Source organism: Bufo bufo, chromosome 6 (assembly GCF_905171765.1).
Source record: "Bufo bufo chromosome 6, aBufBuf1.1, whole genome shotgun sequence".
NCBI classification, from domain to species: domain Eukaryota; kingdom Metazoa; phylum Chordata; class Amphibia; order Anura; family Bufonidae; genus Bufo; species Bufo bufo.
This window is the reverse complement of record NC_053394.1, coordinates 347,777,225-347,849,313: the sequence shown is the minus strand read 5'-3', so window position 1 is coordinate 347,849,313 and position 72,089 is coordinate 347,777,225. Positions and strand designations below refer to the sequence as shown.

Below are 72,089 nucleotides of genomic sequence, written 5' to 3'. Positions count from 1 at the left end.
GAGACGGTAAGACCGTTCGATTTTAAAACGGCATAATTCAAACTTTCGTTGCTAACATTCCAGTGTGACGCCGCTGGTTCATGTAATTAGCGGGATGCCGTTTCGCTCTGTTTGCTCCTTGCTTACTGGGACATTAAAACTTTAGGATACCACTGCCAACTTATCGAATTGGGCGTATTTTAGGACATTTCTTATATCGCTACCAATAGATTCGAGACTTTTCCCATACGAATATTTATACGAAAGATTTATACGATTTACATCCATTGACATTTATTTACTGTGAGTCGATTATTCCATTCCATCTATTTCTCGATTTTTTATGATATATTGTATCCCATTAATCTTATGATATTTTTAGGTATTACTGCCTGTTGTGTATTTTGGGTATGTTTTTTTAGTCATTTGTGATATTATTTAATATTTACCGCTGCTATGTGCATTGCCACCTATTGAACTGTATCTATTGATTTTACATGCAAATAAACTCCATATGGTTCAGATATCCTGAGAGTGCCCAGTTACCTTTGTTTACTCAGTTTTGTGTTTGAGTGGACAGGGTGAGTCCACTTGACTGAGTGCACCTCTTTTGGTCATTAGTCACTCCTGTGCGTCACATTCACTATTTTTATTTTTAAGTTATAATAATTGTAGCACTGTATCTGGGGATCATAGAAAACACAAAAACAACCACAATTTGGGTAGATATAACTAGTTATAGAAATAGACTTGTAGGGTTGCCATTTGCCCTGACGATAGGCAAGAACAGCTACAGCGGGCTGATAAATATACCTGTGTCACCGAAGCAACAACAGGATTTGGATCAATTTGTGAGAAATGGGCATTTGTAGGATGGAACACAGAATCCCTAAGCTGGGGGTATGCACTGTATATAGCCCAAAAGAAAATAAGTTATGGTCGCAACTTGTTACATAGAATGACCATGGTAAAAGGTTTCAGTTCCCCCAGGGTGTAACAAAGATGATCGTAATCCTATAATAATAACTATAAAGGACCCTGGAGAGATATCTATGGGAACATATGTGATGGGAGCATACATCCCTGGAACCGATCCCTTGGGAAAATTGGTATTAAAAGCCTTGAAAAATGACGACACCTCCTCTGAAACTAAGGAGATTAACAATCCCAATAAAGAACCTATCCCAGGAATACGATACCTGTCCAATTCAACCTATGAGGATAAACTTGCATTAGAAACAGGATATAGTGATAAAAATGAATGGTTAACCTGGATCAGATACATTGCAATACAGAATAACAGAACTGACTGTATAGCTTGTGCAAGGCTAGACCACATCTAGGTACTATACCATTCAGGCTATCAGATAAGGAAAGCCCACAAGGTCTGCATATTGTCTTTAGATAATGCCTCACATAATCCAGATGATAGTTTATATAAGATACTCTCTTTACTGTATCCACCTGTGGGGAGAGACAAAGTTCCCCCTTTAGTGGTTGCCTACTCATGTAACTACACCTGTTTATTAGGGAACCTTACTAAAAAATACTGTGAAAGAACCATAATGATTGATTACGACAATAAGAATTATTCCTCCAGCTGGTTTATTAACAAGTGACAGGACTGATATTTAGTGGCTGTCTGGAGATTGGAAGCTGAGGCCTAGGCTCCATGCTGAATGGCAGTGAAGCTGTACTTTGTCTCAGCTCCTTATGCCTTTCCATTTATTTTCAGCCACGGAGTTTGAGATGGTGAGGAAAAGTCCTGAAAGCCATATACACTGCTCAAAAAAATAAAGGGAACACTTAAACAACACAATGTAACTCCAAGTCAATCACACTTCTGTGAAATCAAACTGTCCACTTAGGAAGCAACACTGAGTGACAATCAATTTCACATGCTGTTGTGCAAATGGGATAGACAACAGGTTGAAATTATAGGCAATTAGCAAGACACCCCCAATAAAGGACTGGTTCTGCAGGTGGTGACCACAGACCAATTCTCAGTTCCTATGCTTCCTGGCTGATGTTTTGGTCACTTTTGAATGCTGGCGGTGCTTTCACTCTAGTGGTAGCATGAGACGGAGTCTACAACCCACACAAGTGGCTCAGGTAGTGCAGCTTATCCAGGATGGCACATCAATGCGAGCTGTGGCAAGAAGCTTTGCTGTGTCTGTCAGCGTAGTGTCCAGAGCATGGAGGCGCTACCAGGAGACAGGCCAGTACATCAGGAGACGTGGAGGAGGCCGTTGGAGGGCAACAACCCAGCAGCAGGACCGCTACCTCCGCCTTTGTGCAAGGAGGAACAGGAGGAGCACTGCCAGAGCCCTGCAAAATGACTTCCAGCAATCCACAAATGTGCATGTGTCTGCTCAAACGGTCAGAAACAGACTCCATGAGGCTGATATGAGGGCCCGACGTCCACAGGTGGGGGTTGTGCTTACAGCCCAACACCGTGCAGGACGTTTGGAGATTTGCCAGAGAACACCAAGATTGGCAAATTCGCCACTGGCGCCCTGTGCTCTTCACAGATGAAAGCAGGTTCACACTGAGCACATGTGACAGACGTGACAGAGTCTTGAGACGCCGTGGAGAACGTTCTGGTGCCTGCAACATCCTCCAGCATGACCGGTTTGGCATTGGGTCAGTAATGGTGTGGGGTGGCATTTCTTTGGAGGGCCGCACAGCCCTCCATGTGCTCGCCAGAGGTAGCCTGACTGCCATTAGGTACCGAGATGAGATCCTCAGACCCCTTGTGAGACCATATGCTGGTGCGGTTGGCCCTGGGTTCCTCCTAATGCAAGACAATGCTAGACCTCATGTGGCTGGAGTGTGTCAGCAGTTCCTGCAAGATGAAGGCATTGATGCTATGGACTGGCCCGCCCGTTCCCCAGACCTGAATCCAATTGAGCACATCTGGGACATCATGTCTCGCTCTATCCACCAACGTCACGTTGCACCACAGACTGTCCAGGAGTTGGCAGATGCTTTAGTCCATGTCTGGGAGGAGATCCCTCAGGAGACCGTCCGCCCCCTCATCAGGAGCATGCACAGGCGTTGTAGGGAGGTCCTACAGGCACATGGAGGCCACACACACTACTGAGCCTCATTTTGACTTCTTTTAAGGACATTACATCAAAGTTGGATCAGCCTGTAGTGTGTTTTTCCACTTTAATTTTGAGGGGGGCTCCAAATGCAGACCTCCATGGGTTGAAAAAGTTGATTTCCATTTTTTTTTTTTGTGTGATTTTGTTGTCAGCACATTCAACTATGTAAAGAACAAAGTATTTCAGAAGAATATTTAATTAATTCAGATCTAGGATGTGTTATTTTTGTGTTCCCTTTATTTTTTTGAGCAGTGTATATTGCTATAAGCGATCGCTTCCTAGAGGATTTTTTGACTCTAAGGTATATATTGATGAAATAGGGGTACCTCGAGGGGTGCCAAATGAGTTTAAGGCCCGACATCAGATTGCAACAGGGTTTGAATCTATATTCTTTTGGTGGGTAACAGTAAATAAGAATGTCGACTGGATTAATTATATCTATTATAATGAACAAAGGTTTGTTAATTATACAAGAGATGCGATAAAGGGCATGGCAGACCAACTGAGTCCTACATCTCTAATGGCATGGATGAACTGGTTGGCCTCAGTATATGTTACTAGCTGAGAGAGGATGTGTCTGTAAAATGTTTGATACTTTCTGATGTACTTTTATTCCCAAGAATACAGCTCCTGATGGCAGCATTACCAAAGCATTGGAAGGACTCACATCCCTGTCTGAGGAATTGGTGGAGAACTCAGGGATACATGTTGTTTTTTCGAATTGGCTTGAAGGATGGTTTGGGAAGTGGAGTACCCTTATATCCAGTTTATTGATCTCTCTGACAACAGTGGTGGCCATGTTGATGACTTGTGGACTTTGTTGTATTCCCTGTATAAAAGGACTGATTCAAAGACTTATTGACACTTCTATTACTAAAACTTTGCATCAAGAAATTAAAGTTGAAGAGATATACAATGACTTGGAGATATCCCATGATGATGATGATGATGATCAAGATTCTGAAATATGAAAGGACTGGTGAAAACTCAAGGAGAGAACTTGTCCTCGAGGCCTTACAGTATACTCGAATCATAAATTTATAAAAGGGGGAAATGTTGGGGAAATTTCAAAATTTACTCTGTGTTTTCTAGAATACACTTTATTGCAATTACTTAAATGAGTGAGCTTTGTTCTGGTTTTTCGAGTTTCACCTGTATGTGCAGGGGTCTGGTCTATGCAATAAAGAGGTCAAAAGCCCTGGAGACAATCATTGCCACCTTAAAACTAGAGATAAGCATAACAGATGACAGCTGGAACAGGTCTTGTCCTCAGGCACTTATCGATCAACTATCCTTAATGTCTGTAACATTTTCCATATGTCTTTCAAACTATGAATATGTTGTTAAAACTAGTTAAAACCAGTTGTAATATGCCTCAAGATTGTCTATATAAACTCAACTTCTACAATATACTGCAGACATTCTGCTGCACCTCCATACAGTGTGTTTGTCTCTTCTTATATAAGAACAAAGAGAAAATACCTCCTTTAACTTTAAATTCAGATGACATTGTAATCCTTCCTTGGTAAAGAAAATTGTTTTAACAAAGGGTTAGTCATTACAGTTCCTAGAAAAAGACGTCATGAGTATTAAGTAAATCCCTTCCCACAACTTCCTTCTATAGGGAACAATGTAATTATCACGGATATCAACAGTGATCCACCCCAATGTAAGTAATTAGGTAACGTAATGTATAGCATTTCATTCATTCCTTACTAGAGGGGGGATCATTGTCAAAAATTCCCAAAAAAAAATATGTATTTTAATCAGGGGCCATTTTTATGCGTCTTAAAAAATGTGCCCTCTGGAGCCTAGAAAATTGTTATTTTAGGCCAAAAATTAGGCATTCACCTGACAGAAAGGAAATTGTGATTATGTCACTGGAGGTACATTAGGAGGTCACTGGATAAAAATGTTACTGTCGGCCAGTACAGGCCCCAAAAATTAGGCATTCACCTGACACAAAAGAACTTGTGATTCTGTGGCTGGAGGTACATTAGGCAGTCACTGAATAAAAATGTTACTGTAGGCCACTGGAGTAGAGGCCCCAAAAATTAGGCATTCACCTGACACAAAAGAACTTGTGATCCTGTGGCTGGATGTACATTAAGCAGTCACTGGATACAAATTTTACTGTTGGCTACTCTAGTACAGGCCCCAAAAATGTGTCATTCACCGGACAGAAAAGAACTTTGGCTGATGTGGCTGGAGATACATTAGGCGTTCACTGGATAAAAATGTTACTGTAGGCCACTGGAGTAGAGGCCCCAAAAATTAGGCATTCACCTGACACAAAAGAACTTGTGATTCTGTGGCTGGAGGTACATTAGGCGGTCACGGGATAAAAATTTTACTGTAGGCTACTGGAGTACAGGCCCCAAAAATTTGTCATTCACCGGACAGAAAAGAACTTTGGCTGATGTGGCTGGAGATACATTAGTGGTCACTAAATAAAAAAGTTACTGTAGGCCACTGGAGTACAGGCCCCAAAAATTTGGCATTCACCGGACAGAAAAGAACTTTGGCTGATGTGGCTGGAGGTCTTTTAGGTGTTCACTGGATAAAATTTTTACTGTAGGCCACTGGAGTATAGGCCCCAAAAATTAGGCATTCACCTGACAGAAAAGAACTTGTGATCATGTGGCTGAAGGTATATTAGGCGGTCACTGGAGAAAAATTGCACTGTAGGCAACTGGAGTAGAGGCCCCAAAAATTAGGCATTCACCTGACAGAAAAGGCCTTTTATGCAGCTGTATATACATAAGACAAGGACCATTCTTTGTTCTGGGTGATGGCGGATATGTGTGGGCTGGCATGAGGAAATTCAATTACACGTGGTCGTCACAGGTGTTGAATTCCTCTGAGATCCATGCCTCATTCATTTTAAGAAATGTGAGGTAGTCCACACTGTCGAGAGCTAGGCGAGTGAGCATATCGGTCACGATCCCCCCTGCTGTGCTGAATGTCCTTTTGGACAGGACACTCGACGAGGGGCAAGCCAAGAGTTCCATGGCAAATTGTGCCAGCTCTGGCCACAGGTCAAGCCTGCACACCCAGTAGTCCAGGGGTTCCTCACTTCTCAGAGCGTCCACATCGGACACCTGTCGGTCTAGGCGATCCCTGAGACTGGATCCGGAGGGCGGCTGTCGATGGGTTGGCTGCAAGAATGATCTCATATCCGTAGTGACCAACACATCTTCAAACCTCCCCCTTCTTGCATGCGCGGTAGGATTGGTACCTGTTTCGCTGTGGGTGGAAATTCCTCTGCCAGCACCTGCAACAGCAGAATGTGGCATCTCTCGCAGCAAGGCCTGGAAATGCTGCATTCTGCCAGCCCTCTGTGATGCTGGTAACATGTCTGCAATTTTGTGTTTGTACCGGGGGTCTAAGTACGTTGCCACCCAGTACTGGTCCTTGCCCTTTATGCTTTTTATATGGGGGTCCTCCTGCAGACACTGGAGCATGAAGGTCCCAATTTGCACTAAATTGGAAGTGGTGGAGCGCCCTGGCTCCTGCTCATCGCCCAGGACAATATCATCCTCGATCTCCTCCCCCCAGCCACGGACAACACCATGGATCCACGAAAAGTTTAAAGTCCCCCTCCCACAGCCACCATCTTTCTCTGACTCCTCTTCAGACTCCTGCTGACTTGTCTCAGATAGTGTAGCCCCCCTGGGAATTCATTCAGCATTGCGACTTTCTCATTTTCCTGCTCCTCGACAGCTTGATCAATGACATGACGCAATGCACGCTCCAGAAAGAAGGCATAAGGTACAATGTCACTGATGGCGCCCTGGCTGCGTTTGTCCCTCTATATAGCTGCGGTATTGCAGCAGAACCGCACACAACTGCTGCACATTTCAAATGCACTATATAGAAAGTATATTATAGGTATATCACACCCCTGCCTCAATCAGATTTTTGGGGGGGCAACTGGTATATCACACCCGTTACAATTAGTTGTTCTAAAAGCGTTTGTCCCTCTATATAGCTGCGGTATCGCAGCAAACCGCACACAACTGCTGCACAGTTCAAATGCACTATATAGAAAGGATATTATAGGTATATCACACCCCTCTCTCAATCAGTTTTTTTGGGGGTCAACTGGTAAATCACACCCATTGCAATTAGTTGTTCCAATAGCGTTTGCCCCTCTATATAGGTGCGGTATCGCAGCAGAACCGCACGCAACTGCTGCACAGTACAAATGCACTATAATATACTTTCTATGTTAGAAAGTATAAGTGCAGCCAGCCAGTACCGCAGGGGCAACACGTGAGGTGCACGGTGGGCCGATGAGGAGCAAAACAAGAACACACAGTTCATCGATTTACTCACGGTTAGCATAAAGCCTCCCTGGGCTGGCAGCAAAGTGTTGAGGAAGACAGCACGAAATCCTCCGGGGCACGCTCTGTGGTAGGGAAGCAACAGCAAAGATGGAGGTTGAGGTGCCCTTGATGTCAGGGGTGCTTAGGGTGCTTGTTGCGGCTGAGTCCCTTGATGGTATTTGTCGTGACGCCAGTACCGTTAATGGTGGTAGAACTAATGGTAAGAATGAAGTAGACAGTGGTAGGATACAACTCACGACTTTTACTGATGTTGGTTCCAGTTGCAGCATTTACATGCAGACAGAATACAGTCTTTTGCAATTTAGAGGAATTCTGTTGATCCACTGTTAATAGGTTTGGCTGGGTTTAGCTTAGCTTGAAGGTTCTGTATCAGTGTAATTTGGTAAGGTTGCCGGTGGCTATAGTATCCTTCACCTGGATTCCCAAAGGTCTTTAATGCCTGGATGGTAGCTTTTATCCTTTGGATTTTTAAGTCTTTTATTTGTTTTGTCCCTTCCTGGACTAGACTTTTATCTGAGCAGAAGTGCTAGATCTGCACTGTCTCAGACTCAGCAACAGACAGGCTGACTACTAATCAACAACCACTGAACTGTCTCACTAGGCCTGACCTAGGTATTTATATGACCTAAGTGCTATCCCCATCTAGTGGTGGGATGTATAAATTACACCAGACCAGCCTATGAACAGGGATACAACTGGTGTTGTAATCCAAAAATTACATGCAATAGGATAATGCAGTTTTAAAGCTATTTTGCAGTTCCCACGTGTCCTGAGTGGGATGCTGCATAAGTATATCACACCCCTCTGTATATCACACCTATCGATGGCACACCTATAGCAGTCCTTAAAAGGACTGTAGTGGCCCTATTAGCTAGCGTTTGGTGTCCCTAACAGTCAGTCCCTGCTCCACAAAGCAACCCCTCCCTACACTGACAAAATACAGAATGTAAAATGGCAGCCAGATCAGGTTCTGTTATAGGGTGGGGGTGTGTCCATGTGCTGAAACGTCTCAGCACATGGACACCTGATGGATGTGTCATGGGTCAAAGTTTGGCGCAATGCAAAAAAATTATGGCGGGCGAACATCGCCATATGTTCGCATGTTCGGAGGATTGCGAACGCTCAAAGTTCGCCGCGAACCGACCGCCGGGTGAACCGCAAGGCCATCACTATCCATTTGTATGGGCCACAACACAAGGCAATGTTCAGGAATGAACCATTCATTCCCAATCATTGTCCGCTTGTGTGAGCTGCATTAACAGACAGCAATCATCCCCTCTGTTTGGGGATGAACAATCACTACTGAGATCATTCGTCCACATTAACATTCAGTTTGTTTGGCAGCACATTCCTGTCAACATGTCCTCATTAATGACAGCTTCCCCTAAAACCGGCGTTTTGCCTATTGTTGGGTGATCAAGGCCAGGGTACATTTACATGGGGTAATTATCGGGAACGAGGGATAGAACAAATGATTGTTCCAGATAAATGGCCCAATCCTCAGTCCACGTAAAAGGACCTTAATTCAGTATGAAAACAACTCACAGAAGACTAGGGGGTAACAAAAACATAGCATGCTCTAATTGCTGTAGGCTGTCCAGCCATGTTGGGAGCTGTAGTTTTGGAACAGCTGGAGGGCCGCAGGTTGGACATCCCTGATTTAACCCATGCCATTGCCACCCTGTTATCTGAAGGCGTTCTCCACTTTTGGAAATCCCAATTTGTTAGAAGGATCCCTTGACAATAATGGTGCATTTAGACTCTTTAGGTAGTAGCCAATTCTCTGGAAGAAGTGTTCCTTCCCAACAATTGGCTGCTTGTCCAGTGGGGATGAAGCCAGGGCCAGCGGGACCTGTAAGTCGACCTAGGGCACAATTTAGCAGGGGGCGCCGGAACCCTAAGGTTTAAAAAAAAAAAACGTTGGTTAAGTGGCGGCCGGCTGAGCGCTCTAGTAAGAATCCCTCAGGTGGCACAGCACTGAGCCGGCGGCCGGAGATGATGTACAGACAGTCCAGAGCCTCAGTGAAGCCGTGGGGTCGCAGCAGAATAGAGAGACTGACACCGCTGTCTCTCTGGTCTGACTGAGCTTACCTTCAGGCTGAGGGTGGAGGCGGAGCTCTGCCAACTTGAGCACGCAGAGCAGAGAGGGGGTGGAGCAAAGAAGGAAGGGAAGGCCACTGAGCAGCTGAGCAGCCAGCCACCAGCAATTTCCTGCCTCCCAGTGCCTTCTGGGACAGAAGTGGGCTCCTGGATTGGAGTGCAGCTGCTTTCTTCTTCCCCAGGGCGACATTGGTGTTTGTCTCCAGTCCCCAGAGTCCCCAGAGCCAGACCAAGAGCCAGACTGTAGCCAGAGACCAGATCATCTTATTGTCCTGGTGGTAAGTAGACAATGCAATATGTTTATTATTTAATTGTTTAGTTATTAATACTACATTGGAAACTAATTTACCTCACATTAAAAGGACACTATAGTCCCAGAACCACTACAGAGAAAAGACACTGTGCAGTACTGGTGGTAAAGGAGCACTATAGTGCCAGAAAAACAAACTCATTTTCCTGGCACTATATAGTTGTTAGGAGTGGGGCACCCTCTTGTCCCCCTCCCACTGGGCTGAAGGGGTTAAAACCCCTTCAGCCACTTACCTTTCTCCAGCGCCGGCACTGGGAACTCTTCTCCCCGATCCTCCTCTCAGCTGCGAATGTGCATGCGCACGCATTCATAACTATGTTCCGCATCTTCCCACTGTAATTTTCACAGTGAGAATCGCGGAAGCACCTCTAGCGGCTGTCAGGGAGGAAGCTACAAGAAGCTTGATTAACCCTAAGGGAAACATAGCAGTTCTTTTAATTTAAATGCTGAGAAAGGGGTGGAACATATGTGATGTCATGATATGGGCAGATCATCTGATAAAGGGGGGGGGCGGCAATTTTTATCTTGCCTCGGGTGGCAAAAATCCTTGCACCGGCCCTGGATGAAGCTCTGTATTTACATGCAACGATTTCCTCCACAGTATAAGGATGAGCAATCGCTATTTCTATCACTTGTCCCCATACAATATCTTTGTTCCTCTGCAGCAGAGAGCTGTTTACACCTCACGATCTGCTTCACAGGAACAATGATAGAGATGTCCATACCGCCAATCACAGGAACAATAATAGAGATGTCCATACCGCCAATCACAGGAACAATAATAGAGATGTCCATACCGCCAATCACAGGAACAATAATAGAGATGTCCATACCGCCAATCACAGGAACAATAATAGAGTGATCCATACCGCCAATCATTTCACCCGATGAACGAACGTGATCTATGGCACCTTTATACAGACAGATTATCGGGAATGAGCATTTGAAGGAATGTTTTATTCACGATAATTGGGCTGTGTAAATCCAATTTAAGCAGATCTTTAAAAAGGGTCCCCCTGCTGATACCTCCAGCGATCAGCTATAATCTGTGGGGAAACCTGACAGTAAAAGCTCAAGGACACAGATCGGATGCGGACCGATTCACTTCAATGGGGCCACAAAAGATGTGGACAGCATCCATATGTCTGCTCCGTGGCACCTGCAACAAAAAATAGAACGTCCTATTCTTGTCCATATTATGGACAAGGATAGGACAGTTCTATAGAGGGCTGGACGTTCTGTTCTGCAAAATGTGGAACGCACACAGCAGTGGTGTACATAGAGAAGTAAGGGCCCCATAGCAATTATCAAACCAGGCCCCCAACACAGGACAGAAGCGTTTCTGCCTAGACCCTTTCAGTGACCCTTGGGCCATTTATCCACTGCCTCATTTGCTAAAAGTTGTTCCATTAGAGGGTAGAGTCCTGACCAAGTTTTCACCTCCAGTAGAAGAGGAGATAAAACCAACTAAGACTGGGCCCCCTTTTGCCCTGAGCCCCATAGCAGTCACATGGTCTGCCGCTATTGTAGTTACTCTCCTGGCACACAGCCAGTATACGTGTTGTGTCAGTTTTCCTGCAAAGATAGTCGACGGCCGCATGGTTGGGAGAGCTACTGTCTCAGCTGGAGCAAAGTGCAAGGCAATCTGTAAGAGTGCACGCCTTATAAAATATCATATAAATATGTATGGAAGTTAAGGTCTGAATATGTTTAGCTTCACAAACAGACATTAACTAATAATGATAATGACAAAATCATCGATCATTATGACACGAGGATGAAAGATGAGGCTTTATATAGGAAGGTGGTAATTTGGCATTTGCCTGATGTCATTGTATAAATGTGTCTATAATGGAATGTAAGACAAATATCGTAGACCGTAAGATAAAAGACTGGTTTTATGTTTTCTGCTGTCCTCTAGTATAATGATTATGTAGTAAAGCTTCTCCTGATCAGATTACAATGCTGGTCACGTGTCACATAAGGCCTTTAGATGAGTGAATCACTGATGTGTGCTCCCTGTGTTCTTAGATCTCATAGTACTTGACACAATTCACATGCTTCATTTCTGCAGACATCAAACATCTAAACAGTAAATCTGTTGAATTTTGCCAGGAAGTTTTTAACAAACCCAAGGACTTTCATGTCATTAAAGGGGATGTCTGAGAATAAAAAAAAAACTGTTATATTCCAAAAACGGCACCACACATGGGTCTGTATTATGGACCAGAAGATACTCCATGGACCCTAAAACGAGTTTTATAAAAATTTAGGTTAAAGGGGTATTTCCATAGAACGTCCGCACCAATCCTGAGAATGAAGGGGCAGATGTTTATGCAGCAGTTCTCTAACACACATGTGCCCCCAGCCCCCAGGGAACAGTAACACAGCTGCAAGTGAATGTGAATTGGGCTGTAGCATCCTGCACAGCGGAAAGCTAGGGGCATCACAGTAAGGGCTGATGTACATGACCGTATTTTTGTTCCATACCAGATCTGCATTTGTGGATCAGATGCAGACATAATTGGTGATGCACCACTGGCAAAGGGGGCTTAGGGGCCTGGTCTCAATTGAGACTGCTGAGTGCTCTATAGCTACACCATGGGTGTTCACTGACAATTGTGGCAACTCAATACTGTGGACTTGTGTCATACACACAGGATTCACAGTTATGACTCCTCGTAAGACTAGGGGCCTATACTATACACTCGGCCAGTTGGCCAGTTGGCCATATATGATACATTGACTTCTTAAGGCATTATTATACGCTTTTACTACTATTGATGTGCAGATATTAGGGTAAATCTTAATTCTCCCTGAACTGATTTTCGCATCCTGATGTGCTCCCATATGCTCTGTCCGTTATATACTGTGGCTGTGTCCGTGCCGCTGAGTATGTGCCGTGAGGGTTCGATACCAAACGGCATCTGCTGGTCTCCATGGGGATCCGTGCGCGTCACTTGTCATGTGTGGCGCTTTGATTCCTCTATACAAGTGGATACTGTGCGTTCCACCTTGGAACGCATGACGCTGTCCTAAGAGAGGGCGTGAACTTCAACATTATGATACTGTGCGCTCCACCCTGGAACGCATGACGCTGTCCTAAGAGAGGGCGTGAACTTTAATATTATGATTTCGGCGATCATGTGACCAAAATATAGATCACATGATGAGCTGGATGTCTAAGGTCCTGTGACATGCGCAGTTGCATTATTGACACGCCGAACTCCATGTGGTCTATGTCCCATCTCCACCGAAGGACCTTCTTGGATTGTGAATGCTTTTAACAGGTACACCTGCACCACTCACTATGGCTAATAATGATCAGATGGATATAATCACGAATCATGTCGTTTTTTATTTGTATTGCACTATAATATGTTAATTTTGATAGTAATTGTATATTCTATATATATTGAACCTATGATTGACACAATCTATGTATTCACATGTTTGTATTATGTTTTTGTATTACTTTTTCATTATTGTATTAATACACATCAATTGAGAAATGTTTATTGATTAATGACACTAAACTGTATAAAAAGCATGCTTTGCTAGTATATGTTCACTGCTTGAGAAAGATCCCAGAGAGAAGGATCGAAACGTTGCTGTCTGGTAAATAAAGTACTTTTTTTCATTTTACGCTTTGGAAGTGCTGCGGAATTTCTTTTTTGTTATATGCCTTGGAGGGGGACCGCCTCCATAGCCGCTTGCACTCCGCTGACATTGTTTGTCGCAGTGCGGCTCCTGTTGCCTTTTCTTCATATATCTCGACCAGGGGAGCTACGCACGCTTGATTTTCATTAACATGAATACGGATACCTTTTGCCCCACTGTGGATTTAGCCATACCAGGCGTCTTTTCGTACTCTCAGGAACAAGCCAGCAACATCCTCAATGCCTATAGGGGAGATGCCGATTTTTTGTCTACACCCAACATTTCTGATACAAAAAGGGACATTGAACGATTATCAAAGAAAATGGTGAGTTTGGAATTACATCTTATCACATTAAGTGAATACTTCAAGCTAAATAGAGTACCTAGAGGACTAAGGACTCACTCCCAACCGACCATGTACATGCATGATAATGAATTTAGAATTTAGAATTAAATACGAATCCATTGCCAACAAATTTTCATTGGATTTGATTTTATTAAACATAGAATTTCTTCAAAAAGATTTGAGAGAAACTACAGAAAAAAGAGACTTGCTACAGGCCACTATGTTCTACTGAGGATTATCATGACCATATTTCCAAATTGCAACCGTTTTTGGATAAATTAAAAGGAGAAATACAGGATACAAAGCGGAGTAAATGGCAACGCGATGCTGCTGACTACAATACAGGAACTGTGTACAATTGGTCTATGAACCACCAGCCATCGCTTCAAACTCGGTATTCAAGATTAAACAAAAAGGCTCCCACTAAGGATTTCGGTTTTTCTCAGCATAACAACAAGCTGCCAGAACCTTTTTTAGATCATACGGTCAATCAAACCATAAGAAACCAACACGACGTGGAGGGAGAAAACACCACCGACACCGCCAATATAAAAACCAGGAGCAAAAAACTCTATGTGAAAAAACGGACCTGACTCAATCTCACATTGTGGTAAATATTTCTTCACATGTATTATCTGATGTACAATTAAAAGTGTTATCCAAGGGATTGAGTTTCTGCCCTAACAGTAAGACCGATTGGCTCCATTTGGAGGCGGATTTATATCAATTCTTCCGCAGGGTAAAGCTCAAAACCTGGTTTAACACACATTCTTTGAAAAATTTAGACACTAAAATTACTGAGATGCGATTATGTGATTTTGGTTTATTTAACAAGAGTGAGTTTATACCACCTTCGTCCTCTCCAGCTATTGATGTTTTTATTGAAGCAGTAATGAAAGACATAAATGCTTTAAAACTTCACAGCAATAGTAGATTTAGACATCCTAATATGACTCAATTGGAATGGCATGCTATTGATGAATTAGTCCATGACCACAGTCTCACCATCAAATCTGCCGATAAGGGTGGTGCGATTGTGGTCATGGACACTCATCAATATATAGCTGAAGCACAGAGACAGCTTGACGATAGTGAGATATATCAAAGACTCAATACTGATCCCAGATGGGACATAGAAAGAAAAATTCAAGGAGTTTTACAGGATGCGCTGCAGGCAGGCCTAATTGACGATAAACTCAGGGATTTTCTCTCTGTTACACACCCTATGACTCCTTTTCTGTATTTACTTCCTAAAATACATAAAAATGTTAAGACCCCCCCAGGTAGGCCCATTGTCTCTGGGAGGGGCTCTCTTCTATGCAATATATCTATTTTTCTAGATAAAGTATTGAGACAGTATGCCTTAACTGCCCGTTCGTACATTCAGGATACTTCAGATTTTCTCAATAAATTAACTGATGTTTCTGTACCATGTGGGGCCATCTTAGCCTCCCTTGACATTACTAGTCTGTACACTTCGATCAGACATGATTTTGGCTTAGCGGTAGTGACAAGAGCTTTGGTTGACTCTGGATACTCAGCGGAGTGTCAGGATTTCATCTTACAACTATTGCATCTGGTTTTGACATGCAATTATTTTTTGTTTGGCGACTACTTTTATCTTCAGAGGAAGGGGACCGCCATGGGGTCCAATGTGGCGCCGACCTACGCAAACATGGCGGTCTCCTTCCTTGAGGATACACGCATCTATGTATCGCCCCACTTCTGCCATGTGCTGAGGTGGTGGCGATACATAGATGATATTTTTCTGATCTGGACAGGTCCTGAACCTTTACTTCTTGAATTTTTTCAATTCTTGAATACTATAGATGCGGATATTAAATTTACTCTCGATTATTCGAAGACACAAATACATTTCCTGGATACATCTATTACATTGACAGGACAGTCACTTTCTACAACATTGTATCGTAAACCAACGGATCGAAATACTTTATTGTGTTTCAATAGTGCACATCCCAGGGCGATGGTAAAGTCACTGCCGTTAAGCCAATACTTACGTGCTAAACGCATAGTGAGTGATGAGAATGAACTTGGGGGTACACTTAAGTGCATGACACAGAATTTTAAAGATAGAGGTTTTCCATCATCATTGCTAAATGAACATCTTGAGAGCATACAACATAGTCCTCGCAATCAGTTATTGGAAAAAAGGAAAATAATTATGAAGAAGAAAAATAGAATTCCATTAGTCAGCACATATACTGAAAACAGTAAACAGGTCCAACAGATAATTGTACGACATTGGCCGATCTTGAGAAGTGGATTCGGCGATATTGAGGAATTTAAACACCCTCCCCTTATGTCATATAAGCGACCAAAAAATTTGAAGGATAAATTAGTGCACACAGACATTGGTCCACAACGATCAATTGGACAAACATATTTACGCTGTCCTAAATTGGGCAGCTTTCCTTGCTTGAATTGTGTGAACTGTCGCTATATGCATAAGGGAAGTGTGTTTATACATCCTATGACACAAAAAAAGTACACAATTAGACACTATTTAACGTGTGACTCGGTATATGTGATATATGCATTATGGTGTCCATGCCAACTGCTATACATTGGTGAAACATCATTGGATTTTAAATCCAGAATCAACCAACATAGATATACGATCCGCAAAAAACGAATGGATCTTCCTGTCTCCAAACATTTTGTGGATTCTGATCACCATGAACGAGACTTGAAATGTATGTTGATAGATCATATACCAACCCCTAGAGGAGGTGGCAATCGACAACTCCTTCTGAAACAACGTGAGATTCTTTGGATCTCTAGACTCAATACGTTAAGACCGGCAGGCCTGAATGTAGACTTTAGACCGTGGATCTTATCCTGATGGCATTGTGGATGTTGTTGACTTTTTTGTTCCTGGGGGGTTATATATACTAGTACCCCCTGTTTAAATACTGTGGGTGTTATATTTTGTAATCATATTGTATATATTTTTGTCTCTGCAGTTTACAATCCAAGTTTGGTCCGTAATATGAAAGGTGGATATGAAAAAATATAATCAAATTGGACGAGCAGACCATTGATTGAACATGGAATACTACAATAACAATTGTTTATGACTACAACTTTATGCTTTGAAAAATTAGAAAATAAAAAATAAATTTATACATTATATCACTTGTTGGGTAATCAGTTGCTTGCCGTGGTGGTCGCGCCATTTGCGGTCTGTGCTTTCGGCTTGGTGACCGTCATGGACTAACGGACTCAGCAGGTTGGGTGGTACATATTTGGATGTGTTGAAAACTGGGAGTCTTTGGTTTGTTAGGATTGAATTTTATTCCCCGTAATCTAGAGGATGTAGCTATCAATTTGCCATGTTGACCCCCAGGAATGGGTGTTCACTGACAATTGTGGCAACTCAATACTGTGGACTTGTGTCATACACACAGGATTCACAGTTATGACTCCTCGTAAGACTAGGGGCCTATACTATACACTCGGCCAGTTGGCCAGTTGGCCATATATGATACATTGACTTCTTAAGGCATTATTATACGCTTTTACTACTATTGATGTGCAGATATTAGGGTAAATCTTAATTCTCCCTGAACTGATTTTCGCATCCTGATGTGCTCCCATATGCTCTGTCCGTTATATACTGTGGCTGTGTCCGTGCCGCTGAGTATGTGCCGTGAGGGTTCGATACCAAACGGCATCTGCTGGTCTCCATGGGGATCCGTGCGCGTCACTTGTCATGTGTGGCGCTTTGATTCCTCTATACAAGTGGATACTGTGCGTTCCACCTTGGAACGCATGACGCTGTCCTAAGAGAGGGCGTGAACTTCAACATTATGATACTGTGCGCTCCACCCTGGAACGCATGACGCTGTCCTAAGAGAGGGCGTGAACTTTAATATTATGATTTCGGCGATCATGTGACCAAAATATAGATCACATGATGAGCTGGATGTCTAAGGTCCTGTGACATGCGCAGTTGCATTATTGACACGCCGAACTCCATGTGGTCTATGTCCCATCTCCACCGAAGGACCTTCTTGGATTGTGAATGCTTTTAACAGGTACACCTGCACCACTCACTATGGCTAATAATGATCAGATGGATATAATCACGAATCATGTCGTTTTTTATTTGTATTGCACTATAATATGTTAATTTTGATAGTAATTGTATATTCTATATATATTGAACCTATGATTGACACAATCTATGTATTCACATGTTTGTATTATGTTTTTGTATTACTTTTTCATTATTGTATTAATACACACACATCAATTGAGAAATGTTTATTGATTAATGACACTAAACTGTATAAAAAGCATGCTTTGCTAGTATATGTTCACTGCTTGAGAAAGATCCCAGAGAGAAGGATCGAAACGTTGCTGTCTGGTAAATAAAGTACTTTTTTTCATTTTACGCTTTGGAAGTGCTGCGGAATTTCTTTTTTGTTATATGCCTTGGAGGGGGACCGCCTCCATAGCCGCTTGCACTCCGCTGACATTGTTTGTCGCAGTGCGGCTCCTGTTGCCTTTTCTTCATACACCACTGCTAGTGACCATCTGAGACAATTATTACTAGTCGTCTCCAGGTTCTTGTTCCATGAGATCAGGCCTAGCTTAGCTATGAAAGATGGTAGGGTTCCTGGGGTCAGACATCAATTATAAAATGAGGGTATGCCCTAGTCATTTGTCATCATTTTCTACAGGGAGTGCAGAATTATTAGGCAAATGAGTATTTTGACCACATCATTCTCTTTATGCATGTTGTCTTACTCCAAGCTGTATAGGCTCGAAAGCCTACTACCAATTAAGCATATTAGGTGATGTGCATCTCTGTAATGAGAAGGGGTGTGGTCTAATGACATCAACACCCTATATTAGGTGTGCCTAATTCTTAGGCAACTTCCTTTCCCTTGGCAAAATGGGTCAAAAGAAGGACTTGACAGGATCAGAAAAGTCAAAAATAGTGAGATATCTCGCAGAGGGATGCAGCACTCTTAAAATTGCAAAGCTTCTGAAGCGTGATCATCGAACAATCAAGCGTTTCATTCAAAATAGTCAACAGGGTCGCAAGAAGCGTGTGGAAAAACCAAGGCGCAAAATAACTGAGAAAAGTCAAGCGTGCAGCTGCCAAGATGCCACTTGCCACCAGTTTGGCCATAATTTAGAGCTGCAACATCACTGGAGTGCCCAAAAGAACAAGGTGTGCAATACTCAGAGACATGGCCAAGGTAAGAAAGGCTGAAAGACGACCACCACTGAACAAGACACACAAGCTGAAACGTCAAGACTGGGCCAATTAATATCTCAAGACTGATTTTTCTAAGGTTTTATGGACTGATGAAATGAGAGTGAGTCTTGATGGGCCAGATGGATGGGCCCATGGCTGGATTGGTAAAGGGCAGAGAGCTCCAGTCCGACTCAGACGCCAGCAAGGTGGAGGTGGAGTACTGGTTTGGGCTGGTATCATCAAAGATGACCTTGTGGGGCCTTTTCGGGTTGAGGATGGAGTCAAGCTCAACTCCCAGTCCTACTGCCAGTTTCTGGAAGACACCTTCTTCAAGCAGTGGTACAGGAAGAAGTCTGCATCCTTCAAGAAAAACATGATTTTCATGCAGGACAATGCTCCATCACACGCGTCCAAGTACTCCACAGCGTGGCTGGCAAGAAAGGGTATAAAAGAAGAAAATCTAATGACATGGCCTCCTTGTTCACCTGATCTGAACCCCATTGAGAACCTGTGGTCCATCATCAAATGTGAGATTTACAAGGAGGGAAAACAGTACACCTCTCTGAACAGTGTCTGGGAGGCTGTGGTTGCTGCTGCACGCAATGTTGATGGTGAACAGATCAAAACACTGACAGAATCCATGGATGGCAGGCTTTTGAGTGTCCTTGCAAAGAAAGGTGGCTATATTGGTCACTGATTTGTTTTTGTTTTCTTTTGAATGTCAGAAATGTATATTTGTGAATGTTGAGATGTTATATTGGTTTCACTGGTAAAAATAAATAATTGAAATGGGTATATATTTGTTTTTTGTTAAGTTGCCTAATAATTATGCACAGTAATAGTCACCTGCACACACAGATATCCCCCTAAAATAGCTAAAACTAAAAACAAACTAAAAACTACTTCCAAAAATATTCAGCTTTGATATTAATGAGTTTTTTGGGTTCATTGAGAACATGGTTGTTGTTCAATAATAAAATTAATCCTCAAAAATACAACTTGCCTAATAATTCTGCACTCCCTGTAAAGTCTGAAAACCCCTTTAAGGCCTAAGACCACAAAAGAGAAAGGTTTCCTATATATTCACCATAGGTTTAATTTCCGATCCTTGCTGCTGGCTCTTTATTGTTGTGCTCGATGATGTGTTGTCCATGGGGACAATACTTTGTAGGACCACCTTTTGCTGCAATTACAGCTTCAAGTCTTTTGGGCTATGTCTCTACCAGCTTTGCACCTATAGAGGTTGACACTTTTGCCCATTCTTCTTTGCAAAACTTCTCAAGCTCAGTCAGATTGGATGGAGAGCGTCTGTGAACAACAATTTTCAAGTCTTGCCACAGATTCTCAATGGGATTTAGGTCTAGAGTTTCACTGAGCCATTCTGACACATGAATATGCTTAGATCCCAACCATTCAATTGTAGCTCTGGCAAGTCTTTTGCGGCCTCTACCAGGTTTTCCTCCAGGATTTCCCTGTATTTAGCTCCATCCATCTTCCCATCAACTGTGACCAGCTTCCCTGTCCCTGCTGAATAAAAGCATCTCCACAGCATGATGCCACCACCATGTTTCACGGTGGGGATGGTGTGTTCAGGGTGATGTGCAGCGTAAGTTTTCCATCACACATAGTGTTTTGTATTTAGTCCAAAAAAGTTCAACTTTGGTCTCATCTGACTAGTGCACGTTCTTCTACATGTTTGCTGTGTCCTCTACATGGGTTGTGGCAAACTGCAAACGGGACTTCTTATGGCTTGCTTTCAAAAATGGCTTTCTTTTGCCACTCTTCCATAAAGGCCAGATTTGTGGAGTAGACGTCATGTGGACAGATTCTCCCACCTGAGCTGTGGATCTCTGCAGCTCTTCCAGAGTGACCATGGGACTCTTGGCTACTTCTATAATAAGTGCTATCCTTGCTGTTTAGGTGGACTGATGTCTTGGTAGGTTTGCAGTTGTGTCATCATCTTTCCATTTTAGGATGATGGATCAAACAGTCCTCTGTGAGAAGCTCAATGCTTGGGATATTTTTTTATAACCTAACCCTGCTTTACACATCTCCACATCTTTATCCCTGACCTGTCTGGTGTGTTCCTTGGTTTTCATGATGCTGTTCGATCACTAATGTTATCTAATAAACCTCTAAGACCTGAACTTTTCACAGACAGCTGTAGTTATACAGAGAATACATTTTCTAATTAGGTGATTTCTGAAGGCATTTGGTCACACTGGATTTCATGTAGAGGTATCAGAGTACAGGAGGCTGAATACAAATGCATACCACACTTTTCAGATTTTTATTTATTAAATTTTTTTAAAACTATGTATCATTTTCTTTTCACTTCAAAAATACTTGCTACTATGTGTTGGTCTATCACATAAAATCCCAATAAGATACATGTAAGGCACGGCCGTAGCTGTTTTTGCAGTCTGCAAATTACTGATCCGCAAAACACGGACACCGGCTGTGTGCGGAACGGAATGACCCACCCCTAACAGAACAGTCCTATCCTTGTCCGTAATGCGCACAAGGATAGGACATGTTGTATAATTTTGCGGACGGCATGGAACAAACGTGCGGATGTGGACAGCACATGAAGTGCTGTCCACATCTTTTGAGGACCCATTAAGGTGAATGGGTCCGCATCTGACCCACAAAAAATGTGTATCAGATGCAGACCCAAACCACGATCATGTGCATGAAACCTAAGTTTGTGGGTATAACGTGAAAAAATGTTAAAAAGTTCAAACGGTATGACTACTTTCTGAAGGCACCGTATGTTCCTAGATGAAAGAGAATATAGGGAGCTGGTGGTGAACCACTTCACATTATAGACAGTAGTAGGTTTCATGTGTTTTCAGTATAATGATTCACATTCAGCAAGAGGACTCATTCATATATTTTTGGTCCATGGAGTGAAGAAATACCTGTATGCAATATAGTCTGACTATGAGTATTATCTTCTACCTTGTCTAGTTCCACATTTATGCTCTCTGACATGATAATGACGGTGATTATGATGGATGGTATTTGGGCAGATGGGGGGGGGTGACTCTTTTACTCGCCCTGCCTCACCTGGTAGAGCGCAGGTTTTATGGGAGGCAGAGACAGTGTGAAACTGCAAGATGAAAGCAGCGAATTGTGTGACACTCCTCGTGTTTCTCTCCCTGTGTGTGCAGAGGAGGATGGCACAGGCGGCAGGTGAGTGAAAGAGAAAACTTCACTTTATACAAGAACTTTTTGTTTCTTACTACTACCTCTCCATGCTTACTATAACCCCTGCAAGCACTGTATCTTCCCTGACTCTTTATATCTGCTATTATCCCCCAATTAATGCAACTTTCACATATACTTTGTGTTTCGCTTTCTTAAAGTGCTCAAGCTCTCTCTGCTTGCCATCAGTGAATGGAAGCAGTTTCATTCAGAGGTTTACATAGCAGAGCAGTATAACCATGTCAGATTTTGGAGACCCTGACTATAAAAAAAAAAGAGTATTTCTATTCACTGGTATTTCACATCTTGAAAATGGTGAGGAACTAACAGCACTAGACATGTCCTAAATTCATAATCTAACCTATTGGAGTCCACAAGGGTGAAGGGCACGGCTACACGGCAACATGTGTCATGCGACATGTAATGTCATATATTTCAATGGTACCACAATGCGACATGCTGCAGTTGCGACATGACAGTTGCAAAAAATCCATCCAAGTTGGGGGTTTTCAGACCGTCATAGTCGCAGCATGTTGCATTATGACATTGAAATACATGTATATAAAATGTTGTCATGCAGCCATAACCTTTCAGGGCCAATTCTACGCTTTCTGCTGCCTGAGGCCAAATTCTCAATCCAACCCATACTTCCAGCCTTACTGTTATGCCTCCTGTACATGACCATATCCATTTTGCGGTCCACAAATGACAAAATACGGATGCACTGCCCCCTTGTAGTGCCAGTATGTATAATGCCCCCTCCAGAGCTATGGTCTGTATTATAATGGGCCAGCTGTAGTGCCTCCTGTATTAAACTTCCCCCTGTATTATTATGCCCCCTACAGTGCCCTCAACAGCCCGTCCCGGAAGTATAATGCCCCCTGCAGCGGTAGTATATATAATGCTTTCCCCTGTAGTATAATGCCTCAGTTTACATAATGCGCTCCCTCTAGTAGTACAATGTGCACCCCCTGTAGTATAATGCCTCAGTTTACATAATGCGCTCCCTCACGTAGTACAATGTGCACCCCCTGTAGTATAATGCACCTGTATATAAAATGCTCCCCCCTCAGTAGTGTAAGGCACCTGTGTATAAAATGCTCCCCCTGTAGTATAGTTCCCCCATATATATAATGCTTTCCCCCCTGTAGTATAGTTCCCCCATATATATAATGCTCTACCCTGTTGTATAGTGCTCCTGTAAGTATAATGCTCTCCCCCTGTAGTATAGTGCCCCAATATATATAATTTTCTCCCATAGTATAGTGCCCCATGTATATAATGCTCTCATCCCGTAGTATAGTGCCCTCATATTTATAATGCTCTCCCTTCCCTGTACTATAGTACCCCCATATATATTATGCTCTGTCTTCCCTAGTATAGTGCCTATATATATATATATATATATATATATATATATATATATATATATTGTAGGAAGACACAAGGGACCATCGTTGATGGTAGATATGTCGCCGAGGTTCCTGGCCTCGATGAAGTAGGAGCCAGTATTTCAGATGTGTCAGCGGCAGTAGGTGGTTAACATTTTATTTATTTAGTATAGCTGTGAATAGCTGATCCGGGACGGCTCTTACTGGGAAAAGCAATAGTACTGGGTGGGTGACTACTCCCCACATTCCAGGCTGGGTCTTGACTGGCCTATAAAACAGCCAGCAGTGCCAGGTGGTGGGGATTACCTCTCTCTGAAAGTGGAGCTCTCGGGAGTGCTGGGTGGGATCAGAGTCTGAGCTGGAGTTCGAGTGCCTGAAAGCCTGAGGACAAAGGGAGGTCCAAATACACTCTATGGGGTTACGGTATTGTGCAATACCATACCTGTGTGATTCTATAGATATGGGACTTTATTGTTTCTGTAAGGCTGGCTGGAGCAAGTTGATCACTGCCGTTTACTGCCTTATTGTTTTTTCAAGAATAAAAGACAACCGTTGCTTTGCTTTCACCGCTAAAAGCTTGCAGCTGTGTTCTTATCTGAAGCCTACCATTGGAGAAAATCCCCACAATATATATATTGTGGAGATTCGCTCTGGTAGTTAGGACTAGCGGATGCAGTATAGAAGCAAAGTACACAGTTCTTGAATCAAACAGCGGTGTTTATTCACACATTGGTGTATAACAAAATGCAGATAAGCTGTATCACAAAACGCAGGTGGCTTGGCGTTTGTTCACCCACAAGGAAAGTCCAAAAAATAAAACTCACCTTTTCTCCTGGGTGTTAATTCACACCCTGTTAGCAGTTTAGCCTCATCAAGTCCATAGGCCTGTTTGCCTTTAGAGTGGCCTGAGTTCTCCAGCCCAGCTCTAACCTCAAATCCCAGCACAGCCCTCAGTTCATAGCCCACAGACTCCTGAGCTCCACTGTCAGAAGGAGGTAAATCCACCACACCTGGCAGTGCTGGCTGGTTTTTATGCCTAGCAAAATCCAGCTTGGAACATGGGGAGTAGTCACCCGCCCAGCACTTTGACTACTCCCAGTAAGAGCCGTCCCGGATCAGCTATGACAGCCATGCTAAATCTCAAGGTGTCAGTTAGCAATAGCTGCTGCTGACACATAAAATACCGGCTCTTACTTCACACATACCTTCCATCCACCATGATTCCAGGTACCTTCCTACTATATATATATATATATATATATATATATACAGTCGGGTCCATAAATATTGGGACATCAACACAATTCTAATTTTTTTGGCTCTATACACCACCACAATGGATTTGAAATGAAACAAACAAGATGTGCTTTAACTGCAGACTGTCAGCTTTAATTTGAGGGTATTTACATCCAAATCAGGTGAACGGGTAGGAATTACATCAGTTTGCATATGTGCCTCGCACTTGTTAAGAAACCAAAAGTAATGGGACAATTGGCTTCTCAGCTGTTCCATGGCCAGGTCTGTGTTATTTCCTCATTAACCCAATTACAATGAGCAGATAAAAGGTCCAGAGTTCATTTCAAGTGTGATATTTGTATTTGGAATCTGTTGCTGTCAACTCTCAAGATGAGATCCAAAGCGCTGTCACTATCAGTGAAGCAAAGGAAAAAATGCGTATAGCAGCACAATGAAAAATTAAAGTCTTATCTTGTGGTGGTGCCAGCCGTGTTGGGAGCCAGTCAGAAGTTCCCCCTTGGATGCGTCATATAGAAGAAACCGCAGCACTCTCCTGTCTTCAATTCAGTGGAATTTATTTCACCAGCAAAAAAATGCGACGTTTCGACCGTAAAGGTCTTTCTCAAGCAAGCTTGAGAAAGACCTTTACGGTCGAAACGTCGCATTTTTTTGCTGGTGAAATAAATTCCACTGAATTGAAGACAGGAGAGTGCTGCGGTTTCTTCTATATGACACTATCAGTGAAGCAAGCCATCATTAGGCTGAAAAAACAAAACAAACCCATCAGAGAGATAGCAAAAACATTGGGTGTGGCCAAAACAACTGTTTGGAACATTCTTAAAAAGAAGGAACGCACCAGTGAGCTCAGCAACACCAAAAGACCCGGAAGACCACGGAAAACATCTGTGGTGGATGACCGAAGAATTCTTTCCCTGGTGAAGAAAACACCCTTCACAACAGTTGGCCAGATCAAGAACACTCTCCAGGAGGTAAGTGTATGTGTGTCAAAGTCAACAATCAAGAGAAGACTTCACCAGAGTGAATACAGAGGGTTCACCACAAGATGGAAACGATTGGTGAGCCTCAAAAACAGAAAGGTCAGATTAGAGTTTGCCAAACGACATCTAAAAAAGCCTTCACAGTTCTGGAACAACATCCTATGGACAGATGAGACCAAGATAAACTTGTACCAGAGTGATGGGAAGAGAAGAGTATGGAGAAGGAAAGGAACTGCTCATTATCCTAAGCATACCACCTCATCAGTGAAGCATGGTGGTGGTAGTGTCATGGCGTGGGCATGTATGGCTGCCAATGGAACTGGTTCTCTTGTATTTATTGATGATGTGACTGCTGACAAAAGCAGCAGGATGAATTCTGAAGTGTTTCGGGCGATATTATCTGCTCATATTCAGCCAAATGCTTCAGAACTCATTGGACGGCGCTTCACAGTGCAGATGGACAATGACCCAAATCATACTGCAAAAGCAACCAAAGAGTTTTTTAAGGGAAAGAAGTGGAATGTTATGCAATGGCCAAGTCAATCACCTGACCTGAATCCGATTGAGCATGCATTTCACTTGCTGAAGAGAAAAAACTGAAGGGAAAATGCCCCAAGAACAAGCAGGAACTGAAGACAGTTGCAGTAGAGGCCTGGCAGAGCATCACCAGGGATGAAACCCAGCGTCTGGTGATGTCTATGCATTCTAGACTTCAGGCTGTAATTGACTGCAAATGATTTGCAACCAAGTATTAAAAAGTGAAAGTTTGATTTATGATTATTATTATGTTCCATTACTTTTGGTCCCTTAACAAGTGCAAAATTGTAATTCCTACACCATTCACATGATTTGGATGTAAATACCCTCAAATTAAAGCTGACAGTCTGCAGTTAAAGCACATCTTGTTCGTTTAATTTCAAATCCATTGTGGTGGTGTATAGAGCCAAAAATGTTAGAATTGTGTCGATGTCCCAATATTTATGGACCTGACTGTATATATATATATATATATATATATATGTCTCCCCCGAAAGTGTAATGGCCCCATATATGATGCCTTTAGAGATGAGTGAATTTCTCCAAAATTCGATTCGGCCAGTTCGCCGAATTTTTTTACATTTTTTGGTTTGATCCGAATTTATTCATGGCGAATCGCGTTAAAAAATGGCTATTTCCTGGCTGCTGAGAACCTTTATAGTGGTGTAGAACACTGTGCCTTGCAGTAACACGCATAGGGAGTCTGCTGTGGTAGTGAAACAATACTGTGAGTCAGTATGACATACAGATGATAAGCGTCTCTGTTAGAATCACTTCACGTGTAAGTCGTGAACGGGGAGGGCTACCCAGTATACAGCAAGGCCACGCAGGTTGATAGGGAAACTTAGTATTTTTATTCCTAACAAATCAAACCTAAGAAACACCACAGAAACAATAGTATGGCAATATACACTCACCTAAAGGATTATTAGGAACACCATACTAATACGGTGTTGGACCCCCTTTTGCCTTCAGAACTGCCTTAATTCTACGTGGCATTGATTCAACAAGGTGCTGATAGCATTCTTTAGAAATGTTGGCCCATATTGATAGGATAGCATCTTGCAGTTGATGGAGATTTGAGGGATGCACATCCAGGGCACGAAGCTCCCGTTCCACCACATCCCAAAGATGCTCTATTGGGTTGAGATCTGGTGACCAAGATTTGCAACCAAGTATTAAAAAGTGAAAGTTTGATTTATGATTATTATTATGTTCCATTACTTTTGGTCCCTTAACAAGTGCAAAATTGTAATTCCTACACCATTCACATGATTTGGATGTAAATACCCTCAAATTAAAGCTGACAGTCTGCAGTTAAAGCACATCTTGTTCGTTTAATTTCAAATCCATTGTGGTGGTGTATAGAGCCAGTGAACTCATTGTCATGTTCAAGAAACCAATTTGAAATGATTCGAGCTTTGTGACATGGTGCATTATCCTGCTGGAAGTAGCCATCAGAGGATGGATACATGTTCTCATTCTGTTTACGCCAAATTCAGACTCTACCATTTGAATGTCTCAACAGAAATCAGACCAGGCAACATTTTTCCAGTCTTCAACAGTCCAATTTTGGTGAGCTTGTGCAAATTGTAGCCTCTTTTTTCTATTTGTAGTGGAGATGAGTGGTACCCGATGGGGTCTTCTGCTGTTGTAGCCCATCCGCCTCAAGGTTGTGCGTGTTGTGGCTTCACAAATGCTTTGCTGCATACCTCGGTTGAAACGAGTGGTTATTTCAGTCAACGTTGCTCTTCTATCAGCTTGAATCAGTCGGCCCATTCTCCTCTGACCTCTAGCATCCACAAGGCATTTTTGCCCACAGGACTGCCACATACTGGATGTTTTTCCCTTTTCACACCATTCTTTGTAAACCCTAGAAATGGTTGTGCGTGAAAATCCCAGTAACTGAGCAGATTGTGAAATACTCAGACCGGCCCGTCTGGCACCAACAACCATGCCACGCTCAAAATTGCTTAAATCACCTTTCTTTCCCATTCTGACATTCAGTTTGGAGTTCAGGAGATTGTCTTGACCAGGACCACACCCCTAAATGCATTGAAGCAACTGCCATGTGATTGGTTGACTAGATAATTGCATTAATGAGAAATAGAACAGGTGTTCCTAATAATTTTTTAGGTGAGTGTATATATTTACAGTTCTAGGAGCACTCACCCTGGTGCTGCGCCACTCGCCAGAATATGTAGTGAAAGGTGTTTCCCAATTTAACTATAGGCAAGACCATGTGTACGACTGCCAGAACTATATTATCTCCCTTTAGTGTTATAGATCCGCTGTAGTGTCTGCAGAGCCATCTGCCGGTGGCACAGCACAGGGTTCTCAAACTTATCACCCGGCAGAGTATGGGACTCAGACCTGCCAGTACCTCTATAGACCAAAACACCACACAGCAATACAGAGATACACAGAGTACCTCATACTCCAGACGCAGTCACTGTTCATGTCCGACCGGATGAACCTAACGCGATGGCGTGCACAGCAGAGCCTACAAGTCGATACTGTGCCGCTGAGAAAGAACAAACCTAACTGGTGGCATGCACAGCAGAGCATACAAGTCGATACTGTGCCACTCAGAAAGAACAAACCTAACTGGTGGCGTGCACAGCAGAGCCTACAAGTCAATACTGTGCTGCTGAGTCACCGGTGTAGGCCTAAAGGGAAACAAGTTGATCCTCTACCTTTAGCGTGCATGCTGTTCACGACTCAACAGATCCGGATCTGCTATTGCTCACAGTGCCGAAGTAACCCTTCCTTCCTGAAGTCATCATAAGGAAGCTTCTGCTGGTATCAGCTGCTGTACAATTCCAGAACTCCAGCACAGCTCCTCAGAGAAACAATGCTTTTCACTGAATAATCTCTCTCAGACTCCTGCAGCACAGAGTCTCTCACTTCCTGCAGCCTTTGAACACAGTCCAGCCAGCTCACAAGGGACACAGCGGCATCTGGTGGCTGGAGTTAGTACTACTGGCAATAACAGTCTATAAGTTCCTCACACTGAACTGATGCAGCCTGTGTGTTTCATAGGAGCACCCTGCAAATAATCCCAGTTAACATGAAGGTCCACTTAAGGGTATATCCTCAACCTCTCACACACGCTTCACTTATTTGGATAGTTACGGGGCCAAAACTGACCAGATAACTCAAGTGTGAACTCAGCCTTACAGGTCAATGTCAAGAAGAAGCACACTCCTTTTACACCGTCGGCAGCTGATTCCATATAGATGTCTACAGAACCTGTTCTATTAAACGCTTATACAAGTAGAGCCCCCCTCCCCCGACAGAGTGGAGAGGGTGTCAGCAGTAAGTTTGTGTTAATGTCACTGAATATTTTGCCCTTCCTCTGATCCATCAGAACTATAACCCACAAAAAACGGATGACCTGGCCAAGTTGCTGGTGTGGCTGTGCAGGAACCTCATTCACCCAGCGGGCCGTAAAGGACATGTATTGTCCCTGACCATAGTTACAGCTCCACACATCGGCACTGCCGTGCAGTTTGGCAAACACCGACAGGCTCAAGGACTGGCCTACCTTCTATTCTACATATGTATGCAGGGCTGGTACTGCCTTTTTCACCAAAAAATGACGGCTTGGCACTCTCCACCTCGGCTCGGCACAAGCCATCAGTTCTCTGAAAGGTGCAGAGTCCACCACTTGGAAAGTGAGGGACTGCAGCACCAGCAACTTGGCCAGGAGCAGATTCAGCTTCTGCGCCATTGGATAAGTGCATGCATACTGTTGTCTCTTGGCAATCACTTCGGTGATTGATTGCTGATGGAATGACTGACGAGGAGTAGGAGGAGGAGCAGGAGCATCAGGACCAGCAGATGATGGGAAGGATAGACAGCTCTCTTCGGCTGAGGTGGTGGAGCCTTGACTGCCTGAAATCGGGTGCGTGCCACTGGGTGATGCAGCGGTTGCTGCGGCAGGCTGGACCACCACATTTAAGCCATGGTTCTCCTAAGCCACTTTATGGTGACGCTGCATATGTTGACGCAGGGCCGTGGTGCCAACATTGGCACCCTGGCCACGCTTCACCTTCTGCCCACAGATTCTACAAATGGCCATGTTCACCTCCTCCGGGGGCTTAACAAGAAACTGCCGCACCGCCGAGTAGGTGATTTTACCCCCAACACTCCGCACTGACTGACTGCTACCGCTGCTGCTTCTGTGAACCCCTGCACCACTACTTTCTGGGCAGGTAGGCTCCTGCGAAGCAGGTGGTCTACCCCGGGCATGTTTGGCTCCCGACCTCCCACTGCTGCCACCCTGCTGACTCCCGGCCACGGTAGCAACTTGCTGGCTCCGCCGCTCCCTCATGCGCAGGCTGTCACCCTCTTCTCCCGATGATGATGAAGCCCTTAATTCACCCGGCTCCCAAGTGCGATCAGCTACATCATCATCATCTAGTACTGTCTGCATGTCAATGATGTCCTCCTCAACAGTCTCTGGGTCAGGAGCCTGACCGCTCGCAACACCAGCTCCCATTCCACTCTCCTCATCACTACTTGCCCGCCTACTGGAGGAAGCGAAAGATGTCTCCTCCACATCTTGGCTGGCCAGTAGCTGCTGACTGTCTACTATTAGCTTGTCCTCGCTGTATAGTGGAGCTGAGCCCACAGCATATACTACTTCTCTGGCTGAGGGAACAGAAAAGGACAGAGGCAGGTTGAGGACAGGTGAGGGCACAGCGCCTGCTCCCGGGCCATGCCAACTAAGGGTTGTTTCTCACGAACCCACCGACTCTTGGCTGGGGGTGTCTGATGTCACTTGGGACGAAGTGGATGACCAAGTCAACCATTCAAGAACAGCTGAGTTGCTGGTCAAGACACGACCGCTAGATGACACCGGAAGCTCAAGCCTCTCACTATGACTCCTTCTGCCACGCCCCCTTACTCTGCTGCGACCTGTGTCTGCGCCAGAAAACATTTAGGCCTCTGCCACTCCCCCTGTGCAGGGCCTGGCACTTCTATGTCTGACATACTGTTAGATCAAAAAAATTTATAAAAAGGAAATTAAAACACCCCAAAAAAGTCTAATTATCTCACTTCACCACACAACAGTTAATAAGCCCTTTTTCCCCCCACTAATACACGTCAAAAAGGGCTTTAGAACATATAACTGCACTGCTGAATGGCAAATATATATTTTTTTTTTGCCACTAATACATGCCAAAAAGGGCTTTAGAACATATAACTGCACAGCTGAACGGCAAATATATATTTTTTTGCCACTAATACACACCAAACAGGGCTGTAATTTTCTCACTTCACCACACAACGGCAAATACTTTTTTTTGTGCCACTAATACATACACACCGAAAAGGGCTTTCGAACATATAACTGCACCTCTGAACGGCAAATAATATATATTTTTTTGCCACTAATACACTCCAAAAAGGGCTTTAGAACATATAACTGTACCGCTGAGCGGCAAATATATATTGTTTTCCCACTAATACACGCCAAAAAAGGTTTTATAAGATATAACTGCACCGCACAAGGGCAAATAAGACGTACCTTGGAACCAAATCTGAGTTCGGGAAATGTTTTTTTACAGTACAAATTAATTTCTGAAGTTATTGCGTGATGTTTTGCGAGACTTCACGAAGCAATAACTTTGGCTCATCGGAGCCAATACATTCTAATACTGTACGGAGCTCGTGCTCCATACATTATTAGAACAAAGTTTTGATGCGAATCGACTTCGTATGTTTCATCCGAAGTCAATTCGCTCATCCCTAGTTATCACTTATTATTTATAGTCACATACTCCTTTATATAGTCCCTTAAGAGTCCTTCAAACATTTTCCCCACAATAGAAGTTAAACTAACTGGTCTATAATTACTTGTGGAGGACCTACAGCCCTTTTTTGAATATGGGCACCACATTTGCCTTGCGCCAGTCACTTGGCTCTGTACCAATCCCTAGAGAATCTCTAATAATTATAAACAGGGGCACAGCAATGACTGAACTGAGCTCTTTGAGAACTCTTGGGTGTAATCCATCTGGACCAGGAGCCTTGTTCACATTTACCTTATTTAGCTTGGACCATATCTACAGTTAGCCAATTGAGTATATTACTGGATGTACTAACAGCCCCAGAACCACAGCTCCTTTCTCTTCTTTTGTATATACAGAGCTAAAAAAAAACATTTTACTCAAATCATGAGTAAAAGGAAGAAATAAAAAAATACCGATCAGATACTAATGATCAAATCCAAAGGATAGGTCATCAGCAAGATAAAGTTACAGAATGCCTATAAGTATATGCGATGACAGCACCTCTCTTTGCTCTGGATGTTGAGGTCTTCAGGGTTTAGAAGAATAAGAACTCTCACACATGAACGTGTGCAGTCCAGAATCAGTTACATAAAGCTGTCACTATGATCCTGTAGCAGTAAGGTCATGCAGAGGCACACAGCATTATAAATCAGTATAATGCACTGTGCTCCTGCAAGACGAGCAGTGTCCAGAACGGAGGATCACACACGGAGCATGATTTCCGGATTGCACACGCTCGTGCAAAAGAGCCCTATGCAGTGAGTGAAAGGACTCCAGGTCCTGGACCACTACCATTGTGATTGTAATATACCTAAAAACATATGCATTGAAAATTCTAGCTGTTACGACGATGATATGCTTCTATATACAGGGGACATAGTGCAATCTATCAGCCCAATTATGAGGGACATTATTGAATTTGGAAAACTGCCCTTGTCAGTTGTTGGTCGTTGTAATCTAATTAAAATGATACTGATGCCTCAAGTGCTTTATATACTACTGTGAAGGATCGCTCTCTCTCAGGGGGTCGCAATCACAGACTTCTCCTCTGACAACGGGGTTCAAGTCCAAAAGGTGCATTATTTTGGCACTTCAGCACCATCACACACATAAACATCGAAAATAAACACCTGCCCGTCTGGGCTCTACCTAATTCACGTGTTGTCTCTACCGCACCTATAGAGCGCCGTTCACAAACGGGATTAGATCCGGCTTCCTCAGCCATATACGGTCCAGCAGCCTCCAGGCCCACACCAGCACCTTTGGGGGGAGATGGTTCAGAAGTCCTTCCGACTCTGAACATGCGACCCACTTTCCATAGGCGTCGCTGAGCCCCCCAAACTTCAGGCTTTACAAAGCCTCCTGGCCCCTCAGTTCTCCTGGCTGAGACCACACAGAGCCTCTAAGGCTCCCCTCTCTTTTAGGCTTCCTCAGCCTTTCTCCCCTACCAAGTCATACAAAGAGGGTTGTTTTATCCCTCCTTGATTACAGCAGCAGGCCTCACCTTGCGATCACCTCCGGCAAAAGACAATACATGTAGTGGAAAGGTGTGGACTGGCAGACCAACCTACCAAACCGATCCCTCAGTCCACATGAAATCCAGCCCAGAACAACATCTAGACAAAACTGCCTCAGCAAACTACACTTTGCTGAAACCACTGCAACTTTCTGGATTTCAGTTATCTCACCCAGCTGAGGTATCTGGGTGGGATATACACGCCTCCCAGCACTTATACTGTACACATCACCACACTACATAATTCCCCTGTGTGGATTCCTTAAAGGGTATTCTATAAGATCCAGGGCATTTTCTGCTCCCTGGTGTGGAAAAAGCAACAACCTAGAATTTGTATGGAAACTCTCCAGAGAGGCAAAGAGTAGGAAGGTCTCTCTCTCCCAAATCCATGGTTAGGGTTCATTCATACGTCCGTAAGTGTTTTGCAGATCCGCAAATTGCGGATCCGCAAAACACTGACACCTACAATGTGCGATCCACAATTTGCGGACCGCACATCACAGACACTATAATAGAAAAGGCCTTTTCTGGTCCGCAATTGCAGACAAGAATAGGACATGTTCTATTTTTATATAGGAACGGAATTGCGGATCCCGAAAAACAGATCCCGAAAAAACGGATCCCGAAAAAACTGATACAGATCCCAAAAATGCGGATTCGCATCCATTCCAGCCCCATTTAAAGTGAATGGGTCGGCAAATTGCGGAACGAATGCGGACCCAAATTACGGACGTGTGAATGGACCCTTATACTTCGTAGCCGCACCAATACAACACCTTAAGGGATGGGTACAACATGTTGGCTTGGGGCCCTTGGCTAGAATAGCGTCATTTATTATGAAGCAAAAGGCACCTACTGCTATGGCAGAGTTGGGAAGCCACAGACATCTTCTGGGAATATCCTACAATTTCTCTAATAACGAAAATCTGGTCTAGTTAAGAAAAGAAAAAGAAACTCTGCATACACAGGCTGCACATCTTATAGTAAAAATCAATAGTTTTTTTTTTTATAGACACAAAGCCCATCAAGTTAAAACCATTGTATACAATTACAACATTGTGTTTGGATGAAAAAGAAGTCCAACACGCGCACCGACAAACACCAGGTTCAACATAAGAACATTTGTAAAACCGCCAAGAAGATATACAATTCATAAGTATCGCATCAAAGACAAGATACGTATCAAATAGAGAAATAGGCGGTCATGGTGTGCAGGTAATACGTCCCACGAGTATTGCCGGATAAGACCAGCTTCCTCAGGGGTCTAAAGATAAGGGCAAATGTGCCTATAATAAATACACCAACAATTTGAGAAACATAGATGTCACCTGTTCAAAAGTAAATTAAGCAAAGCAGGGAGGTGTGGCGAAGATATATTGTTTTCCCCGATGCAGAATCCACTACCCCGTACAATGGCGCCACTCCATATGTGTCGGTGTGTTAGAAACCGGACCGCGCATGCAGGGGAAGTACATAAATAAAAAAAAATATATATATATACTCATATATATATATATATATCCCCCAAAATAACACACAGTGTGCAAAATAAATTAATCAAACATAATCATGACATTCATAATCCTATCCAAATTATATGACACTGTGATCAAAGACCATAATTATAATTAACTACACCATAAGAACATGACTCACTGATTACTGTACCATGATTATAGTAATAAAATAGTATACCAAAATCTTATCACCTAATAATATTCATTAAAATTAATACAATTTTTCACACAATATGCATCATGATTATATAACCAAATAATGACATGATTAAACGGGTTTAGTGCATGACCAATCAATATAAAACATAATTAAAAATATATATAGAACTTAGTACTGTAATTATACAAGCCAATTAATCGAGTGAACCATATCAATGTATATTGAAACATAATTAAAAAATATATATACATACGAAGACTGTGATTATATAAACCAATTAATCAAGTGAATCATATCAATGTATATAAAATCATGATAAAAAAACAAAAACGTATATATATAATATATCAACCATAAACTAGGGGGGGCGGAGCCGGATGTGGAGCTGAGCGGACGTGTCCTGCGCTAGCTCCGGAGCCTGAGGCAAAGTAGCGGCTCACAGCAGGCACCAGCGACCTTATAACAGCGGCAGAAACCAGCTGGTACTCACCTACCATCTTCAGGTATGGGTAGAGCTCAGGGCCAAGAGGAAATCCAAAATGGCGCCCGCTCTCCACACCACGCGGCGCTCGACACAATGCAGGAGTTAGAAAGCCTCCCAGCACGACTCAGGAGCGCTGGAGGGAGAAGCCCTTGATCTGTAACAGCAGGGCTGAATCTCTCTCCCCTCTCAAATCGGCAAGAAGCTGCAGCAGAAAAGTTATAAGAATATACTGCAGGAAGCAGCAGCACCCACTTTTGAAAAAGATGGGACCTTACACAATGAGTCAAAATTCCCTGCAATTCCCTCTTCCCTATCCGCCACTACTAGTGGACCGTCAGTACCAGTCACTGAAGCCACCCTACGGTCCTTGCTATGTGATCTGAGGCACTCCATACAAAAAGACATCTCCACAGCTTTTTATGCTTTATAGAAAGATATTACCCAAATCGGAGAGAGAACAAGCCATATTGAGGATAAAATGGAGGAATTTACTAACGCCCACAACCAACTAGTGGACGCATATAATGAGGCAGAGGATGAAATAACAGCTCTAAAACTCAAATTAGCGGATCTTGAAGATCGTTCAAGGCGCAACAACCTAAGATTTAGAGGAATCCCTGAGACCGTGGACCCTGACGCTATCAAGGACTTTCTTACTGATTATTTTGTTGCTCTGATCCCAAAAGCGGAACAAAGGGACTGACAGAGCGCACAGAATCCCCAAACCTAAAAGCGCTCCCAGTGCTGCTCCCAGAGACATCGCCAGGCTGCACTTCTACCATTTCAAGGAATTAATCCTCAAAGCGGCGAACTCCACCCAAGATCTCCCAGACCGCTTCAAGAATATATTAATATTCTCAGACCTATCCACTGCTACGTTAAACAGACGTAGAGAATTCTCAGAGGATACTAAAATCCTCAGGGATCACAACATCCCATACAAAGGGGCTATCCTGTTAAACTCCTGATCTTCAAAAATGGAACCACCCACGTGATCACGTCACCGAGCGACTCCATGAAGCTGCTCCAGAAAAGGTCCCTAATCACAGTGGATGAAGACTTCATCTCGCCCCAGAAGAAAAGAACACCTACCCTGACTAAAGAGTGGACCTGAAGTCTCGCTAGACATGAAGGGACTCCTACACTCTATTCAAGGGACATATCCTTTAAGCCATTAAACAAGGCTCCCTGATCATATGTGGAGACTTCAATTTACTTCCATCTCCATCTCTGAACAAATACAACCAAACAAAAATGCATACCCCCTCACAATTAGCTCAGTATCTTCTGACAGAAGATATATACGACACTTGGAGAGTATTACATGCTTCAGAACGTGATTATACCTTCTACTCACACACTCATAAACAATACTCCAGAATTGACCTGATACTGGTCGACAAATGGACCCTTCAAAAAATATTATCGGCTAATATCGGATCCATAACATGGTCCGACCATGCACCGGTCTCATGTCAACTCTCAGAGAAATTCAACCAACCTCCTTACATTTCTTGGAGAGCTAACAATTACCATTTATCATTGCCCTCAACACAAATCCAAATCGAAGAAGCTCTGAAAGAATATTTCAAATATAATTGCACCCCTGATGTTCCCCCCACTACAATCTGGTGCGCACATAAAGCTTTCATTAGAGGCCAACTCATTCGCATTTCATCCTTTCTAAATAAACAAAGACGTATACGAACAGAACAAATAAGCGCTTCCATCATTGAGTTGGAAAAAAAAGGATAAAACAAATCCCTCACAAGCCATCAAAAAACAATTGGGAGATTTACGATACGAACTATATCAACTTTACCAAAATAAATATGAACACAATTTGAGGAGAGTAAAGGCAAAATTTTACTCACAGGGAAACAAAGCTAATGCAATGCTAGCTAACAAAATTAAATCCATACAAAATAAGAAAAAATTACCATATATTTATAATCCCCAAAAACAAAAAATACTTAATCCCCAGGAAATCTCAAATACTTTTGCCAACTACTATTCCAATTTATATAACCTTCAAGATAACAAATCAGTTCCCCAACCTAACTCAGATATAATTAACAAATTCCTATCTGATATTGCCTTACCTAAATTGACTTCAGAGCAACTCACTGAACTCAACAAACCAATAGAAACAACAGAAATAATGCAAATTATAAAACTGACTAAAAACAACAAATCCCCAGGACCTGACGGGTAGAGTTGAGCGAACACCTGGATGTTCGGGTTCGAGAAGTTCGGCCGAACTTCCCGGAAATGTTCGGGTTCGGGATCCGAACCCGACCCGAACTTCGTCCCGAACCCGAACCCCATTGAAGTCAATGGGGACCCGAACTTTTCGGCACTAAAAAGGCTGTAAAACAGCCCAGGAAAGAGCTAGAGGGCTGCAAAAGGCAGCAACATGTAGGTAAATCCCCTGCAAACAAATGTGGATAGGGAAATGAATTAAAATAAAAATAAAATATATAAAAATAAACCAATATCAATTGGAGAGAGGTCCCATAGCAAAGAATCTGGCTTCACGTCAGCAGAGAATCAGTCTTCATGCCATAGCAGAGAATCTGGCTTCACGTCACCCACCACTGTAACAGTCCATTGTCATATATTTAGGCCCCGGCACCCAGGCAGAGGAGAGAGGTCCCGTAACAGAGAATCTGGCTTCATGTCAGCAGAGAATCAGTCTGCATGTCATAGCAGAGAATCAGGCTTTACGTCACCCAACACTGGAACAATCCATTGTCAGATATTTAGGCCCAGGCACCCAGGCAGAGGAGAGAGGTCCCGTAACAGAGAATCTGGCTTCATGTCAGCAGAGAATCAGTCTGCATGTCATAGCAGAGAATCAGGCTTCACGACACCCACCACTGGAACAGGCCACTGTCACATATTTAGGCCCAGGCACCCAGGCAGAGGAGAGAGGTCCCATAACAGAGATTCAGGCTTCATGTCAGCAGAGAATCAGTCTTCATGTCATAGCAGAGAATCAGGCTTCACGTCACCCACCACTGGAACAGGCCACTGTCACATATTTAGGCCCAGGCACCCAGGCAGAGGAGAGAGGTCCCATAACAGAGATTCAGGCTTCATGTCAGCAGAGAATCAGTCTTCATGTCATAGCAGAGAATCAGGCTTCACGTCACCCACCACTGGAACAGGCCACTGTCACATATTTAGGCCCAGGCACCCAGACAGAGGAGAGAGGTCCCGTAACAGAGAATCTGGCTTCATGTCAGCACAGAATCAGGCTTCACGTCACCCACCACTGGAACAGGCCACTGTCACATATTTAGGCCCAGGCACCCAGGCAGAGGAGAGAGGTCCCATAACAGAGATTCAGGCTTCATGTCAGCAGAGAATCAGTCTTCATGTCATAGCAGAGAATCAGGCTTCACGTCACACACCACTGGAACAGGCCACTGTCACATATTTAGGCCCAGGCACCCAGACAGAGGAGAGAGGTCCCGTAACAGAGAATCTGGCTTCATGTCAGCACAAAATCAGTCTTCATGTCATAGCAGAGAATCAGGCTTCATGTCACCCACCACTGGAACAGGCCACTGTCACATATTTAGGCCCAGGCACCCAGACAGAGGAGAGAGGTCCCGTAACAGAGAATATGGCTTCATGTCAGCACAGAATCAGTCTTCATGTCATAGCAGAGAATCAGGCTTCACGTCACCCACCACTGGAACAGGCCACTGTCACATATTTAGGCCCAGGCACCCAGGCAGAGGAGAGAGGTCCCATAACAGAGATTCAGGCTTCATGTCAGCAGAGAATCAGTCTTCATGTCATAGCAGAGAATCAGGCTTCACGTCACCCACCACTGGAACAGGCCACTGTCACACATTTAGGCCCCGGCACCCAGACAGAGGAGAGGTTCATTCAACTTTGGGTTGCCCCGCAATATAATGGTAAAATGAAATTAAAAATAGTATTGAATGAGGAAGTGCCCTGGAGTAGAATAATATATTGTTAAGGGGAGGTAGTTAATATCTAATCTGCACAAGGGATGGACAGGTCCTGTGGGATCCATGCCTGGTTCATTTTTATGAACGTCAGCTTGTCCACATTGGCTGTAGACAGGCGGCTGCGTTTGTCTGTAATGACACCCCCTGCCGTGCTGAATACACGTTCAGACAAAACGCTGGCCGCCGGGCAGGCCAGCACCTCCAAGGCATAAAAGGCTAGCTCTGGCCACGTGGACAATTTGGAGACCCAGAAGTTGAATGGGGCCGAACCATCAGTCAGTACGTGGAGGGGTGTGCACAGGTACTGTTCCACCATGTTAGTGAAATGTTGCCTCCTGCTAACACGTTCCGTATCAGGTGGTGGTGCACTTAGCTGTGGCGTGTTGACAAAACTTTTCCACATCTCTGCCATGCTAACCCTGCCGTCAGAGGAGCTGGGCGTGACACAGCTGCGTTGGCGACCTCTTGCTCCTCCTCTGCCTTCGCCTTGGGCTTCCACTGGTTCCCCTGTGACATTTGGGAATGCTCTCAGTAGCGCGTCTACCAACGTGTGCTTGTACTCGCACATCTTCCTATCACGCTCCAGTGTAGGAAGTAAGGTGGGCACATTGTCTTTGTACCGGGGATCCAGCAGGGTGGCAACCCAGTAGTCCGCACACGTTAAAATGTGGGCAACTGCAGCATGTAGTCGCTCATGTGTGCCAGGCTGCCCAGAGGTAAGGACAAGCTGTCCTCTGTGGGAGGCGTATCGTCATCGTCCTGTGTTTCCCCCCAGCCACGCACCAGTGATGGGCCCGAGCTGCGTTGGGTGCCACCCCGCTGTGAACATGCTTCATCCTCATCCTCCTCCACCTCCTCCTCATCCTCGTCCTCCTCGTCCTCCAGTAGTGGGCCCTGTCTGGCCACATTTGTACCTGGCCTCTGGTGTTGCAAAAAACCTCCCTCTGAGTCACTTCGAAGAGACTGGCCTGAAAGTGCTAAAAATGACCCCTCTTCCTCCTCTTCCTCCTGGGCCACCTCCTCTTCCATCATCGCCCTAAGTGTTTTCTCAAGGAGACATAGAAGTGGTATTGTAACGCTGATAACGGCGTCATCGCCACTGGCCATGTTGGTGGAGTACTCGAAACAGCGCAACAGGGCACACAGGTCTCGCATGGAGGCCCAGTCATTGGTGGTGAAGTGGTGCTGTTCCGCAGTGCGACTGACCCGTGCGTGCTGCAGCTGAAACTCCACTATGGCCTGCTGCTGCTCGCACAGTCTGTCCAGCATGTGCAAGGTGGAGTTCCACCTGGTGGGCACATCGCATATGAGGCGGTGAGCGGGAAGGCCGAAGTTACGCTGTAGCGCAGACAGGCGTGCAGCAGCAGGGTGTGAACGCCGGAAGCGCGAACAGACGGCCCGCACTTTATGCAGCAGCTCTGACATGTCGGGGTAGTTGCGAATGAACTTCTGCACCACCAAATTCAGCACATACGCCAGGCAAGGGATGTGCGTCAAACCGGCTAGTCCCAGAGCTGCAATGAGATTTCACCCATTATCGCACACCACCAGGCCGGGCTTGAGGCTCACCGGCAGCAACCACTCGTCGGTCTGTTGTTCTATACCCCGCCACAACTCCTGTGCGGTGTGGGGCCTGTCCCCCAAACATATGAGTTTCAGAACGGCCTGCTGACGTTTACCCCGGGCTGTGCTGAAGTTGGTGGTGAAGGTGTGTGGCTGACTGGATGAGCAGGTGGAAGAAGAGGAGGAGGAAGCTGAGTAGGAGGAGGAGGAGACAGGAGGCAAAGAATGTTGCCCTGCGATCCTTGGCAGCGGAAGGACGTGCGCCAAACAGCTCTCCGCCTGGGGCCCAGCCGCCACTACATTTACCCAGTGTGCAGTTAGGGAGATATAGCGTCCCTGGCCGTGCTTACTGGTCCACGTATCTGTGGTTAGGTGGACCTTGCCACAGATGGCGTTGCGCAGTGCACACTTGATTTTATCGGACACTTGGTTGTGCAGGGAAGGCACGGCTCTCCTGGAGAAGTAGTGCCGGCTGGGAACAACATACTGTGGGACAGCAAGCGACATGAGCTGTTTGAAGCTGTCTGTGTCCACCAGCCTAAATGACAGCATTTCATAGGCCAGTAGTTTAGAAATGCTGGCATTCAGGGCCAGGGATCGAGGGTGGCTAGGTGGGAATTTACGCTTTCTCTCAAATGTTTGTGAGATGGAGAGCTGAACGCTGCCGTGTGACATGGTTGAGATGCTTGGTGACGCAGGTGGTGGTGTTGGTGGTACATCCCATGTTTGCTGGGCGGCAGGTGCCAACGTTCCTCCAGAGGCGGAGGAAGAGGCCGAGGCGGCTGCAGCAGCAGAAGAGGCCGAGGCGGCAGCAGCAGAAGAGGTAGCAGGGGTAGCCTGAGTGACTTCTTTGTTTTTAAGGTGTTTACTCCACTGCAGTTCATGCTTTGCATGCAGGTGCCTGGTCATGCAGGTTGTGCTAAGGTTCAGAACGTTAATGCCTCGCTTCAGGCTCTGATGGCACAGCGTGCAAACCACTCGGGTCTTGTCGTCAGCACATTGTTTAAAGAAGTGCCATGCCAGGGAACTCCTTGAAGCTGCCTTTGGGGTGCTCGGTCCCAGATGGCGGCGGTCAGTAGCAGGCGGAGTCTCTTGGCGGCGGGTGTTCTGATTTTGCCCACTGCTCCCTCTTTGTCTTTTGCTACGCTGTTGGCTCGGTCTCACCACTGCCTCTTCCTCCGAACTGTGAAAGTCAGTGGCACGACCTTCATTCCATGTGGGGTCTAGGACCTCATCGTCCCCTGCATTGTCTTCCACCCAGTCTTGATCCCTGACCTCCTGTTCAGTCTGCACACTGTAGAAAGACGCAGCAGTTGGCACCTGTGTTTTGTCATCATCAGAGATGTGCTGAGGTGGTATTCCCATGTCCTCATCATCAGGAAACATAAGTGATTGTGCGTTAGTGCATTCTATCTCTTCCACCCCTGGGGAAGGGCTAGGTGGATGCCCTTGGGAAACCCTGGCAGCAGAGTCTTCAAACAGCATAAGAGACTGCTGCATAACTTGAGGCTCAGACAGTTTCCCTGATATGCATGGGGGTGATGTGACAGACTGATGGGCTTGGTTTTCATGCGCCATCTGTGCGCTTTCTGCAGAAGACTGGGTGGGAGATAATGTGAACGTGCTGGATGCACTGTTGGCCACCCAATTGACTAATGCCTGTACCTGCTCAGGCCTTACCATCCTTAGAACAGCATTGGGCCCCACCAAATATCCCTGTAAATTCTGGCGGCTACTGATACCTGAGGTAGTTGGTACACTAGGACGTGTGGCTGTGGCAGAACGGCCACGTCCTCTCCCAGCACCAGAGGGTCCACTAACACCACCACGACCATGTCCACGTCCGCGTCCCTTACTAGTTGTTTTCCTCATTGTTACCGTTCACCACAATAAGAAAAATATTATTCGGGCCAATGTATTGAATTAAAATTCAGGCCTTTTTTTACAGACACCTAACACTGTCTGGCTATCTATTTAGGTACCGTATTACACTAATACAGGCACACAAGTAATGACAGATTTGGTTGAATATAAATGTGAGGCCTATTTTTTACGCGCTGTGTGACAGATATACCTTTAATCACAGAATTAGACTTGTATCTACACTGTAGCGTGTGTGTTAAGTTTTTCAGAATGACACTATCAGCACCTTGAATCTAAGATATCCTTTTTGGGATAGATTTAAAGTAGGCCTGATATAGCAGAAACTACTAATTTTGAGAATGGCAAATTTGGGAATAGTTTTTCAACCCAGAACAAAAACTGTGCTTTTACGGTCACTACAAATAATTTGACCAGCTAAAACAGTACAGATTTGGTTGAATATAAATGTGAGGCCTATTTTTTACGCGCTGTGTGACAGATATACCTTTAATCACAGAATTAGACTTGTATCTGCACTGTAGCGTGTGTGTTAAGTTTTTCAGAATGACACTATCAGCACCTTCAATCTAAGATATCCTTTTTGGGATAGATTTAAAGTAGGCCTGATATAGCAGAAACTACTAATTTTGAGAATGGCAAATTTGGGAATAGTTTTTCAACCCAGAACAAAAACTGTGCTTTTACGGTCACTACAAATAATTTGACCAGCTAAAACAGTACAGATTTGGTTGAATATAAATGTGAGGCCTATTTTTTACGCGCTGTGTGACAGATATACCTTTAATCACAGAATTAGACTTGTATCTGCACTGTAGCGTGTGTGTTAAGTTTTTCAGAATGACACTATCAGCACCTTCAATCTAAGATATCCTTTTTGGGATAGATTTAAAGTAGGCCTGATATAGCAGAAACTACAAATTTTGAGAATGGCAAATTTTGGAATAGTTTTTCAACCCAGAACAAAAACTGTGCTTTTACGGTCACTACAAATAATTTGACCAGCTAAAACAGTACAGATTTGGTTGAATAGAAATGTCAGGCCTAATTTTTACGTGCTGTGTGACAGATATACCTTTAATCACAGAATTAGACTTGTATCTGCACGGTAGCGTGTGTGTTAAATTTTTCAGAATGACACTATCAGCACCTTCAATCTAAGATATCCTTTTTGGGATAGATTTAAAGTAGGCCTGATATAGCAGAAACTACAAATTTTGAGAATGGCAAATTTTGGAATAGTTTTTCAACCCAGAACAAAAAACTGTGCTTTTACGGTCACTACAAATAAGTTGACCAGCTAAAACAGTACAGATTTGGTTGAATAGAAATGTGAGGCCTATTTTTTACGCGCTGTGTGACAGATATACCTTTAATCACAGAATTAGACTTGTATCTGCACTGTAGCGTGTGTGTTAAGTTTTTCAGAATGACACCATCAGCACCTTGAATCTAAGATATCCTTTTTGGGATAGATTTAAAGTAGGCCTGATATAGCAGAAACTACTAATTTTGAGAATGGCAAATTTGGGAATAGTTTTTCAACCCAGAACAAAAACTGTGCTTTTACGGTCACTACAAATAATTTGACCAGCTAAAACAGTACAGATTTGGTTGAATAGAAATGTCAGGCCTATTTTTTACGCACTGTGTGACAGATATACCTTTAATCACAGAATTAGACTTGTATCTGCACTGTAGCGTGTGTGTTAAGTTTTTCAGAATGACACTATCAGCACCTTAAATCTAGGATATCCTTTTTGGGATAGATTTAAAGTAGGCCTGATATAGCAGAAACTATAATTTTGAGAATGGCAAATTTGGGAATAGTTTTTCGACCCAGAACAAAAACTGTGCTTTTACGGTCACTAAATATAACTTGACCAGCTAAAACTGTACTGATTTGGAGGAATAGAAATGTCAGGCCTAATTTTTACGTGCTGTGTGACAGATATACCTTTAATCACAGAATTAGACTTGTATCTGCACGGTAGCGTGTGTGTTAAATTTTTCAGAATGACACTATCAGCACCTTCAATCTAAGATATCCTTTTTGGGATAGATTTAAAGTAGGCCTGATATAGCAGAAACTACTAATTTTGAGAATGGCAAATTTGGGAATAGTTTTTCAACCCAGAACAAAAACTGTGCTTTTACGGTCACTACAAATAATTTGACCAGCTAAAACAGTACAGATTTGGTTGAATAGAAATGTGAGGCCTATTTTTTACGCGCTGTGTGACAGATATACCTTTAATCACAGAATTAGACTTGTATCTGCACTGTAGCGTGTGTGTTAAGTTTTTCAGAATGACACTATCAGCACCTTGAATCTAAGATATCCTTTTTGGGATAGATTTAAAGTAGGCCTGATATAGCAGAAACTACTAATTTTGAGAATGGCAAATTTGGGAATAGTTTTTCAACCCAGAACAAAAACTGTGCTTTTAAGGTCACTACAAATAATTTGACCAGCTAAAACAGTACAGATTTGGTTGAATAGAAATGTGAGGCCTATTTTTTACGCGCTGTGTGACAGATATACCTTTAATCACAGAATTAGACTCGTATCTGCATGTCACGGAACCATGAACCAGACGTACAACAAGGGATAAGTGAAAATAAGAAGGCTTTATTGAAAATAAAGCTGTAAAGCAAAAGTCCAAACGGATGGCGAAACCGAAGCAGAGTCTTTGCGAAGCCAGAGGTCAGGAACCAGAAGGGTAGTCAGACGAAGCCAGGATCAGGAACCAGCAGGGTAGTCAGACGAAGCCAGGATCAGGAACCAGCAGGGTAGTCGGACGAAACCAGGATCAGGAACCAGCAGGGTAGTCGGACGAAACCAGGATCAGGAACCAGAAGCAGCAGCAGTCTAGAAGCATGTGAACACAGGAGGACCAAGCAAGGAACTGAAGCCACAGACCTCCTATATATATGAGCTGGGCATCCAGCTCCTCCCAGTGGGAAGGAGGAGCCGCAGGGTGGGAGGCTACAAGAAACCCAGAAACCAAGATGGCCGCCAGCACATGTCAAACGAAGGAGAACAGCAAGAAGGTAAGACCATGACAGTACCTCCCCCTCAAGGGCCCCTCCTCCGCGGAGTAAAGAACGGTTTCTGAGGGAAGCGTGCGTGGAAGGCTCGGAGCAAGGCAGGAGCATGGACATCTGCGGAGGGAACCCAGGAACGCTCCTCTGGACCATAACCACGCCAATGGACCAAAAACTGCACCCGACCGCGGACCAGGCGTGAGTCCAGGATATTGCTCACCTCATACTCCTCACGATTACCCACTTGGACCGGACGAGGCCGAGGAACCGAGGAAGTGAAACGATTACACACCAGTGGCTTCAACAGGGAGACATGAAACACGTTGGAGATCCGCATGCCAGGAGGAAGCGCAAGGGCATAGGCTACCGGGTTTACCCTGCGAAGCACTCGGAAGGGACCAACAAAGCGAGGCGCCAGCTTGGGAGTGGGCACTCGAAGGTTGAGGTTGCGGGTGGACAACCATACACGGTCTCCGACCTGGTAGGAAGGAGCAGGCGCTCGTCTGCGATCAGCCTGGAGTCTCTGGCGCTGCGCAGAGACCTCAAGGGACTTCTGGATCAGTACCCAAGAAGCACGTAGGACGGAAAGGTGATCCTCCACAGCCGGAATATCCTGGGGAGAGAATACCTCCGGTAACACGGCAGGTTGGAACCCATAATTGGCCATGAAGGGAGACGTCCCAGAGGAAGAGTTCACCGCCGTGTTCCTGGCAAACTCAGCCCAAGGCAGGAGGTCAACCCAATTGTCTTGGTGATCGGAGACATAGCAACGAAGGAATTGCTCCAAGGCCTGATTGGATCGTTCTGCGGCCCCATTGGACTGAGGGTGGTAGGCCGAGGAGAAGGAGAGATGAATCCCCAACTGGGAGCAAAAGGCGCGCCAGAACCTGGACACAAACTGACTCCCCCGATCCGACACAATCTCCTTGGGCAAACCGTGCAACCGGAAGACCTCCCTGGCAAAAATCGTGGCCAACTCTTGTGCAGAGGGTAACTTCTTGAGAGGAACACAGTGGCACATTTTGGAAAACCGATCCACAATCATGAGAATGACCGTATGGCCTCGGGATGCAGTGAGGTCCACAATGAAATCCATCCCCAGGTGTGACCATGGGCGCTCCCCGGTGGCTATGGGTTGCAGAAGGCCCAACGGAAGGTGCCGAGGGGACTTACTCTGGGCACAAACGGAGCATGCCGCTACATATGCGGCGATGTCGGAACGTAGGGAAGGACACCAGAACAGACGTGAAACAGCCCAGGACAGCTGATTCTTTCCAGGATGCCCCGCGGTCTTGGAGTTATGGTAGGTTCGCAACAACCGAGTGCGCAACTCCTCAGGCACAAAACATCTGCCGTTGGGTCTCCCAGAGGGAGCACCAGATTGAGCCGCCAAAATCTGCTCACCCAGGGGAGAGGTCAGGCTGGTGCGAATGGCGGCCAAGATCTGATTCGGAGGTATGACCGAAGTCGGAATCGACTCCTCCCTGGACAGCTCGGAGTACTGCCGTGATAAGGCATCCGCCCTGATGTTCTTGGAACCGGGTAGGTAGGAGACCACGTAATTAAAACGTGACAAGAACAGAGCCCATCTGGCCTGACGTGGTGTCAATCTCTTGGCCTCAGAAAGGTAGGTCAGATTCTTGTGGTCCGTCAGGATGAGGACCGGAACCACCGAACCCTCGAGCAAGTGCCTCCATTCTTTAAGGGCCTGCACGATGGCCAATAACTCCCTGTCACCAATCTGATAGTTGCACTCCGCGGAAGACAGTTTCCGGGAGTAAAACCCACAAGGAAGCAGAGGACCCTCTGGTGTTCTACGCTGAGACAGAAGGGTGCCTACTCCCGTCTCAGACGCGTCCACCTCGAGGACAAAGGACAACCCAGGGTTGGGATGCGACAGAATCGGAGCCGACACAAAGGCGGACTTTAGAGCCTCAAAAGCTCGGATGGCCTCGAGCGGCCAGACCTGGGAATTACTGCCCTTCCTGGTCAGATCCGTGAGAGGCTTGGCTAGCATGGAAAAGTCCCTGATGAACTTCCGATAATAATTGGCGAAGCCCAAAAAGCGCTGCAGGGAACGAAGACCACTGGGCTGGGGCCACTGTAAGACAGCCGAAACCTTCTCAGGATCCATGGAGAACCCCTCAGCGGAAATGATGTAACCTAAGAAGGTTACCTGGGATCGGTGAAATTCGGATTTCTCAAGCTTACCGAACAGCTTGTTCTCTCGTAACCGTTGCAACACTCGTCTGACATCCAGAATGTGGGCCTCCATGGATTCAGAATATACCAAGATGTCATCCAAATAGACCACCACACACTGCTGCAACAGGTCACGGAAAACATCGTTGATGAATTCCTGAAAGACTGCGGGCGCATTGCACAACCCAAAGGGCATAACCAAGGATTCATAATGACCGGTCCTGGTGTTAAACGCGGTCTTCCACTCATCGCCCGCCTTGATCCTTACCAGGTTATATGCCGCCCTCAGGTCGAGTTTGGTAAAGACCGTGGCCCCTTTAAGGCGATCGAACAGCTCGGAAATCAAGGGTATCGGGTAAGCGTTCTTGATCGTGATGCGATTGAGACCCCTGTAATCGATGCAAGGCCTCAACTCACCGCCCTTCTTTTTCACAAAGAAAAATCCAGCCCCTGCCGGGGACGAGGATTTGCGAATGTGTCCGCGTGAAAGCGCCTCCCTCACGTACTCCTCCATGGCCTCATTCTCCGCTACCGACAGTGGATAGACTTTGCCACGAGGAGGAACGGCACCAGATTGTAACTCTATGGCACAATCGTATGGGCGGTGCGGAGGTAGGGCAACCGCGCGCACCTTATCGAATACATCCCGGTACTCCTCGTATTCAGGAGGCAACAGAGAGTCCGAGGAAGTACACAGCAACTTGACAGACCCATGGATGCAACTAGCCCCACACTGCGGTGACCACGAGAGGATCTCGGCCGATCTCCAATCGAAAGTCGGATTATGCTTCCGGAGCCAGGGGTACCCCAAGACCACCGAGTAGTGTGGAGACGAAATAACCTGGAGGCAGACCGACTCTCTGTGAACGGCACCAATGGCTATCCCCACTGGAAGGGTCTCATGAGTCACGTGTGGCGGCAGAAGGGGTCTGCCGTCTATCGCCTCAAGAGCCAGTGGGGAACCTCGAGCCTGCAGAGGAATGGAATTGGCGGCAGCGAACACATTATCAATGAACAAACCACCAGCACCAGAGTCCACCAACGCCTGGGTCGTCACCGAGCCCCCGACCCAGGAGAGGACAACAGTGATCAGTGGTTTATCAACACGGGAAACCGGGGACGAGGAGACTCCACCCAAGATCAGCCCCCGACAGGATCTCAGGTGCGAGCGTTTCCCGGACGGTTCGGACATGCCAACCGAAAATGCCCACCGAGACCACAGTACATGCATCGGCCCTCGCGTCTCCGGAGTACCCTCTCCCCCTCGGACAGGCGAGCAAACCCCAGCTGCATGGGTTCACCCCCAGACAAGTCATCCCCAGGAGGCGTGGGAGGAGAGGGAGGCACGGGTGGGACAGCAAACGTAGGCGCCAATCTGTTAGAAAACCTCCGCAGGCTCTCCTTAAAGGAAGGTCTCTCCCTGAGTCTGGTGTCAATCAAAATCAGGAAAGAAATAAGAGACTCGAGCTCCACTGGTAGGTCCTTAGCTGCAACCTCATCCTTCAAGGCATCCGAGAGACCATGAGAGAAAGCAGCGACCAGAGCCTCATTATTCCAGCCCACCTCTGCTGCCAGGGTACGAAACTCAATGGCGTATTCAGCTACGGATCGTGAACCCTGTCTGATGGACATAAGGAGCTTCGCAGCAGAGGCAGCACGAGCCGGCACATCGAATACCTTCCGAAGAGAAGCAACAAAACCGGAAAACTCGGCAACCACCGGATTGTTGTTCTCCCATAAAGGGCTGGCCCAGGCCAAGGCCTTGTCCGAGAGCAGCGAGATCAAGAAGCCCACCTTTGATCTCTCAGTGGGAAAGGCATGTGGCAGCAACTCGAAATAAATGCCCACCTGGTTAAGGAAACCTCGGCACTGAGTTGGCTCTCCCCCAAAGCGCTGTGGAAGAGGGGCAGAACCGGTCATACCCCGAAACACCGCAGGTGCAACAACAGGTGTCGGGGTAGACTCTGGCGCAACAACCGGAGCGGCAGTAGGAGCGGGCCCAGGAGCGACAACCGACCCATCGGCAACGGGAGCGAAATGAGCCGTGCGTTCAAGCAGGGTTTGCAACGCCACAGCGAACCGACCCAACAGGTGATCCTGCTGATCAAGTCTGGCAACCAGCGTGGGTAGCGAGGATGGCCCTGTACCGTCAGAATTCATGGCTTGGTCCTAATGTCACGGAACCATGAACCAGACGTACAACAAGGGATAAGTGAAAATAAGAAGGCTTTATTGAAAATAAAGCTGTAAAGCAAAAGTCCAAACGGATGGCGAAACCGAAGCAGAGTCTTTGCGAAGCCAGAGGTCAGGAACCAGAAGGGTAGTCAGACGAAGCCAGGATCAGGAACCAGCAGGGTAGTCAGACGAAGCCAGGATCAGGAACCAGCAGGGTAGTCGGACGAAACCAGGATCAGGAACCAGCAGGGTAGTCGGACGAAACCAGGATCAGGAACCAGAAGCAGCAGCAGTCTAGAAGCATGTGAACACAGGAGGACCAAGCAAGGAACTGAAGCCGCAGACCTCCTATATATATATGAGCTGGGCATCCAGCTCCTCCCAGTGGGAAGGAGGAGCCGCAGGGTGGGAGGCTACAAGAAACCCAGAAACCAAGATGGCCGCCAGCACATGTCAAACGAAGAAGAACAGCAAGAAGGTAAGACCATGACACTGCACTGTAGCGTGTGTGTTTCAGAATGACACTATCAGCACCTTCAATCTAAGATATCCTTTTTGGGATAGATTTAAAGTAGGCCTGATATAGCAGAAACTACAAATTTTGAGAATGGCAAATTTTGGAATAGTTTTTCAACCCAGAACAAAAACTGTGCTTTTACGGTCACTGCAAATAATTTGACCAGCTAAAACAGTACAGATTTGGTTGAATAGAAATGTGAGGCCTATTTTTTACGCGCTGTGTGACAGATATACCTTTAATCACAGAATTAGACTTGTATCTGCACTGTAGCGTGTGTGTTAAGTTTTTCAGAATGACACCATCAGCACCTTGAATCTAAGATATCCTTTTTGGGATAGATTTAAAGTAGGCCTGATATAGCAGAAACTACTAATTTTGAGAATGGCAAATTTGGGAATAGTTTTTCGACCCAGAACAAAAACTGTGTGCAGCGTACTCAAGTTGTGTGCAGTAGGTGTTTCTGGGTGATGTAGTGCAATATACACTAACCTGGTACAGCTGACTCTCTGCAAGGGCAGGTATAGGTAGAAATAGTTCGTGACGCCACTGCCAAGTAAACGGTGGCACGCCGTTTGCGGATGCAGGAATAAATTGAGGAAACGTAGTATTAAAACAGAACTCCAACTTTAGTAGTTTTCAAGCAGAGACAATATTGCAATCGCAGTTCCTTGGCATACAGTCGATTTTGCAATTCGGTCGATGCAGGCAATTCAGTTACAGCAAGGTGATTACAGAGTGTTGAACACAGGACTTGCAGCAAAGGAGCTTGCACTCTAATTCTGTCTGATCCTGGAATATAGCATATCTTCACCAAGGCCCATTAACCTAGTTCTGGCTTTATATCCTTGGCTATAGCTTTAATAAGTACCTCCTCTGTCTTTCTGAGTACCTCTTGCTTTCCTGATCTTTGCTTCTCTGTCTCTCTCAACTTCTGGACACTTCCTCAGGCTCTAGAAACTTCTGAGCTGTGGTCTAGACTGACTTTTGCTTCCCTGTCTGGGCCTTATATAAACTAGGGCTCTCTAGCTCCCTCTAGCGACTAGAAGCTGGAATGACACCCCTGCAGGCCTGTACATGCAAGTTTCACAGCAACAGGGAAATACATAACATTGCATTACATGACATTTTATAAAACTGACATGTACCAACTTCTCCATAACTAAGGAGGGACGACAGCACACCAAGTGACACTTTGGTAGTGACGGGTATTACAGTCCCCGTACACTACATACCCCACTGCTTTAAGCTGAGTACGACCTCGTACTCCATCATGGGTCGCCCAACTGGAATCTCTACCTGAAATAGAAAATAGAGACATGCAGGCATACATACATGTAATTCATCTGCATTTACATTTACATCAGGTCCAATTGGCAAAAGTGAAGGGTAGTGACAAGGGGCGTCGTTCTCTTCTCTCAGGATAGTGAATGGAACGGGGGCGCTGACCTGGCACAGCGTAACATTATAACCAGGATAGTCCATGACAATGAATAAGTCCATAATAGAACAGCAAAATAACGGAACTACCCAGGAGTTTCCTGTGGGTGTATCACAGGCAAGGGCTCACGTGGAGGAGTCCATTCTTGCGCACAAATGTCAAGTAAGGTATTGCCAGTGGCAACTGTTTGGGAGGAGACACCACCAGAATAATCAAAGTCTCCTAAACGGACTGGCGGGCGTCCCCTGGTCATCCGGGTAGACCTTCTCAAAACAGGGGTCTCCTCTCCCCTTAGCAACGAGGTAGACGAGAGAGGAGCAACAGGAGGGTCTCCATCCATGAGACCTTGGTCAGGAACAACTGGAACAACAGGAACAACTGGAACAACAATATCCACTAGAGGGGGAACTGGACCCGGAGCATCTTGAACCGGCTCTGCTGGAGGTGAAGCTACAGTAGGTGCCGGAGCAGGCACCAGCAAGTTCAACCAAGGTGTCAGAAGCCAATGCATGGGATCAGCGTCATACCTCAGATTACTAACAGCCTGCATAGGATCCTCGGGCTGTATGGCTGACTCTGACACCGGATATTCTGATCCAGAACTCTCGGCACTAGGTTCTGGCGTCAGGCAGAGTTTCAACCGGTTTCGGTGTACAATTTGGGATCCCTTGTCTTCCCGGGTGATCTCATAAGTGTGAGTTCCAACATTTGGGATTGCAGTGACAACATAAGGACTTCGCTCCCACTTACTGTCCAATTTGCTGGTACGACGGTTATTCTTTAACCATACCACGGCCCCTATGGTCAAGGGTTCTGCATGGGCTGCTTGATCATAGTCCCTCTGCTGTCGGTCTCTAGCAAGGTCCATACGTTCCTGAACAATGGCTTTGGCTGCATCCAATCGCCTTCGGTGCTCAGCAACCCAGCCGGTGTTAGGTAATGGGTTAATGCAATCAGGCACATGTATGTCCAATGAATGATCAGCAGGCAATGTCCCTTGGCGCCCAAACATCAAGTAAAAAGGAGTATACCCGGTGGAACAATGTATGGTATGATTGTATGTGAACATGAGCTGTGGCAACAGACTGGGCCAATTTCCTCTGTTTTCAGGAGGCACGGCCCTCAGCATCTCTATCAAGGTCTGATTCATTTTTTCACATAATCCGTTACCTTGAGGATGGTAGGCCGTCGTCCGGATCTTCTTACAGTTGTGTAAGCGGCACAGTTCATGGAACAGATGGGACTCAAAAGCAGGTCCTTGATCGGTGAGGATCTTTTCTGGACATCCATAGGGCAGGAGAAAGTGCTTCCAGAACATTTCGGCTGTAGTCTTGGCTGTCTGGTCTCTCACAGGCACTGCTACAACAAACTTAGTGAAATGGTCAATAATAGTCATGGCATAAGCATACCCTGAGCGACTAGGCTCCAGTTTCACATGGTCGATGGCGACAAGTTCAAGAGGACGGATACTTACAATGGGTCTCAGTGGTGCCCTCTGATCATGGTGCTCACTTCGTTTCAAGGCACAGGCTACACACTCTCGACACCACTTCTCCATGTCTTCTCTCATGCCTACCCAGTAAAACCGCTGGCGGATAGTAGCTTCAGTCTTTTGGACCCCAAAGTGACCGGATTGATTGTGGTACATCTCCAACACCATACCTGCATCTCGTCGGGGTATGAGAATCTGGTGCACTCTCTCGTTGGACACTGGGTCTAGGCTTCTCCGTAGCAATAGGCCCTTTTGTATGAAGAGTTGATGGCGCTGTCTCCACAATTTGATGAGCTCAGGATCTGCACTCTTACGCCGGATCCTCTCAGGGGCTCTGCCACTAGTAATGAAGTCCAACAACTCACCCAGCACTCTACTTTCAGACTGTAGTTTCACCCACCTTTCTTCTTTAGGTTCAGGCCTACTGGAGGGTGAAGGAACTGCAGCTCTGTTATTGGTAGCTCGAGCCTGATCCTGTTGAGCAAATTTGTTATAGAAAGCCGGCATCTCTACATCTTCCCAAGCATCTCGCACATCATCAGGAGCTGTCTCTGTGGGAAGCCTGGATAAAGCATCAGCGTTATCATTAGTACGTCCAGCACGATACTTTACAGAGAAATTATAGTTGGCAAGGCGAGAGGCCCATCTCTGCTCCAAGGCCCCCAATCTAGCTGTATTGAGATGTGCCAGAGGGTTATTGTCGGTGAATGCAATGAACGGGGTGGCGGCTAGATAATCCTTGAATTTTTCTGTCACCGCCCACACTAATGCCAGGAACTCTAGTTTGAAGGAACTATAATTCTGGTCATTTTTCTCAGCTCCTTTCAGGGAGCGGCTTGCATATGCTATCACTCTCTCTTTTCCCTCTTGGATCTGGGCTAACACAGCTCCCAGGCCTCGCTTGCTAGCATCAGTATAGAGATGGAAGGGCTTGCTATAATCTGGATAACCTAACACTGGAGGCTCGGTCAGTTTCTTTTTTAGCAATTGGAACGCTATCTCTCTTTTATCATTCCACTCAATGGGCACAGGAGTTCTAGGACTCTTTTTGGGTTGCCCCCTCAAGAGCTCCTGGATAGGATCAGCTATTTGAGCAAAATGGGGGATAAAACGTCTATAGTAGCCGGCAAAACCCAGGAAACTCCTCACCTCTTTGACAGTAGTAGGAACCGGCCAATTACAGACAGCTGCCAATTTATCAGGGTCAGGTTGCACTCCCTCTCCGCTTACTATATGCCCCAGGTATCTTACTGCAGGTTTGAGCAGGTGACACTTGGATGGCTTTACCTTCAAGCCATATTTGATAAGGATTTCAAATACTTCTGCCAAATGTTTCAGATGGTCCTCATATATTTTTGAGTACACAATGACGTCATCTAGATACAGCAGCACTGTTTCGAAGTTTTTGTGACCCAAACACCGCTCCATTAATCTCTGGAAAGTTCCTGGGGCATTACATAGCCCGAACGGCATACAATTGAATTCGAACAGGCCCATGGGAGTAGTGAAGGCAGTCTTTTCTCTATCTGCAGGGGCCATGGGTACTTGCCAGTAGCCACTGGTCAAGTCCAATGTGGAGAAATAGGCAGAGGAGCCCAGAGCAGTTAGTGACTCCTCAATGCGGGGCAGTGGGTATGCATCTTTGTGGGTTATTTGATTAATTTTCCTATAATCCACACAGAAACGGATACTACCGTCCTTCTTCTTTACAAGAACCAGGGGTGCAGCCCACGGACTACGGCTGTCCCGGATCACATTAGAGTCTTTCATCTCTTGGATCATTTCCTTTACAGTCTGATATGAAGTAGGTGGTAAGGGTCTGTATCTCTCCTTGATAGGAGGATGAGAGCCAGTAGGTATGGTGTGTTGTATGGCATTAACCTCTCCATAGTCAGTAGCATGCTTACTGAAGGCCTGGTGGTGCTCCTTGACAAGCTGTAGAATCCCTTCTTGTTTCCGTTGGGGGGTATTCTCGTCCCCGACATGGAGCTCTTCCCACCAGGGCACTTGTGGCTGGGTCACCGGCGAACATCCGCTGACTGCAGCTGGCGGCTTCTCTGTCGCTGGAAGACGAATGATGTCTTGGAAGGACACCTGGTACAGCTGGGCAACACGGCAATGCTTAGTAAGCGCAACAGGATGATCACTCAGGTTAATCAGACGGACAGGTACTTTACCTTGGGAGACGTTCACCAGGCACTTGGCAGCTCTCACATAAGGGTAATCCTCCATCTGGAGTGGTTCCACCAGGGCTGGATAATCTCGGCCTTGGACTCCCAGGACAGCACGACACCATAAAAGAGTTTGAGAATTAGGAGGCAAAGTCACAGGCTTAATATCACTAATCCTGGCAGTACAAATTTCTCCTTTCCCATTAGCAAACCTCTGCTGGGCACTTAACACAGTAATAGTCTTTTGAATCACCCTCCTGGATGCAGAGGAAGCAGTGGGCAAAGTCTGATGTAATACAGCAAGTATTTCTGAATAACAGTTTTTGAAGACATTGGTGCCTAGAATGACAGGATGTCCTCCTCTGTCACCGGCCTGTACTACGATCACTCCCTGTTGAGGCAGGGTTACTTCTCCCACCTGCAGGGTGGGTTCCCAGTATCCATGAACCTTTACTGGTTTGCCATTGCTGGCGATAATTTCCACCCAGGAGTCAGGCGGTTGGGTCAACTGGTTGGTGTCCCAGAACTTTTCAAATGCAGGCAGCTGAATAGTAGTGACCTGAGACCCAGTATCTAATAGGGCTTCAAAGGGGACCCCGTTGATCTCTATATTGATTTTAGGATGGGGTCCTACATAACGTGGCATCCAATTTGGATCCTCTGGACCTAGTGTTCTACCTCCCGAGGGGTGGTCCTCAGCCTCAGGGGTTGCCCGTTTAACTGCCAGCACGTGGATTCTGTGTGTCCCAGCTTTTTGCAGTATGTACACACGGGCTTCTTGCGACCTCTATTACGCCTCCCAGGATCCCCGGGGTGAGTCTCTTGGTATGGAGGTGAGAACGGCCTAGGAGATGACAGGAACTCTTCTTCTGTCTTTATGGGTTTTTCCCATTCCTCTATTTTTCTGCACACCTTCTCTAGACTTTTAGTGAGGTGATTTACTTGCTCTGTCAGCATGGCAATAGTATCAGTAGCTGACACTTGAACAGCTTGGCCGGCCTCAGCTCGGTTAGTGACAAGCGGTTTTGGCTTGCAGGCTGATGACTCAGATAGGGCGCTCAACTCAGCTGATACTGTGGACCCCAGAATTTTTATAGCCAGTTCTTTAAAGTCCAGAAAGGCACTGTTAGGGTGCTGGGCGGACAGCATCTTTAACTGGGTCCTTATTTGTTCACTAGACACCCCGTTGATAAATTGTTCCCTCAGGGTCTGGTCCCGGTTATCAGCCTCTTTGGGATCTATCTGGATTACAGCCCCTAAAGCCTCCTGAAGTGATAGGGCATAGTCACGGAGGGACTCACCGGACTTCTGTCTCTTGCCAAAGAAGTGCATCTTTATCTCTGAGGCAGTCCTAGTTTCAAAAGTGGCTCTGAGGCGGGTGAAGATCTGTTCTAGAGTACTCCGCTCAGTAGCAGGCCATGATAACACTTCCCTGCGGGCAGCCCCCTCCAGTTGCGCCAGCATGATTTCCATTTGCTGGTCGGCATTTATAGGGTATAATCGGAATAGTGCCAGCAACTTTTCTTCAAAGTCCCGTAGGGTATGGGTCTCTCACCTGTAGCGGGGGAACCATGGGGCCCCTAAATAGTAGGGCATGGTAAAGGGCATCATGCTAGGGGCTGTAGGGTGATCAGGAGCCGCAAGCTCTCCTGGGGCCGGCTGCTCAGGCACTCCTGGCTCTGACATGGTAGTCTATTGAGAGGTGGCCGCTGGCGACTAAAGAGGCCGGTACACTCCCCTTCCCTCCGGTTACAAGTGCTTACCGGTATCGCCGGGCTTGCGCAGGTCCAGTCTCGCGAGGTTCCGGACGTCCTGAGCACCCGATGACGCAGGAGAAGCAGGGCCGCGGCGGTGCGATGATCAAGAGGGGCGGGACTCTCTGTGTCTTTGCAGGGATCCGCCCACGAAAGTCCTCAGCGGCGCGGGAAACTTTACTCCAGGCAGCCGGTGGCCATCTTTAGCAAAACGCTGTCCATTCACTGACAGCAAGCAGGATTGTAAAAAGTCCACAAAACCACATTCCAATGTGGCGATTTTCTTCCTCTGGATAGCGCAATACTGCACAGCGCTTTTTAGAGGTTTTTGGTACACTTTGGGTATGATTTTCAGTCCACAAAGTCCACTTACAATAAACAGGCAAATTGTCACTTTGGTCACAGGGCAACTGTATAAGGCACAAAGTTCATGCTTCTTGCACTAGAAAGCGTGCGTATCCTGTTCGTGGAACGCCAAAAGAGAGGTGCAGCGTACTCAAGTTGTGTGCAGTAGGTGTTTCTGGGTGATGTAGTGCAATATACACTAACCTGGTACAGCTGACTCTCTGCAAGGGCAGGTATAGGTAGAAATAGTTTGTGACGCCAGTGCCAAGTAAACGGTGGCACGCCGTTTGCGGATGCAGGAATAAATTGAGGAAACGTAGTATTAAAACAGAACTCCAACTTTAGTAGTTTTCAAGCAGAGACAATATTGGAATCGCAGTTCCTTGGCATACAGTCGATTTTGCAATTCAGTCGATGCAGGCAATTCAGTTACAGCAAGGTGATTACAGAGTGTTGAACACAGGACTTGCAGCAAAGGAGCTTGCACTCTAATTCTGTCTGATCCTGGAATATAGCATATCTTCACCAAGGCCCATTAACCTAGTTCTGGCTTTATATCCTTGGCTATAGCTTTAATAAGTACCTCCTCTGTCTTTCTGAGTACCTCTTGCTTTTCTGATCTTTGCTTCTCTGTCTCTCTCAACTTCTGGACACTTCCTCAGGCTCTAGAAACTTCTGAGCTGTGGTCTAGACTGACTTTTGCTTCCCTGTCTGGGCCTTATATAAACTAGGGCTCTCTAGCTCCCTCTAGCGACTAGAAGCTGGAATGACACCCCTGCAGGCCTGTACATGCAAGTTTCACAGCAACAGGGAAATACATAACATTGCATTACATGACATTTTATAAAACTGACATGTACCAACTTCTCCATAACTAAGGAGGGACGACAGCACACCAAGTGACACTTTGGTAGTGACGGGTATTACAGTCCCCGTACACTACATGTGCTTTTACGGTCACTAAATATAACTTGACCAGCTAAAACTGTACTGATTTGGAGGAATATAAATGTCAGGCCTAATTTTTACGCGCTGTGTGACAGATATACCTTTAATCACAGAATTAGACTTGTATCTGCACTGTAGCGTGTGTGTTAAGTTTTTCAGAATGACACCATCAGCACCTTGAATCTAAGATATCCTTTTTGGGATAGATTTAAAGTAGGCCTGATATAGCAGAAACTACTAATTTTGAGAATGGCAAATTTGGGAATAGTTTTTCAACCCAGAACAAAAACTGTGCTTTTACGGTCACTACAAATAATTTGACCAGCTAAAACAGTACAGATTTGGTTGAATAGAAATGTCAGGCCTATTTTTTACGCGCTGTGTGACAGATATACCTTTAATCACAGAATTAGACTTGTATCTGCACTGTAGCGTGTGTGTTAAGTTTTTCAGAATGACACTATCAGCACCTTAAATCTAGGATATCCTTTTTGGGATAGATTTAAAGTAGGCCTGATATAGCAGAAACTATAATTTTGAGAATGGCAAATTTGGGAATAGTTTTTCGACCCAGAACAAAAACTGTGCTTTTACGGTCACTAAATATAACTTGACCAGCTAAAACTGTACTGATTTGGAGGAATAGAAATGTCAGGCCTTGCTCTCACGAGCAATCGGGATTTGTGGGGGGCAGGGAGTGCAGAGACAGCACCTTTAGAGTCCTACAGGCCCAACAACTCGCTTTGAAACAGGGGGAAAAACTCATATTTCTCAGTACCGATGCCGAAAAGGCGTTCGATAGAGTAGATTGGGACTTCATGAAAGCCTCATTGCTAAAATTTGGTCTACCCCCGCAATTTGTGGGGGCGGTGCTGTCTCTGTACTCTAACCCCTCCGCAAAAGTACAGGTGAATGGTATTCTGTCACCTCCCTTTAGGATAACAAACGGGACGCGTCAGGGATGCCCGCTTTCACCCACACTTTTTATAATGTGCTTGGAGACATTCATACAGTCTTTGAGACAGGACCCCACAATTAAAGGCCTTAGAATAGGTAGTGACGAGCACACTGTTGCTGCGTTTGCAGATGATATGCTCATTTTCCTAACTAAACCTGAAGAAGCATTTCCGGCTCTTCTAAGGCAATTAGATACCTATGGCTCTTTGTCCAATTTTAAAATTAATTTTTCCAAATGCATGGCATTGGGTATAAACATCTCCCAATCATCCGTAGAAAAGTTCGAGAAGGAATTCCCGTTTAAATGGAGCCAGTCACATATTAAATATTTGGGCATTAATGTAACAAAAGATCCTAGCCAATTGTTTCACCAAAATTACTCCCTACTTCTTGCCAGCATTAAACTGCAATTGGCTGATATTAAGATACCTTTCCTGTCATGGCTGGGTAGAAAAACCTTATTAAAAACATACATTCTGCCTAGGTTATTGTATACTTTGCAGACCCTGCCTATACCCCTTCCCCAAGCATTTTTGGCAAAGGTGCGTAGCTTATTTTCTTCTTTTGTGTGGGGAGGATGCAGACCCAGGTTGGCGTATAAAATTCTCACTAAACCTATGTCTAAAGGAGGTTTCGGACTTCCGGATGTGGCTACATATTACAAAGCTGTTCAACTTAGATTACACTCAGAAATAAGCAATCCTAAAAACACTAAATTGGGTTGTAGGTTAGCCAGGAGTTTATTAGGCCATAGGGGAGTGGCAGCCTTATGGGACCCTAAATTAGCAGTAAACAACATCAGGGGTAAAAAAGGTTTAGATCTTATGAGAGGAGTCATGAACACATGGTCCAAAGTATCACCACTTCTGCGCTCTTCCCCCTGCCTTTCTCCGTTCACCCCCACTGGCTATGTCCCATATCTAGTAGTTCAGGGCTTCCAAGATGATTTGGGTCTATGGAGGGCGTTAGGTTCAGTGGCAATAGGAGATATTTTAAAAAACAGGACAGTCCCTTCTATTCAAAGCATGAAGTCTGATTTCCCTCACATTCCATGGTCAACTATACAATACTCACAGTTTTTAAGAATATGCACCCAATATTTAACTTGTACTCCTGACAAGCTTGATCCCAATTGGTACGAATCAATGTTACTACACCAAACGGACAAAAAAGGATGTGTCTCCATGATATATAACAAATTAATAGATGATGCAGACTCTAATAGACCCTGGTTTATATCTCACTGGGAAAAAGACTTGAGTGTCACCTTCGATGTTAACACAGTGAATAAGATCTTATGTCACTCTCATGGTCACTCTAGATGCATTAGGGTTCAGGAGAACGCTTATAAATTGGTGACCAGGTGGTACAACACACCTGCAAAACTCCATGCCATGGACCCCTCACGTTCAGATCGGTGCTGGAGATGTGGGGGAGATACTGGCACTCTGGTCCATATTTGGTGGTCTTGTCCCTCGATAACCCCATACTGGGATATGATTTCTAAGTGTGTCATGGAAATGATGCCCTCTTTGCCAACATTGACCCCATCAGTGGTGTTACTAAACTTGTCCAGTAAAAAATGTATACTCACCAAACATTCCCTATTGTCCTCCCTAGTAGCTGCAGCAAAACTACTGATTCCAATGTTTTGGCTTAATAACAAATCACCAGGGGTAACGGATTGGATTAATAAAGTCCAAGAGATCCGCTTGCTGGAAGAGATGTCCAGTTGGGAATCTTTGTCACATGATAGGCATATACGGGTATGGGATCCATGGCTGAAGTGGCTTGCTAATTATTCAAATACTCCATTATCTCAACTAGTACCTAACTCTGCCAGTGTGAGTTAAATTTATATGCCATTGATACTATTATGTGTTGACAAGAGCCAATTCTTTTGATGCCACTGTGGATTTTGCAAATTCTGTATCAGATCAAGGATGTACCATTGTGTTTACGTTCTCAGTTATGTTTATCTGAAATGCACTTTTTTATTGTCTTTCATTTGATGAAAATAATAAATAAAGATTGGTTAAAAAAAAAAGAAATGTCAGGCCTAATTTTTACGCGCTGTGTGACAGATATACCTTTAATCACAGAATTAGACTTGTATCTGCACGGTAGCGTGTGTGTTAAATTTTTCAGAATGACACTATCAGCACCTTCAATCTAAGATATCCTTTTTGGGATAGATTTAAAGTAGGCCTGATATAGCAGAAACTACTAATTTTGAGAATGGCAAATTTGGGAATAGTTTTTCAACCCAGAACAAAAACTGTGCTTTTACGGTCACTACAAATAATTTGACCAGCTAAAACAGTACAGATTTGGTTGAATAGAAATGTGAGGCCTATTTTTTACGCGCTGTGTGACAGATATACCTTTAATCACAGAATTAGACTTGTATCTGCACTGTAGCGTGTGTGTTAAGTTTTTCAGAATGACACTATCAGCACCTTCAATCTAAGATATCCTTTTTGGGATAGATTTAAAGTAGGCCTGATATAGCAGAAACTACTAATTTTGAGAATGGCAAATCTGGGAATAGTTTTTCAACCCAGAACAAAAACTGTGCTTTTACGGTCACTAAATATAACTTGACCAGCTAAAACTGTACTGATTTGGAGGAATAGAAATGTCAGGCCTATTTTTTAGGCACTGGGTGACAGGCTCAACTTGCCCCTGATGTAGTATATGGCCAAAAAATAACCACACTATTGATGGTTAAATGCACTTGGGTGACACAGGCTCAGCCTGCACCTAATGTAGTATATGGCCAAAAAATAACCACACTATTGATGGTTAAATGCACTTGATGAAAGCTTGACCCTGATGTAGGATATAGCAAAAAATAACCACACTATTGATGGTTAAATGCACTTGGGTGACACAGGCTCAGCCTGCACCTGATGTAGTATATGGCCAAAAAATAACCACACTGTTGATGGTTAAATGCACTTGGGTGACACAGGCTCAGCCTGCACCTGATGTAGTATATGGCCAAAAAATAACCACACTGTTGATGGTTAAATGCACTTGGGTGACACAGGCTCAGCCTGCAGCTGATGTAGGATATAGCAAAAAATAACCACAATATTGATGGTTAAATGCACTTGGTGGTAGCTTGTGCTGGCGCACCACAAGCCACAAAATGGCCGCCGATCACCCCAGAAAAAAGTGATATAAAAACGCTCTGGGCAGCCTAAAAAAAGTGAGCAATTCAATATCAGCACTTCAATGATCCACAGCTGGAGATCGATCACTGAATTAAGTCTTTTGGAGCAGTTAATCTGCCTAATCTCGCCCTAACGTCGCAGCAGCAACCTCTCCCTATGCTTGAATCAGCAGAGTGACGTGCAGCGCTACGTGACCCAAGCTTATATAGAGGCTGGGTCACATGCTGCACTGGCCAATCACAGCCATGCCAACAGTAGGCAAGGCTGTGATGGCCTCTTGGGGCAAGTAGTATGATGCTTGTTGATTGGCTGCTTTGCAGCCTTTCAAAAAGCGCCAAGAAAGCGCCGAACACCGAACCCGAACCCGGACTTTTACGAAAATGTTCGGGTTCGGGTCCGTGTCACGGAACCCGAACTATACAGTTCGGGTTCGCTCATCCCTACTGACGGGTTAACAAATGAATATTTTAAAACCTTCATAAATACTTTAGCCCCGCACCTTTCATCCACATGTTGCCACATAATGACCACAGGTAATATACCACCGGAAATGCTTCAAGCCACAATAGTGGCTCTTCCCAAACCAGGCAAATCCCCTGAATACCCAGAAAATTTTCGTCCGTTCTCCCTATTGAACTCTGACCTGAAAATCTACTTAAAATTATTGGCCAATAGACTGTCATCTTTAGTCCCGCAGCTCATCCACCATGACCAGGTGGGATTTGTTAAATCAAGACAAACATTAGATGGTACTAGACGTGTGATTGACATCATACACTGGACGGAGGTGAATCGGACGCCTTCTCTGCTTCTATCCTTGGACGCGGAGAAGGCGTTTGACAGAGTTCATTGGGGATATTTAGAGGCGGTATTGGAGAAATTTGGCATACAAGGATACATAGCCAAAGCCATAGGGGCACTCTACTCTAAGCCATCAGCCAGAGTCTTAATAAATGGAAGTTTAAAGTTCCTTATAGAGACTTTTTTAAATGCCTGCAAATAAGAAATTTCTTATCTAAGGTGCAACTTCCGGTGGCCATTAATACCTCTCAACTGATGAAGACATTGAGGAACCCTCTGTCCAGTCTTAAGGCCCTTTCTCTCAGTTACCACCATATGACTGACGATTTGGACTCTCCACTGATCTCGCTACTACGTAAATGGGAATCTGCATTAAATATAGAAATTCCACCAGAACAACGGGATTCTGCATTCTCCATCATAAGCGCATCCTCCAAATGTGTCAATCATCTAGAAAACTCCAAAAAAATTCTGTATAGGTGGTATTATACCCCCTATAGATTATCTAAAATGTACCCTTTAGCTTCTAATATGTGTTGGAGATGTTCGGCGGCGGAAGCCAACATGGAGCATATATGGTGGGATGCAGAGAAATCCAACCTGTATGGAATTCAATTAATATAATCTTATCACAAATATGTAGCACCACAATTTCATTAACAATGGCCCAAAGCCTACTCTCTATTAACTTAGATTCTTTCCCCGAATTATATCGAACAGTGATCATTCACGCAATTTTAGCAACCAGAACAAAAATTGCTCAGTACTGGTAAAAATGATATTTTACCATGGTGATGGATCATGTGATGACAGCAGTCACGTCACCACAGGTCCTTTACCTGTAATTAATGCTCACCACAGGTCCTGTTCAGCAAAGGAGACAGAAGGAGATGCCGGGCTACGCGATCAAGTGGACTAAGGTGAGTTAAATTATTTATTTATTTATTTTAACCCCTCCAGCTCTAGTTTACAATGCATTCTGTATTCAGAAAGCTATTATTTTCCCTTATAACTATGTTATAAGGGGAAATAATACAATCTACAGAACACCGATCCCAAGCCCGAACTTCTGTGAAGAAGTTCAGGTTTGGGTACCAAACATGCGCGATTTTTCTCACGCGAGTGCAAAACGCATTACAATGTTTTGCACTCGCGTGGAAAATTCGTGGGTGTTCCCGCAACGCACCCGCAAATTTTCCCGCAACGCCCGTGTGAACCCAGCCTTACAGCTAGAATTTGGTCTCCCTCATGCTGTATTCTACCAATTCCTGCAGATGAGACATCCATATCAGGCGCAGTTTAACTCCTTAAGGACACAGCCTTATTTCACCTTAAGGACCAGGCCATTTTTTGCAAATCTGACCAGTATCACTTTAAGTGCTGATAACTTTAAAACGCTTTGACTTATCCAGGCCATTCTGAGACTGTTTTTTCGTCACATATTGTACTTCATGACACTGGTAAAATGAAGAAAAAAATAATAATTTTTATTTATAAATTAAATACCAAATTTAGCAAAAATTTGTAAAAAATTGCAAATTTCCAAGTTTCAATTTCTCTACTTCTATAATACATAGTAATACCTCCAAAAATTATTACTTTACATTCCCCATATGTCTACTTCATGTTTGGATCATTTTGGGAATGATATTTTATTTTTTGGGGATGTTACAAGGCTTAGAAGTTTAGAGGCAAATCTTGAAATTTTTCAGAAATTTTCAAAAACCCAATTTTTAGGGACCAGTTCAGGTCTGAAGTCACTTTGCGAGGCTTACATAATAGAAACCACCCAAAAATGACCCCATTCTAGAAACTACACCCCTCAAGGTATTCAAAACTGATTTTACAAACTTTGTTAACCCTTTAGGTGTTCCACAAGAATTAATGGAAAATAGAGATACAATTTCAAAATTTCACTTTTTTGGCAGATTTTGCATTTTAATAATTTTTTTTCAGTTACAAAGCAAGGGCTAACAGCCAAACCAAACTCAATATTTATAGCTCTGATTCTGTAGTTTACAGAAACCCCCCATATATGGTCCTAAACCGCTGTACGGGCACACGGCAGGGCGCAGAAGGAACGGAATGACATACGGTTTTTGGAAGGCAGGTTTTGCTGGACTGTTTTTTTTTACTCCATGTCCCATTTGAAGCCCCCCTGATGCACCCCTAGAGTAGAAACTCCATAAAAGTGACCCCATCTAAGAAACTACACCCCTCAAGGTATTCAAAACTGGTTTTACAAACTTTGTTAACCCTTTAGGTGTTCCACAAGAATTAATGGAAAATAGAGATACAATTTCAAAATTTCACTTTTTTGGCAGATTTTCCATTTCAATCATTTTTTTTCAGTTACAAAGCAAGGGTTAACAGCCAAACCAAACTCAATATTTATAGCTCTGATTCTGTAGTTTACAGAAACAACCCATATATGGTCCTAAACCGCTGTACGGGCACACGGCAGGGCGCAGAAGGAAAGGAATGCCATATGGTTTTTGGAAGGCAGATTTTGCTGGACTGGTATTTTTTACACCATGTCCCATTTGAAGCCCCCCTGATGCAACACTAGAGTAGAAACTCCATAAAAGTGACCCCATCTAAGAAACTACACCCCTCAAGGTATTCAAAACAGATTTTACAAACGTCATTAACCCTTTAGGTGTTCCACAAGAATTAATGGAAAATAGAGATACAATTTAAAAATGTCTTTTTTTTGGCAGATTTTCCATTTTAATATTTTTTTTTAGTTTTACAAAGCAAGGGTTAACAGGCAAACAAAACTCAATATTTATGGCCCTGATTCTGTAGTTTACAGAAACACCCCATATGTGGTCGTAAACTACTGTACGGGCACACGGCAGGGCGCAGAAGGAAAGGAATGCCATACGGTTTTTGGAAGGCAGATTTTGCAGGACTGTTTTTTTTTACACCATGTCCCATTTGAAGCCCCCCTGATGCACCCCTAGAGTAGAAACTCCATAAAAGTGACCCCATCTAAAAAACTACACCCCTCAAGGTATTCAAAACTGATTCTACAAACGTTGTTAACCCTTTAGGTGTTCCACAAGAGTTATTGGCAAATGGAGATGAAATTTCAGAATTTCAATTTTTTGCCAAATTTTCCATTTTAATCCATTTTTTCCAGTAACAGAGCAAGGATTAACAGCCAAAGAAAACTCAATATTTATGGCCCTGATTCTGTAGTTTACAGAACCTCCCATATGTGGTCGTAAACTGCTGTACGGGCACACGGCAGGGCGCTGAAGGAAAGGAATGCCATACGGTTTTTGGAAGGCAGATTTTGATGGACAGTTTTTTTTTTTACACCATGTCCCATTTGAAGCCCCCCTGATGCACCCCTAGAGTAGAAACTCCAAAAAAGTGTCCCCATTTTAGAAACTACGGGATAGGGTGGAAGTTTTGTTGGTACTAGTTTAGGGTACATATGATTTTTGGTTGCTCCATATTACACTTTTTGTGAGGCAAGATAACAAGAAATAGCACCATTTTTATTTTTTGTTATTTACAACATTCATCTGACAGGTTAGATCATGTGATATTTTTATAGAGCCGGTCGATACGGACGCGGCGATACCTAATATGTATACTTTTTTTTATTTATGTAAGTTTTTCACAATGATTTCATTTTTTAGTGTTTCCATAGTCTTAGAGCCATAATTTTTTCAGTTTTTGGGCGATTACCTTGAGTAGGGTACGATTTTTGCGGGATGAGAGCCGGTCGATACGAACGCGGCGAAAATAAATATGTATACTTTTTTATTTATGTAAGTTTTACACAATAACAGCTTTTTTTTTCTCAGGTAGGGGCTCATTTTTTGCGGGATGAGGTGACGGTTAGATTGGTACTATTTTGGTGGGCAAACGCCTTTTTGATCGCTTGCTGTTGTACTTTTTGTGATGTAAGGTGACAAAAAAATTGTTTATTTAGCACAGTTTTTATTTTTTATGGTGTTCATCTGAGGGGTTAGGTCATGTGATATGTTTATAGAGCCGGTCGATACGGACGCGGCGATACCTAATATGTATACTTTCCCCCCCCCCCCCTATTTTTTACCAATTTGGGTTGGGGTGGGTTGGGGGGAGAATTTCTAAAGTATGTACTATGTGTTTTGGTACTTTATAAAAATCAATATAGCAATAATGACAAAATATGCAATATTTGTTTTGTAATATTTTATTATGCTTTGACTCAGATATATGGATCAATGTACAAGAAATACTTTTTCTTTTTTTTCAATAAAAAATATACTTGATAAAAAAAGAAAATCCTAGCCATAGAGGGGATTTGGGCCGCACAGTTCTGTCTCTGAATATAAACTATTTGTTTCAGCTTTGCCAGATCCATCAGGTACGGATGTCTGTCCTCCAACAGAGGACGGAGTGCTGGGAAGCTGCGGCATCACCTGTGAGCAAGATGAAGAGTGCACAAATAATATGACCTGCTGCCCTAACACTTGTGGGACGAAATCCTGCACAAAGATAGGTAATACATAGATAAGTATACACAGGTAATACCCACTGCAAAGCGGGGCTGCCAGCTATCTGTAAATTCAGTCCATAGTGTCCAGCAGAATAAAAAAGTTCACAGTCCGTGATTTTTTTTTGTTGTTCTTTGCATGGCGCAGTCACCAAAACTGGCATGTGCAGCACAAAGGAGGCCAGGAGGCAGCATGCAGGTCCTGGGAGGAGGTTTGAGGAAGAGAGGAGCCCTACAGAGGGTGGGGATTTAACTCATCCAATGATTGAGCTTCCCTCCCTTTGCATGCCTGTGTGTCCTGTGGAGTGTTTTAGATTGGGTTGTTGTGGGGGTGTGGCCTATATGAAGAGTAGGGGGAATATGTAAAAATATTGGGCCATCCCTGATTTTTGGCTCAGTTGGCCACAATTAATTTAACAGCAGGCTGGCAACCCAGCTGTATATTGGGGTATAAAGAACTTCTAGTTATTGTCTCTTTTTTTTCTGCCCACAGATTATCCTATTACAGAACTACCTCTAGTATCTGGAAATAAGACTACAGTAAGAGCTTCCTCTGCAAGCAATTACACCTTTAATTAAAAAAATATATAACGCCACCTAATACTGGACTCAGTCGTAGAATCTAAATGAAGGCAAAGAGGAGAATAAACCTGTTGCAAATCATGATTAAAGGGAGTCTGTCAGCAGTTTTAAAGATGCTAAACTGATGACAGCACTAGATTGCAGCTGGGCAGAGCAGGACAAACATACTGTACCTTTTATTATCAGGAGTAGTTTGAATATTAAGTTTTATTCTGCCAGGTTCTGCTCCCATGAGGTTGGCTTGAATGTAAAGTGCTCTCACCGTTAATAAAAAAAAAATATATATATATTATATAATGCCACCTAATACTGGACTAAGTCGTGGAATCTAAATGAAGGCAAAGAGGGGAATGTCATGAGTGAGAATAAACCTGTGGCAAATCATGATTGAAGGGAGTCTGTCAGCAGTTCTAACCATTCTAAACTGCTGACAGCACTAGATACCATCTGGCAAGAGCAGATAAACATACTGTACCTTTTGTGGAACTTTTATCAGGAGTAGCTTGAATATTAAGTTTTATTCTGCCAGGTTCTGCTCCTTCAGCGCCCATGAGGTGGGGCTTCACTATGAAGTGCTCTCCGCATTGAGCCGTTTCACAGTCTCACCCCTCCGCTCTGAGTGACAGCTGTAAATTTCTCCTGGTTGGATGATACAGTTGCCACTCAATGCAGAGGGGTGGGGCTGTGAAGTAGCTCAATGCATAGAGCACTGAAGCTCCACCTCCTGGACACTTGCAAAAGCAGAATCTAGATAATCAGAAGAGTTCCACAACAGGTATGCTTGTCCTGCTTTCCCCAGCCCCTACCTAGTGCTGTCTGCAGATAAGCGTTGCCAAACTGCCGATAGATTCCCTTTACAAGGTTTTTCCAGCCTACAGATATTGATTATCTATATCAGATTATGGGGGTTCAACACACCAACAGAGCTGTTTGCAGCAGCTGCTGGCACCAGAACTAACACAAAAGATGTAGGCAGAAGGACATATCATGCTGGGTTACTGCAGCTCAGCTCCCATTGACAGCTGTTTTGGCAGGATACCTGGATAACCACAACTCATGTCTGGAATGAACAGGTCCTAATAAGAAATGACTCACTGTGTAACTCATTATCATAACTATCCATTGATTGGGACCAGCTCATTCCCACAGCTGTGGACCCCTACGAATGAGATCCTTATGACCTCTAATGGTTCTGCTGCAGACTTTTATAGAAAAAAAAAAACAGAACTGTCCGAAATCCTCAGCGGAAAAAAATAAATAAAAAAATCGCTGTAGATTTCGAGGCAGAAGAGCTGTGATGTGATGTGCTCTATATATTGAGCTGCTTCATGGTGCCTCTGCTCTGAGCGACAGCTGTAGTGGTCTTCTTGTTGGATGCTGCATTGAAGAGGCTGCAATCTGCAGCTGATATCCCCAACTAAAAGTGACATGTCACGTTATAAGCGGACTTCACTCGGATACCCTACTCAGCGCATGGATTAGGTTTCCTGAAATGTCATCCTCTTTGCCGTTACTGTAAATGTTGTAAATTTTTTCACTTTATTACACTGACTTATACAAAACCGCCAAGAACAGCAAAGTAGCACTGTGAGGAAGTATAAAAACTAGATCCACATTTTGACATTATGTAGTGTGACAGTTGTACAAAGATAATTAACCGTGTTGTAAGAGAAAAAACACGTCCCAACACGGTGTTTCCCTAGCAAATACTGGTTCGTCAGGGGACAAAAAGATATTAAACTAAAACGGGACCTTCTGATGTACATCCTTATCCGGATGGATAGACCTCCAAAAATCAGGACATCTGTAGTCCCTGAGATAAGGACCCTCAAGGAGACCTGGACTTTGATGTAGGCTCTAGGATGAAAGGCGTGTTTTTTCTCTTACAACACGTTTAATTATCTTTGTACAACTGTCACACTTATCTAGCACAATATGCTTGTTTTTGTATGATCCTGCATTTATTTATTTTGCCTCAGTGTAGGGTTTGCATAGGTGATTACTAGAATAGGTACGAGGACAGGGAACCTCCACCATTAGGGGGTGTCCCTGGGCTGAGGGTTAGTCAGGGTGGAATAGGGATAGAGTAGTAAAACCTAAACCAATCGTCAAAGATCTATAGACTACCCTCGGTGATCAACATTATCGTAGATTCATCAATGGTTCTACAAACCATGAGTAACACAGAGAAATTATGAGCTTTTGAGAATATGTGCTTGTTTATATCTAATACAGGTTCTTCAAAAAAAATTAGCATATTGTGATAAAGTTCATTATTTTCTGTAATGTACTGATAAACATTAGACTTTCATATATTTTAGATTCATTACACACAACTGAAGTAGTTCAAGCCTTTTCTTGTTTTAATATTGATGATTTTGGCATACAGCTCATGAAAACCCAAAATTCCTATCTCAAAAAATTTGCATATTTCATCCGACCAATAAAAGAAAAGTGTTTTTAATACAAAAAAAGTCAACCTTCAAATAATTAAGTTCAGTTATGCACTCAATACTTGGTCGGGAATCCTTTTGCAGAAATAACTGCTTCAATGCGGCGTGGCATGGAGGCAATCAGCAGTGGCACTGCTGAGGTGTTATGGAGGCCCAGGATGCTTC

At 44.5% G+C, this 72,089-nt stretch overlaps 1 protein-coding gene across 1 annotated transcript; it reads left to right on the top strand.

The window, feature by feature from the left end:
* Positions 1–22,181: 22,181 nt before the first annotated feature.
* Positions 22,182–69,654, top strand: LOC121005056 (waprin-Thr1-like). Its single transcript, XM_040437574.1, has 3 exons — positions 22,182–22,279; positions 68,743–68,895; positions 69,383–69,654. Exons 1-3 carry the CDS (start codon positions 22,204–22,206, stop codon positions 69,466–69,468), a joined length of 315 nt encoding a protein of 104 aa, XP_040293508.1. The 5' UTR covers positions 22,182–22,203; the 3' UTR covers positions 69,469–69,654.
* The last annotated feature ends 2,435 nt before the right edge of the window (positions 69,655–72,089 follow it).

Bases quoted from the DNA above. Each gene is read 5' to 3' on its own strand.
- LOC121005056 (XM_040437574.1), top strand. From the start codon at position 22,204: ATGAAAGCAGCGAATTGTGTGACACTCCTCGTGTTTCTCTCCCTGTGT. The intron at 22,280-68,742 runs GTGAGTGAAAGA...TATTTGTTTCAG, and splicing joins GAGGATGGCACAGGCGGCAG to CTTTGCCAGATCCATCAGGT. The intron at 68,896-69,382 runs GTAATACATAGA...TTCTGCCCACAG, and splicing joins GAAATCCTGCACAAAGATAG to ATTATCCTATTACAGAACTA.